The sequence below is a fragment of the Pinus tabuliformis genome, chromosome 6 (genome assembly GCF_031772625.1).
Source record: "Pinus tabuliformis cultivar Carrire ecotype Pingquan chromosome 6, CPIR1, whole genome shotgun sequence".
Lineage (NCBI taxonomy): Eukaryota > Viridiplantae > Streptophyta > Pinopsida > Pinales > Pinaceae > Pinus > Pinus tabuliformis.
In genome coordinates, this window is record NC_142292.1 from 1064168488 (window position 1) to 1064240576 (window position 72089).

Genomic DNA, 72089 nt, shown 5'->3' on the forward strand with positions numbered 1-72089 from the left:
ACCTTTAATGAAAGTAAATGAACACAGCAAGATTGCGGAATTTTTGAACTGGGATTTTTATTATATGGATGCAGATATTACATATGAGAAATCTCCTTACAGAGATTGACTGTCTACGCGTTTACCAGACTTTTATACCGTTCCCAAGGAACAAGTATCACCGGAGGCTACTTGGCAATAGACAGACTCTGCCTCAGAGATTACAAACAAACTCTCAGACTTTCCTATTGGTTCAGCCACTTTAGGTTCTCACCAGTGCCGAGCACACTGATGCGCAGGCTTCCAAACCAGACTCTAAGACTTACTCAACTCTTCGTGATGCAAGCAGATCAGACACACATGTCCGCAGATGCAGAGCAGGAAAAGTTTATGACTCTAAACTCTCTCGACTCGAATGAATCTTACTTCGTAGCTAGCTCTTATTTATAAGCTGGAAGGGAACAAACATCCATGAGTGGGTCTTGTACAGACTGATGACTCAAAATAAAAGTACTCATACAGATCTGGATAGACCGCCGAAAGCAAGATTCGGGCATAGGACAATATCGTCCTATGTTATCTCGTCCCTACTCTTTATCAGAGAGCCCGTGGCATGTGGGGACCGAATCTTAGTACCAACAAACTATTTACACAGAGGAAATTCATGAGTGAACCCTCGAAAGACTAAAATGACATAAAAGATGAGATTTGCAAATCTCAAAGATGTACAAAGTGGAGATTCCAGAGCGAGGGAATCCACGAAAGCTCGTCCAGCACCATAGTCGGCTGAAAAGACATCAATCAAAGGTATAGTAATCAATCTGTGGGTAAGTATAGTACTGGTAATTCCATCTTTCAATCAAGTAATTGGAATAATATTGTACCCATACTTCTTTTTCAGTTTCCCAAGTTGAATTATCATGAGGATCGGGAAGATCTAATTCATTTAGATTCAGGAAAGGATTGAGTTCAGGATCAGCTTGTCGATGAAAATCTTCGTAACTGGTACTTGGGTTTATTCTTCTGCACTTGTAGTGATTCATTACGAACCATCTCACATGGCCACATCTTCTGACACCATTCAAGAAATCTGTACTGCTGATATTTACCAAATCTCTTATTGATTTATCCAGCACTAAAACCATCATCGTGCTATTAGGACTGAAGTTTGGTATTTTCATCATGCCCATGGAGTATGGCTTCATGAGTAATGGGGATAAGCCATATTTCCCCCACCAATCCATGAACCATTCTGGTACAGGATCATCTTCTTCCATGTCTTCTACTGGAGTGTCTTCAAACAAAAATGAAAACTGCAAAGAATAAAACATATTAGTGGAATAATTATGCATATTCATTGCTGTGTAAAAGGCTTCTTGCTGCCTGTCTGAATCATAATTGTCTCTGTGGAGATGATTGTCAAATCTTCTGAATGTTATATGACAACTGGTGATTCTGTTATCATCTTCATGATCTCTTTCAATCACATAAGCAATGCTTCCAATTTGCCTTAAATAATCTAAAGCTTCAAGAGCTTCGTCATTTGCTTCATCTTGATGAGGATCTGTCCAAAGAAAATCAATCCCTGTTATGTACCTGACTTCTTTTATTGGCCGCCAATCTTCATCATGATCTAGAAGGAGTGTGTCTAGATTATATGAAATCCATCCAGAAGAGGTCTCAATTTCCACAGTATTTTCATGTCTTCTGATGAAATTACATTGCAGACTCATTATTGAATGTTCAGATAAAAATTCTCTGCTTAACATATCTGCAAAGCTGTTCTTATCTCCTTTGACAAATTCAATTTCAAAACTATACTGGCTGAGGTGCATGATCCATCTTACCATAGCAGCATCTTCAAAATCACATCTATGAATTGCATATTTTAAAGCTTGACAATCTGTTTTGATGGTGAATTTGGTATAGATAAAAAAATCTCTGAATTTTTCTATTCCTAAACAAACTGCTCTGAGTTCTTTCTTCAAACTTGACCAATTCAATTGATTTTTCGCCCATAATCCAGATGCATATTGGCAGATTTCAATCTCTCTTTTGCTGCTGGGATTCTTCTGACATAAAACTGCTCCCCATCCTTCATAACTGGCATCTGTCATAATGATTTTCTCCCATTCTTCTCTGATAGGGGAGAGTGGCTGAATATTTCTGACTTTTTCTTTTATTGCCTTGACTGCTTGTGTGCAATCATTATTCCATGGAATTGGATCCTTTTGAAGCCTTTTGTTTAATAATTTCATTTCTTGTGCATAATGCTTCAGAAACTTAGAAATGTAATTCAAACTTCCCAAAAACCTTTGCAGTTGAGTTTTATCCTTGATTTCATCAGGGAAATGATCAACAAAATTTAAACTTCTTTGGATTACAGTATAGGATCCGTACTGTATATTGTAACCCAAAAAGTCTATCATTGGCCGGAATAGTTTCATTTTGGATTCTGATAATACTATACCCATTTCTTTGACCCTGCGAAGAAAGATTTTCAAATGTTTAACATGGTCAGCAATATTATTAGAATGAATCAATAAATCATCAATATATTTTTTTAGGAATTCTTCCATTCCTTCAAAAGTTTCATCCATGATTCTCTGAAAAGCTGAAGGAGCATTGATCAAACCGAATGGCATGATATTCCACTCATAATGCCCCTCAGGTACAGAGAATGCAGTCTTCCATTTGTCTTCTTCCTTGATCCCTACTTGCCAAAAACCAGATTTGAGATCAAATTTAGAGAATATCTTGAATCTTGATATCTGGGCGAGTATGGAGGATGGTTTTGGCAAAGGATATGCATCATAATCTAGAATATTATTCAGAGGTTTATAATTTACAACCAACCTTGGTTTTCCTCTGGCTATTTCAGCATGTTTATTAACATAAAATGCAAAACATGCTATGGGGCTCTTACTCTTCCTGATAAGCCCTTTCTTGAAAAGATCTTTAATTTCTTCTCTGCAGAGTTTCATCTGTTCTTCATTCATTGCCACTGCTTTAGACCTTCTTAATTTTCCACTGAAGTCTTTCTTGAGAGGAAGTTCTACCTCTTGTTTCTTAATATGCCAAAAGGCATTTGGATCATCTGAACAACATTCTTTGAACTGGGAAGTGAGCTTTGCTATCTCAGAAGCATACTTTCTGTTATCCAGATGTTCTTCTGTTTTCAATACTTCCCTTTTCACTTCCATCTTTGCCAAAAGATTTTCCATTCTTTCAACTCTCTTAATCCTCATTGGAGAATTAGAATTGATAAATGGGAAAAAGACTTCCTTATTATCAAAATTAATAAAATATCCATACCTCTGGGTTTTTGCATCAAATTTTGCTCCATGCATGCTAAAATTCTGAAAAAATGGTGTCCCGAGGTACATTGCACAATCCAATCCTGGAACAACAGGACAAACTAGATGAACTCCAATTTTTTCTGTAAGCAGAACATCAATTTCTGCTTCATGCTTTGTAGGGATATCACCACTTGCAGTGATTACCCTTGGACATGTTGTTGGTCTTCTATGATGCATGCCAACCACTGTATCACTTACAATATTCAGCCTGGAACCAGTATCCATAAGAACTTTCCAAAACTCATACTGGTGTCCAATCTTTACCTTCATTTTGACACAATACATGACATCTCTATTCATGCTATTGCATCCAAAATCTGTTCTTGCTATCTCTTCTTCTTCTTCTTTGTTATACTGCTGTTGAACTGGTCCTGTATGATAGGCCCAGTTTTCTGGTTTTCCTGAAATAGGATCTTGTGATGAAGAAGCAAAAGGAGCTTGTGCATTTAACATCTTTAGGCTTAACTCATTGTGCCTTTCAACACACAATTTTCTATTCTCTTTGATTGTTTTTCTTAATTCTTTTATTGCCTGATGCACTGCAGGTAAGGTCTGTGGCAAGTCTTCTCCAAAATCTTCATTCTTAAACTGTCTGGTTAAGGCTTCAACAAAGAAAAGAGTAGCAGGAGGCACATACCCTTTATTTGGAGGATTCTTTGAAGTAGAGGGTGATTTCTTCAAATGTTCTGTCAGCAAAGATCTATACATTTCTTTCATTTGCGGATCTGTAGCAGCCATCATTTGTGCAAAAATATTCTTATTGATTTCATCATAATCAGTCTTCGTCATCCTGACTGCATTGCATGTACAAATATCAGGATCATCACAATCACAGTATTTACATTCTGTACAATGGGGATCATTACAGAATTCTTCATCAGATGATTCATCTGAATCAACAAAATTAAATTCATTTTCATATTCTGAATCAGAAGATACCAATTCATCACAGCTACTAGGAAGATCGAATGAATTTATCTTTCCTTTCTTATTTCTATACTGGACTTTCTTTTTAGAAGAGTCTTTCTTTTTATTTGGACAATTTGGAGCTGTGTGACCTTTTTTGTTACAGTTGTAACAAATTATTTCTCTGTCCTTAGAAAACATCTTTGTATGGTTGTAAGGTTTTGCTTTGTAATGTTTTCTTTTTGGCTTATCTTATGAGATCTGGGAATTCTTCTTGAAATGTCTTTTTCTCCTCTTATGCCCCTCAGAATTGCCAGCTTTACCAAGATGCCATTGCTTGCAAAGCTGTTGATATCCATGTGGCTTTTTAGGATTTGTGGCAGCTCTTGCAATCTTCATTTGTGAACATAATTCAACAATGATTGCTTTTACTGCTTGTCTGATTATGCCAAATTTATAGTCCCCAATCTTTCCTGGTAATTTATTGACAATGGCTGAAGAGACCCATTGGGGAAGAGATGCAACAAAAATTTCCTTCCATTTTGGCTCAAGAATGAGATCTGGAGTCAAAGTATGCAATCTGTGTAGGAATTCATTAAAGTATTCATCAAAGTGTTGCATATTATGCAATTTCATGGCCAACAAAGTAATGGTTGTAATATCATTGGTTATCTGGGGGAAACTAATGAAATTAACACTAATAGCATAAAGAAGTTTTCCTATCATATTGTTTACAGGCAAACTAGTGACAGGATCTATGTGAGTAGATCCATCTCCATTTTCAACAACTGCTTGTTCCCATCCTGCAAGGAGATGGGGATCTTTTACTGTCTCAGCTTTTAGCCAAGAATCCAATGTTCCTTCAAATCCTCCGATTATTCTCCTTGTAGCATTGATAGGTCCTATGTCATCTGCAAGATAAGTCCTATAACATACAAGCATGGAATGTAAGACAGACATGATTTCAGCCTCTGTGCAATTATCAATATTCCATGAGTAAGTAGCATTTGCAGACCAATCCTTATGGTATTCAGATTTCATAAGATCTCTTCTATCAGGAGCAGGATTCCAAGTAGTTTCCCATCTTGACCTGGATGATGTAGCATTGACTTGATTTTCATTATCAAGTTGATCCTGTTCTTGATCTGTCAAAGATAAGTTATTGATACAGGTTTCAAGCTCTTCAATCTGTGGTTCTGCTTCTATCTTGTGAAGAGTCATATCACCAAAGGATGTTTCTGTTTTGTGAAAACTTGTATCAAAACTTTCTTCTTCTTCTCTAGTATAAGAATCTTCAGTCATCAGATTAGAAGATTCTGGTTTGCTGGATTCACTAGTTTCTTTGGAATGTTTTATGACAGGATGTGGACTAAAGAAACTGGGATTTGCAAACAGAGAATATGGATGAGAAGAAGTAGGTGGTGGAAAGGTTATAGAGTTGGGTGTTCTAATAAGGCTTTCCACAGAAGGAGTAATAGAATATGGGACAGAAGTCTTAGGTTCTGAAAATATAGTTGCAGATTTATAGGTTTCAACCTTAGGCTTCTTCTTCAAGGATTCTATCCCTTGAGTTACTTCCCATACTTGTTTCTTTACAATATCTAGGGAATTACTGATCTTTACAATTTCCTTTCCATGAGCATTGGTAGCATCATGGGTTTTTTTATCTATCTGCCCTGTTTGTAAAGATAATCTGTCAAGACTCTTAGCAAGAGCCTTATCATTTTCTGCCAAAGTATTAACACTGTTATTCAAACAGACTGTATTATAGTCTTGTTTTCTCAAGATACTTTCAAGCATGATCTTCATTTCAGAATTGGCAGTTTCAATATTTTCAAACTTAGAACTGACAAATTTCTCTAGACTGGATAGAGCTAAATTTGTCCAATTTGTAGCAGCAACAGCATCTCTTGCTACTAAATTAGGATCATCAACATGAGATGGAAGTAATTTATACAACTTCCCATCTTGGCTTCTAATCACAAAATTTTTCCAAGGGGGAAACTCTGTGTCTGTTTCTAAAAGATTTCCATCAAGGAGTTCCCACTTGTGCTTATTTGGGGTCCCAGTCCGCATCATGTTTACTTGGAACTGAGAACAAATTTTTCTTAGTAGTTTTTCTCCTTCAATTTGAACAGCAATCAGAGATCTGGGAATGTTTGGCTTATTTAACATACTCTGAATTTTTGGCTGAAAAACATGTGCTTTCAAAGGGGGAGGAATTACTACTGGATTTTCTTTCAACTTTTCTTCTACAAATTTTGCTGGATCCTTGATTTTTTTCTGCTTAGCCTGGTTCCTGAATTGCTTCATCAAGGATTGTTCTATTATATTTGCAGAAGGATAATACCATTCATAGAATGATATCCATTGATTTTCTGCCTTCATCCATTCTTTCCAATTTTCAACATTCTGTAGTTGAAGGCAGGACGATCATTCTTTGGAAGAAGCATTACTTCTTCAAAATACAAATGTTCTTTTTCATGTGTAAACATATACCAATTGAACATTTTCTTTTTCCATTGATCATCAGGATCATATGGACTGATTCCTTTAAAAATCTTCAAAAAGGCAATTATTTCTGAATCAGAAGGAATTTCTACATGCTTTGGAATTTTATCAATGGGATTTCTTCTGTATTCAGGAATAGGTGAAGAATCAACATATCCTAAACCATAGGTAGAGGAACTGGATACAGTATGTACAAGTAGCTCTTCTTGTGGATTAAAAAATACAACCTTTTTGTAATTTTCTTCAGAAGAGTCAGATGGAGGAGTAAATCTGATCATGTTTATCCTATGACGGTCTGATGACTCCCCATGTGGAGTTGGTGGTTCTGAAGAAAATTGACAAAAAGTTTTGGAGCAGTGCGGATGGTCACAGACTGAACTAAAGGGCTGAGATGAAATAGCCAGAGGAAAACCAAGGTTGGTTGTAAATTATAAACCTCTGAATAATATTCTGGATTATAATGCATATCCTTTGCCAAAACCATCCTCCATACTCGCCCAGATATCAAGATCCAAGATATTCTCTAAATTTGATCTCAAATCTGGTTTTTGGCAAGTAGGGATCAAGGAAGAAGACAAATGGAAGACTGCATTCTCTGTACCTGAGGGGCATTATGAGTGGAATATCATGCCATTCGGTTTGATCAATGCTCCTTCAGCTTTTCAGAGAATCATGGATGAAACTTTTGAAGGAATGGAAGAATTCCTGAAAAAATATATTGATGATTTATTGATTCATTCTGATAATATTGCTGACCATGTTAAACATTTGAAAATCTTTCTTCGGAGGGTCAAAGAAATGGGTATAGTATTATCAGAATCCAAAATGAAACTATTCCGGCCAATGATAGACTTTTTGGGTTACAATATACAGTACGGATCCTATACTGTAATCCAAAGAAGTTTAAATTTTGTTGATCATTTCCCTGATGAAATCAAGGATAAAACTCAACTGCAAAGGTTTTTGGGAAGTTTGAATTACATTTCTAAGTTTCTGAAGCATTGTGCACAAGAAAGGAAATTATTAAACAAAAGGCTTCAAAAGGATCCAATTCCATGGAATAATGATTGCACACAAGCAGTGAAGGCAATAAAAGAAAAAGTCAGAAATATTCAGCCACTCTCCCCTATCAGAGAAGAATGGGAGAAAATCATTATGACAGATGCCAGTTATGAAGGATGGGGAGCAGTTTTATGTCAGAAGAATCCCAGCAGCAAAAGAGAGTTTGAAATCTGCCAATATGCATCTGGATTATGGGCGAAAAATCAATTGAATTGGTCAAGTTTGAAGAAAGAACTCAGAGCAGTTTGTTTAGGAATAGAAAAATTCAGAGATTTTGTTATCTATACCAAATTCACCATCAAAACAGATTGTCAAGCTTTAAAATATGCAATTCATAGATGTGATTTTGAAGATGCTGCTATGGTAAGATGGATCATGCACCTCAGCCAGTATAGTTTTGACATTGAATTTGTCAAAGGAGATAAGAACAGCTTTGCAGATATGTTAAGCAGATAATTTTTATCTGAACATTCAATAATGAGTCTGCAATGTAATTTCATCAGAAGACATGAAAATACTGTGGAAATTGAGACCTCTTCTGGATGGATTTCATATAATCTAGACACACTCCTTCTAGATCATGATGAAGATTGGCGGCCAATAAAAGAAGTCAGGTACAGAACAGGGATTGATTTTCTTTGGACAGATCCTCATCAAGATGAAGCAAATGACGAAGCTCTTGAAGCTTTAGATTATTTAAGGCAAATTGGAAGCATTGCTTATGTGATTGAAAGAGATCATGAAGATGATAACAGAATCACCAGTTGTCATATAACATTCAGAAGATTTGACAATCATCTCCACAGAGACAATTATGATTCAGACAGGCAGCAAGAAGCCTTTTACACAGCAATGAATATGCAGAATTATTCCACTAATATGTTTTATTCTTTGCAGTTTTCATTTTTGTTTGAAGACACTCCAGTAGAAGACATGGAAGAAGATGATCCTGTACCAGAATGGTTCATGGATTGGTGGGGGAAATATGGCTTATCCCCATTACTCATGAAACCATACTCCATGGGCATGATGAAAATACCAAACTTCAGTCCTAATAGCACGATGATGGTTTTAGTGCTGGATAAATCAATAAGAGATTTGGAAAATATCAGCAGTACAGATTTCCTGAATGGTTTTAGAAGATGTGGCCATGTGAGATGGTTCGTAATGAATCACTACAAGTGCAGAAGAATAAACCCAAGTACCGATTACGAAGATTTTCATCGACAAGCTGATCCTGAACTCAATCCTTTCCTGAATCTAAATGAATTAGATCTTCCCGATCCTCATGATAATTCAACTTGGGAAACTGAAAAAGAAGTATGGGTACAATATTATTCCAATTACTTGATTGAAAGATGGAATTACCACTACTATACTTACCCACAGATTGATTACTATACCTTTGATTGATGTCTTTTCAGCCGACTATGGTGCTGGACGAGCTTTCGTGGATTCCCTCGCTCTGGAATCTCCACTTTGTACATCTTTGAGATTTGAAAATCCCATCTTTTATGTCATTTTAGTCTTTCGAGGGTTCACTCATGAATTTCCTCTGTGTAAATAGTTTGTTGGTACTAAGATTCGGTCCCCACATGCCACGGGCTCTCTGATAAAGAGTAGGGACGAGATAACATAGGACGATATTGTCCTATGCCCGAATCTTGCTTTCGGCGGTCTATCCAGATCTGTCTGAGTACTTTTATTTTGAGTCATCAGTCTGTACAAGACCCACTCATGGATGTTTGTTCCCTTCCAGCTTATAAATAAGAGCTAGCTGCGAAGTAAGATTCATTCGGGTCGAGAGAGTTTAGAGTCATAAACTTTTCCTGCTCTGCATCTGCGGACATGTGTGTCTGATCTGCTTGCATCACGAAGAGTTTAGTAAGTCTTAGAGCCTGGTTTGGAAGCCTGCGCATCAGTGTGCTCGGCACTGGTGAGAACCTAAAGTGGCTGAACCAATAGGAAAGTCTGAGAGTTTGTTTGTAATCTCTGAGGCAGAGTCTGTCTATTGCCAGGTAGCCTCCGGTGATACTTGTTCCTTGGGAACGGTATAAAAGTCCGGTAAACGCGTAGACAGTCAATCTCTATAAGGAGATTTCTCATATGTAATATCTGCATCCATATAATAAAAATCCCAGTTCAAAAATTCCGCAATCTTGCTGTGTTCATTTACTTTCATTAAAGGTCCTGTAAGAGATGGTATCAGAGCCAAGTATTGTTTGAGTTGATATTTTGCTGTGAGATATTGTTTGAGTGAAAAAATTCGCTTGAGTCCTGAATAGCGTTCGAGCTCGTTGTTGCCGGTGTTGGCGTTGGAGAGCGTTGAAGACGTTGGACGAGAATTTGCCGCAATTTCTCCTTCAGAAGAAGACCGCAATTCTTCTCATCATTTTCTGCAAGACTTTTGATCGGGTATTTATCTATTCTAAAATGGATGCTCCTAGACATTCTTCAGCTGAATCTTCTGATTCTATTTTTGGATCTAAGCACTTTAGAACTATGAAAGATGAAGAAAAATCAAAATCTGCATTAGAAGGGTTATGTAGATCTGAATCTACTTCTGGTAATTCTGCTATCATAGAACAAGAAGAAACAGATCCCTCTGTTAATTGGAAACTTCCACCAGTGTCTCCGCATGATGTATACAGAAATTTATCCTCTTTTAATTTCCGTGCCCTTAGTCAGATCAAAATCAAAGAAAAATCCATCAAAGCAGATTTAACTTTGAATGCTATGTTAACTATATCTCTCCTAGAAGCCAAACATATCAAATCCGCTCTCAAAGCTGGTTACCAGTATGTCCATCTGGGGATGGTGAGGATAGGACTGAATGCATTACATAGAAAAGGACAAAAAGCTTATGTGTTCTCAGCCCTATTTGATAATCGATGGACCACATTCACCCAGGCCATGATAGGTGGCATTGAAACAAGCCTTGCTGAAGGCCCTGTTCAGTATGATGTTTTTCCAGATTTCTCTGTTGCACTCGACGACCCAAATGTCCTGCAATGCCTAACCTTAGGTATCCAGACTGCCGGGTACCAAAACTTCAAAGCAAAATCAAAAAATTTGGCCATTTTTTATATTACCTGTGTTAGATTTTATAATACAACAATCCCTGCTGTTTTGCATACCCCTGATAAAGATGAAGGCCGAGTCACTCTTATCCAGTATGATTCATCTTGTAATCCAGTAGCACCAGTCTATGTCTCCAGAAATGACTTATGTCCGCCTGATGATTGGGTAACTAATTGGGGAAAACCCACGAAGAAACCTGTTGCTGCTGCACAATCAATAATAACAGAGATAGATGGAAAGGTTACCACAAGATTTCCCAGAGTCAATACATTTCAGAATGAAGGACCCTCTATTTTTGTCTCTGCAATTCCTACTACAATCAGTCAGTTACATCCTGGTCAGTCTCCTGCACCGCCACAGTTTGTAATAGACCAAGCAGTGTATGATTCTATCAGAAGAATGTTTTCACAGCCAAGCTCATCTCAGCCCTTTAGTTCAGTCTGTGACCATCTGCACTGCTCCAAGACTTTTTGTCAATTTTCTTCAGAACCACCAACTCCACATGGGGAGTCATCAGACCGTCATAGGATAAACATGATCAGATTTACTCCTCCATCTGACTCTTCTGAAGAAAATTACAAAAAGGTTGTATTTTTTAATCCACAAGAAGAGCTACTTGTACATACTGTATCCAGTTCCTCTACCTATGATTTAGGATATGTTGATTCTTCACCTATTCCTGAATACAGAAGAAATCCCATTGATAAAATTCCAAAGCATGTAGAAATTCCTTCTGATTCAGAAATAATTGCCTTTTTGAAGATTTTTAAAGGAATCAGTCCATATGATCCTGATGATCAATGGAAAAATAAAATGTTCAATTGGGATATGTTTACACATGAAAAAGAACATTTGTATTTTGAAGAAGTAATGCTTCTTCCAAAGAATGATCGTCCTGCCTTCAACAGACAGAATGTTGAAAATTGGAAAGAATGGATGAAGGCAGAAAATCAATGGATATCATTCTATGAATGGTATTATCCTTCTGCAAATATAATAGAACAATCCTTGATGAAGCAATTCAGGAACCAGGCTAAGCAGAAAAAAATCAAGGATCCAGAAAAATTTGTAGAAGAAAAGTTGAAAGAAAATCCAGTAGTAATTCCTCCTCCTTTGAAAGCACATGTTTTTCAGCCAAAAATTCAGAGTATGTTAAATAAGCCAAACATTCCCAGATCTCTGATTGCTGTTCAAATTGAAGGAGAAAAACTACTAAGAAAAATTTGTTCTCAGTTCCAAGTAAACATGATGCGGACTGGGACCCCAAATAAGCACAAGTGGGAACTCCTTGATGGAAATCTTTTAGAAACAGACACAGAGTTTCCCCCTTGGAAAAATTTTGTGATTAGAAGCCAAGATGGGAAGTTGTATAAATTACTTCCATCTCATGTTGATGATCCTAATTTAGTAGCAAGAGATGCTGTTGCTGCTACAAATTGGACAAATTTAGCTCTATCCAGTCTGGAGAAATTTGTCAGTTCTAAGTTTGAAAATATTGAAACTGCCAATTCTGAAATGAAGATCATGCTTGAAAGTATCTTGAGAAAACAAGACTATAATACAGTCTGTTTGAATAACAGTGTTAATACTTTGGCAGAAAATGATAAGGCTCTTGCTAAGAGTCTTGACAGATTATCTTTACAAACAGGGCAGATAGATAAAAAAACCCATGATGCTATCAATGCTCATGGAAAGGAAATTGTAAAGATCAGTAATTCCCTAGATATTGTAAAGAAACAAGTCTGGGAAGTAACTCAAGGGATAGAATCCTTGAAGAAGAAGCCTAAGGTTGAAACCTATAAATCTGCAACTATATTTTCAGAACCTAAGACTTCTGTCCCATATTCTATTACTCCTTCTGTGGAAAGCCTTATTAGAACACCCAACTCTATAACCTTTCCACCACCTACTTCTTCTCATCCATATTCTCTGTTTGCAAATCCCAGTTTCTTTAGTCCACATCCTGTCATAAAACATTCCAAAGAAACTAGTGAATCCAGCAAACCAGAATCTTCTAATCTGATGACTGAAGATTCTTATACTAGAGAAGAAGAAGAAAGTTTTGATACAAGTTTTCACAAAACAGAAACATCCTTTGGTGATATGACTCTTCACAAGATAGAAGCAGAACCACAGATTGAAGAGCTTGAAACCTGTATCAATAACTTATCTTTGACAGATCAAGAACAGGATCAACTTGATAATGAAAATCAAGTCAATGCTACATCATCCAGGTCAAGATGGGAAACTACTTGGAATCCTGCTCCTGATAGAAGAGATCTTATGAAATCTGAATACCATAAGGATTGGTCTGCAAATGCTACTTACTCATGGAATATTGATAATTGCACAGAGGCTGAAATCATGTCTGTCTTACATTCCATTCTTGTATGTTATAGGACTTATCTTGCAGATGACATAGGACCTATCAATGCTACAAGGAGAATAATCGGAGGATTTGAAGGAACATTGGATTCTTGGCTAAAAGCTGAGACAGTAAAAGATCCCCATCTCCTTGCAGGATGGGAACAAGCAGTTGTTGAAAATGGAGATGGATCTACTCACATAGATCCTGTCACTAGTTTGCCTGTAAACAATATGATAGGAAAACTTCTTTATGCTATTACTGTTAATTTCATTGGTTTCCCCCAGATAACCAATGATATTACAACCATTACTTTGTTGGCCATGAAATTGCATAATATGCAACACTTTGATGAATACTTTAATGAATTCCTACACAGATTGCATACTTTGACTCCAGATCTCATTCTTGAGCCAAAATGGAAGGAAATTTTTGTTGCATCTCTTCCCCAATGGGTCTCTTCAGCCATTGTCAATAAATTACCAGGAAAGATTGGGGACTATAAATTTGGCATAATCAGACAAGCAGTAAAAGCAATCATTGTTGAATTATGTTCACAAATGAAGATTGCAAGAGCTGCCACAAATCCTAAAAAGCCACATGGATATCAACAGCTTTGCAAGCAATGGCATCTTGGTAAAGCTGGCAATTCTGGGGGGCATAAGAGGAGAAAAAGACATTTCAAGAAGAATTCCCAGATCTCACAAGATAAGCCAAAAAGAAAACATTACAAAGCAAAACCTTACAAGCATACAAAGATGTTTTCTAAGGACAGAGAAATAATTTGTTACAACTGTAACAAAAAAGGTCACACAGCTCCAAATTGTCCAAATAAAAAGAAAGACTCTTCTAAAAAGAAAGTCCAGTATAGAAATAAGAAAGGAAAGATAAATTCATTCGATCTTCCTAGTAGCTGTGATGAATTGGTATCTTCTGATTCAGAATATGAAAATGAATTTAATTTTGTTGATTCAGATGAATCATCTGATGAAGAATTCTGTAATGATCCCCATTGTACAAAATGTAAATACTGTGATTGTGATGATCCTGATATTTGTACATGCAATGCAGTCAGGATGATGAAGACTGATTATGATGAAATCAGTAAGAATATTTTTGCACAAATGATGGCTGCTACAGATCCGCAAATGAAAGAAATGTACAGATCTTTGCTGACAGAACATTTGAAGAAATCACCCTCTACTTCAAAGAATCCTCCAAATAAAGGGTATGTGCCTCCTGCTACTCTTTTCTCTGTTGAAGCCTTAACCAGATAGTTTAAGAATGAAGATTTTGGAGAAGACTTGCCACAGACCTTACCTGCAGTGCATCAGGCAATAAAAGAATTAAGAAAAACAATCAAAGAGAATAGAAAATTGTGTGTTGAAAGGCACAATGAGATAAGCCTAAAGATGTTAAATGCACAAGCTCCTTTTGCTTCTTCATCACAAGATCCTATTTTAGGAAAACCAGAAAACTGGGCCTATCATACAGGACCAGTTCAACAGCAGTATAACAAAGAAGAAGAAGAAGAAGAAGAAGAGATAGCAAGAACATATTTTGGATGCAATAACATGAATAGAGATGTCATGTATTGTGTCAAAATGAAGGTAAAGATTGGACACCAGTATGAGTTTTGGAAAGTTCTTATGGATACTGGTTCCAGGCTGAATATTGTAAGTGATACAGTGGTTGGCATGCATCATAGAAGACCAACAACATGTCCAAGGGTAATCACTGCAAGTGGTGATATCCCTACAAAGCATGAAGCAGAAATTGATGTTCTGCTTACAGAAAAAATTGGAGTTCATCTAGTTTGTCCTGTTGTTCCAGGATTGGATTGTGCAATGTACCTCGGGACACCATTTTTTCAGAATTTTAGCATGCATGGAGCAAAATTTGATGCAAAAACCCAGAGGTATGGATATTTTATTAATTTTGATAATAAGGAAGTCTTTTTCCCATTTATCAATTCTAATTCTCCAATGAGGATTAAGAGAGTTGAAAGAATGGAAAATCTTTTGGCAAAGATGGAAGTGAAAAGGGAAGTATTGAAAACAGAAGAACATCTGGATAACGGAAAGTATGCTTCTGAGATAGCAAAGCTCACTTCCCAGTTCAAAGAATGTTGTTCAGATGATCCAAATGCCTTTTGGCATATTAAGAAACAAGAGGTAGAACTTCCTCTCAAGAAAGACTTCAGTGGAAAATTAAGAAGGTCTAAAGCAGTGGCAATGAATGAAGAACAGATGAAACTCTGCAGAGAAGAAATTAAAGATCTTTTGAAACTGCCAATTCTGAAATGAAGATCATGCTTGAAAGTATCTTGAGAAAACAAGACTATAATATAGTCTGTTTGAATAACAGTGTTAATACTTTGGCAGAAAATGATAAGGCTCTTGCTAAGAGTCTTGACAGATTATCTTTACAAACAGGGCAGATAGATAAAAAAACCCATGATGCTACCAATGCTCATGGAAAGGAAATTGTAATGATCAGTAATTCCCTAGATATTGTAAAGAAACAAGTCTGGGAAGTAACTCAAGGGATAGAATCCTTGAAGAAGAAGCCTAAGGTTGAAACCTATAAATCTGCAACTATATTTTCAGAACCTAAGACTTCTGTCCCATATTCTATTACTCCTTCTGTGGAAAGCCTTATTAGAACACCCAACTCTATAACCTTTCCACCACCTACTTCTTCTCATCCATATTCTCTGTTTGCAAATCCCAGTTTCTTTAGTCCACATCCTGTCATAAAATATTCCAAAGAAACTAGTGAATCCAGCAAACCAGAATCTTCTAATCTGATGACTGAAGATTCTTATACTAGAGAAGAAGAAGAAAGTTTTGATACAAGTTTTCACAAAACAGAAACATCCTTTGGTGATATGACTCTTCACAAGATAGAAGCAGAACCACAGATTGAAGAGCTTGAAACCTGTATCAATAACTTATCTTTGACAGATCAAGAACATGATCAACTTGATAATGAAAATCAAGTCAATGCTATATCATCCAGGTCAAGATGGGAAACTACTTGGAATCCTGCTCCTGATAGAAGAGATCTTATGAAATCTGAATACCATAAGGATTGGTTTGCAAATGCTACTTACTCATGGAATATTGATAATTGCACAGAGGCTGAAATCATGTCTGTTTTACATTCCATGCTTGTATGTTATAGGACTTATCTTGCAGATGACATAGGACCTATCAATGCTACAAGGAGAATAATCGGAGGATTTGAAGGAACATTGGATTCTTGGCTAAAAGCTGAGACAATAAAAGATCCCCATCTCCTTGCAGGATGGGAACAAGCAGTTGTTGAAAATGGAGATGGATCTACTCACATAGATCCTGTCACTAGTTTGCCTGTAAACAATATGATAGGAAAACTTCTTTATGCTGTTACTGTTAATTTCATTGGTTCCCCCAGATAACCAATGATATTACAACCATTACTTTGTTGGCCATGAAATTGCATAATATGCAACACTTTGATGAATACTTTAATGAATTCCTACACAGATTGCATACTTTGACTCCAGATCTCATTCTTGAGCCAAAATGGAAGGAAATTTTTGTTGCATCTCTTCCCCAATGGGTCTCTTCAGCCATTGTCAATAAATTACCAGGAAAGATTGGGGACTATAAATTTGGCATAATCAGACAAGCAGTAAAAGCAATCATTGTTGAATTATGTTCACAAATGAAGATTGCAAGAGCTGCCACAAATCCTAAAAAGCCACATGGATATCAACAACTTTGCAAGCAATGGCATCTTGGTAAAGCTGGCAATTCTGAGGGGCATAAGAGGAGAAAAAGACATTTCAAGAAGAATTCCCAGATCTCACAAGATAAGCCAAAAAGAAAACATTACAAAGCAAAACCTTACAAGCATACACAGATGTTTTCTAAGGACAAAGAAATAATTTGTTACAACTGTAACAAAAAAGGTCACACAGCTCCAAATTGTCCAAATAAAAAGAAAGACTCTTCTAAAAAGAAAGTCCAGTATAGAAATAAGAAAGGAAAGATAAATTCATTCGATCTTCCTAGTAGCTGTGATGAATTGGTATCTTCTGATTCAGAATATGAAAATGAATTTAATTTTGTTGATTCAGATGAATCATCTGATGAAGAATTCTGTAATGATCTCCATTGTACAGAATGTAAATACTGTGATTGTGATGATCCTGATATTTGTACATGCAATGCAGTCAGGATGATGAAGACTGATTATGATGAAATCAGTAAGAATATTTTTGCACAAATGATGGCTGCTACAGATCCGCAAATGAAAGAAATGTACAGATCTTTGCTGACAGAACATTTGAAGAAATCACCCTCTACTTCAAAGAATCCTCCAAATAAAGGGTATGTGCCTCCTGCTACTCTTTTCTCTGTTGAAGCCTTAACCAGACAGTTTAAGAATGAAGATTTTGGAGAAGACTTGCCATAGACCTTACCTGCAGTGCATCAGGCAATAAAAGAATTAAGAAAAACAATCAAAGAGAATAGAAAATTGTGTGTTGAAAGGCACAATGAGTTAAGCCTAAAGATGTTAAATGCACAAGCTCCTTTTGCTTCTTCATCACAAGATCCTATTTCAGGAAAACCAGAAAACTGGGCCTATCATACAGGACCAGTTCAACAGCAGTATAACAAAGAAGAAGAAGAAGAAGAAGAAGAGATAGCAAGAATAGATTTTGGATGCAATAGCATGAATAGAGATGTCATGTATTGTGTCAAAATGAAGGTAAAGATTGGACACCAGTATGAGTTTTGGAAAGTTCTTATGGATACTGGTTCCAGGCTGAATATTGTAAGTGATACAGTGGTTGGCATGCATCATAGAAGACCAACAACATGTCCAAGGGTAATCACTGCAAGTGGTGATATGCCTACAAAGCATGAAGCAGAAATTGATGTTCTGCTTACAGAAAAAATTGGAGTTCATCTAGTTTGTCCTGTTGTTCCAGGATTGGATTGTGCAATGTACCTCGGGACACCATTTTTTCAGAATTTTAGCATGCATGGAGCAAAATTTGATGCAAAAACCCAGAGGTATGGATATTTTATTAATTTTGATAATAAGGAAGTCTTTTTCCCATTTATCAATTCTAATTCTCCAATGAGGATTAAGAGAGTTGAAAGAATGGAAAATCTTTTGGCAAAGATGGAAGTGAAAAGGGAAGTATTGAAAACAGAAGAACATCTGGATAACAGAAAGTATGCTTCTGAGATAGCAAAGCTCACTTCCCAGTTCAAAGAATGTTGTTCAGATGATCCAAATGCCTTTTGGCATATTAAGAAACAAGAGGTAGAACTTCCTCTCAAGAAAGACTTCAGTGGAAAATTAAGAAGGTCTAAAGCAGTGGCAATGAATGAAGAACAGATGAAACTCTGCAGAGAAGAAATTAAAGATCTTTTGAAGAAAGGGCTTATCAGGAAGAGTAAGAGCCCCATAACATGTTTTGCATTTTATGTTAATAAACATGCTGAAATAGCCAGAGGAAAACCAAGGTTGGTTGTAAATTATAAACCTCTGAATAATATTCTGGATTATGATGCATATCCTTTGCCAAAACCATCCTCCATACTCGCCCAGATATCAAGATCCAAGATATTCTCTAAATTTGATCTCAAATCTGGTTTTTGGCAAGTAGGGATCAAGGAAGAAGACAAATGGAAGACTGCATTCTCTGTACCTGAGGGGCATTATGAGTGGAATATCATGCCATTCGGTTTGATCAATGCTCCTTCAGCTTTTCAGAGAATCATGGATGAAACTTTTGAAGGAATGGAAGAATTCCTGAAAAAATATATTGATGATTTATTGATTCATTCTGATAATATTGCTGACCATGTTAAACATTTGAAAATCTTTCTTCGCAGGGTCAAAGAAATGGGTATAGTATTATCAGAATCCAAAATGAAACTATTCCGGCCAATGATAGACTTTTTGGGTTACAATATACAGTACGGATCCTATACTGTAATCCAAAGAAGTTTAAATTTTGTTGATCATTTCCTTGATGAAATGAAGGATAAAACTCAACTGCAAAGGTTTTTGGGAAGTTTGAATTACATTTCTAAGTTTCTGAAGCATTGTGCACAAGAAAGGAAATTATTAAACAAAAGGCTTCAAAAGGATCCAATTCCATGGAATAATGATTGCACACAAGCAGTGAAGGCAATAAAAGAAAAAGTCAGAAATATTCAGCCACTCTCCCCTATCAGAGAAGAATGGGAGAAAATCATTATGACAGATGCCAGTTATGAAGGATGGGGAGCAGTTTTATGTCAGAAGAATCCCAACAGCAAAAGAGAGATTGAAATCTGCCAATATGCATCTGGATTATGGGCGAAAAATCAATTGAATTGGTCAAGTTTGAAGAAAGAACTCAGAGCAGTTTGTTTAGGAATAGAAAAATTCAGAGATTTTGTTATCTATACCAAATTCACCATCAAAACAGATTGTCAAGCTTTAAAATATGCAATTCATAGATGTGATTTTGAAGATGCTGCTATGGTAAGATGGATCATGCACCTCAGCCAGTATAGTTTTGACATTGAATTTGTCAAAGGAGATAAGAACAGCTTTGCAGATATGTTAAGTAGAGAATTTTTATCTGAACATTCAATAATGAGTCTGCAATGTAATATCATCAGAAGACATGAAAATACTGTGGAAATTGAGACCTCTTCTGGATGGATTTCATATAATCTAGACACACTCCTTCTAGATCATGATGAAGATTGGCGGCCAATAAAAGAAGTCAGGTACAGAACAGGGATTGATTTTCTTTGGACAGATCCTCATCAAGATGAAGCAAATGACGAAGCTCTTGAAGCTTTAGATTATTTAAGGAAAATTGGAAGCATTGCTTATGTGATTGAAAGAGATCATGAAGATGATAACAGAATCACCAGTTGTCATATAACATTCAGAAGATTTGACAATCATCTCCACAGAGACAATTATGATTCAGACAGGCAGCAAGAAGCTTTTTACACAGCAATGAATATGCAGAATTATTCCACTAATATGTTTTATTCTTTGCAGTTTTCATTTTTGTTTGAAGACACTCCAGTAGAAGACATGGAAGAAGATGATCCTGTACCAGAATGGTTCATGGATTGGTGGGGGAAATATGGCTTATCCCCATTACTCATGAAACCATACTCCATGGGCATGATGAAAATACCAAACTTCAGTCCTAATAGCACGATGATGGTTTTAGTGCTGGATAAATCAATAAGAGATTTGGTAAATATCAGCAGTACAGATTTCCTGAATGGTGTCAGAAGATGTGGCCATGTGAGATGGTTCGTAATGAATCACTACAAGTGCAGAAGAATAAACCCAAGTACCGGTTACGAAGATTTTCATCGACAAGCTGATCCTGAACTCAATCCTTTCCTGAATCTAAATGATTTAGATCTTCCCGATCCTCATGATAATTCAACTTGGGAAACTGAAAAAGAAGTATGGGTACAATATTATTCCAATTACTTGATTGAAAGATGGAATTACCAGTACTATACTTACCCACAGATTGATTACTATACCTTTGATTGATGTCTTTTCAGCCGACTATGGTGCTGGACGAGCTTTCGTGGATTCCCTCGCTCTGGAATCTCCACTTTGTACATCTTTGAGATTTGCAAATCTCATCTTTTATGTCATTTTAGTCTTTCGAGGGTTCACTCATGAATTTCCTCTGTGTAAATAGTTTGTTGGTACTAAGATTCGGTCCCCACATGCCACGGGCTCTCTGATAAAGAGTAGGGACGAGATAACATAGGACGATATTGTCCTATGCCCGAATCTTGCTTTCGGCGGTCTATCCAGATCTGTCTGAGTACTTTTATTTTGAGTCATCAGTCTGTACAAGACCCACTCATGGATGTTTGTTCCCTTCCAGCTTATAATAAGAGCTAGCTGTGAAGTAAGATTCATTCGGGTCGAGAGAGTTTAGAGTCATAAACTTTTCCTGCTCTGCATCTGCGGACATGTGTGTCTGATCTGCTTGCATCACGAAGAGTTTAGTAAGTCTTAGAGTCTGGTTTGGAAGCCTGCGCATCAGTGTGCTCGGCACTGGTGAGAACCTAAAGTGGCCGAACCAATAGGAAAGTCTGAGAGTTTGTTTGTAATCTCTGAGGCAGAGTCTGTCTATTGCCAGGTAGCCTCCGGTGATACTTGTTCCTTGGGAACGGTATAAAAGTCCGGTAAACGCGTAGACAGTCAATCTCTGTAAGGAGATTTCTCATATGTAATATTTGCATCCATATAATAAAAATCCCAGTTCAAAAATTCTAGGCCTTCCCAAGAGCCCGCACAACTACCAAGATTTGGTAAATGGGAGGGATCATCTACCAAAGTGGGAGCGTTTGTGGTCCGACTTGGTGCAAGAAGAGATAAGACATGACAAATGATATGGGACCTCATCCAAAGAAGTGGAAGAGGAATTTTCATTAGTCAACAAAGGAAATAAAACCAAGGGAAATAAGTCCCAAGACGAGGAGGGAAAGAATAAATACTTTTCCAATATCAAGTGCTTTCACTGTCATGAATTCGGGCACCATGCCACAAAATGTTCATAGAAGAAGGAAAGCAAAAAGGAGCCTACAGTTGTAGGAACAGGTGAAGCTCTAGCTTCAAAATTTGAAATAGTGACCACAAGAACCTGGCACTGAAGGACAAGCTTAGGAAGATCAAGATGGAGAAGGGAGACACAATACCTTAGTACTTGATCAGGTTCACCCAATGTAGAGATGAGCTTGGGAGTGTTGGTATTACAATTGCTAAAGATGATTTGGTCATTGTGTCACTTCTAAGCCTTCCCAAGAGCCCACACAACTACCAAGATTTGGTAAATAGGAGGGATCATCTACCAAAGTGGGAGCGTTTGTGGTTCGACTTGGTGCAAGAAGAGATAAGGCAAGACAAATGATATGGGACCTCATCCAAAGAAGTGGAAGAGGAATTTTCATTAGTCAACAAAGGAAATAAAACCAAGGGAAATAAGTCCCAAGACGAGGAGGGAAAGAATAAATACTTTTCCAATATCAAGTGCTTTCACTGTCATGAATTCTGGCACTATGCCAAAAAATGTTCATAGAAGAAGTCAAGCAAAAAGGAGCTTACAGTTGCAGAAACAGGTGAAGCTCTAGCTTCAAAATTTGAGCTTGATTTTACTCTCATTGCATGCATGGAAATCATAATAATGGGAAGCATGTGGTATCTCGACAACGGTGCCTCATTCCATATGACGGGGAATAAAGATCTCTTCAATGACTTGGAGGAGAAAGACCTCTAACAGAACATTGAGTTTAGAGATAATGGGAGGTATAGCGTGACCGGTATTGGTACAATTACTTTTTAGAGGGAGTCCGTCTCCCCTCTCAGACTCCAGGATGTGATGTATATACCAAGTCTAAAGAAGAATATGGTTTCTGTCACGATTTTGGAAAACCGTGGCTACATCGTGATATTTAGTAAAAGAAATGTTTTCCTTAGACACATCGCCATAGGACATGTGAAGCGGATCAGTGTGCGAGTCAACAACCTGTATCCACTTGACGTTTAAGATGCATGCAAAGCCTTTAGGGCAAGGTAAAGTTTAGAGGCTTGGTGGTTGAGAGGGAGTATAATTTACCTCTCGAAATGGAGCCTCAGAAGCAACCTCAACAAGTTGTGGAGTTGCCAAAATTGGAGAAACAGAGAGGAGAAAGAGTGGAAACATCCACTCAAGTAGAGACCTCCAGTAGGGGGAATTTCGAGCTAAGTGGGCAGAGGGATAACATGTAGCCATATCTCCAGGTGTGAGGTGGGGCGATGTGAAGCAATAGTCCCAAGAGTGAAAAAATTTGGTTAGAGTCCATTGAGATGTTTTTTTTGTCTCATGGATCATTACCTTGCTACGGGGGCCCAAAATATTTAGTAGTAGGAGGATCGGTGTCAGTCAGATACTGAGGAGTGCAAAGAAATGTTCACAGCATAGCAATAGGTTCAGTAGCAGCACAATTTTCGTAGTAGACAATTGCAGACAGTTGATTCAGTTTGATTTTTTGGATTCTTTTCAGTTACAGATGTTGCAGTAGCAACAACAATAGTGAGAAGCATTGCATGCAATATGTTCCAAAGGTGATGGATCGAGGTAGATGTGAATCCCTTTCTTGTTGAGAGGGAGTGCTGAAAATGAAACAAAAAAATTCAGATTTAATTTTGTCCTTGTGAATTAAATTAGGAATAAAATTGTAATTCTACATCACAAGAAAACTTGTACAAGTTAACTAAGTTAATTTGACTTATTTGGCTTAGTTAATTTGAGCTGGGTGTCTAACTTGAGTCATGTAGAGTGTCTCCTACTTTATAAGAGCCCTGGTTGAGTTTATTTTGAGTTGTAATTTGTAACAGCCTTGGTGAAAATTCCATGTAATAAAATTTAATAAACACAAAATAAGACCACGATTAAGGGACACTTATTCCAAGATGAATGTTGGGAAAATATATCTTAGTGGGCATCACTAGATGTGTTTATGGCTAAAGGAAATTGGCAAAGGCAAAGGCATTAAAATGGAAAAAAGACATTTTTGGCACACTTATTTATGAAAATAAAGAAAATTAGGAGAAAAGTAAGGTGAAAGGTCACAGGTTGCATGTGAGGAGGAAAATGAAGGAAAATAATAGAAAATTAAGAAAATATAGGCCTAATTGATAAAAAGGCTTATGAGGATCAGTTGGTAGCCTTGGTTAGTGTAATATTGGTCAATTCAATTTTGGAGCTCTCTCATTATTCTCTCTCTCTCTCTCTCTCACTCTTGGACACTTTAGAGTTTTCTTGGAGCACTCTAGCCTTGAAGCAAGGAAGGAAAAGAAAGCAAAAGGAAAGGAAGAAAGCAAGGAAGAGTAGGATCAAGTAGCTTCAACAAGAATACTTGCAGGTAACATATTGTATGTGTGATTTCCTAGCTGGTTTCAACATGCATGGCTTTGCATGTTGGTGTACGGTTCTCTTGTTTTCGGTGGCATGGTTTTCCTGGGTTATGACAGTGGTTTTTAACCTAGCCTTTCCTTTTTCTGGATGCCATGGTGTGTTGGGATGTTGATCTTGGTTTTTAGCTTTGGAATTGTAGGATGGATTTTGGAATCCAGGGCGGAGGTGGTCTCAAGATTCATTCCCAAAGGCCTAGGAATCCCTTGACCAGTTTTGACATGATACACAATAAAAACTGAGGGAGGTGTCTCGGTTTAGGGCCTAGTGATCTGGGATTGGATTGCGGTAAAACGTGAGAGACAAGGAGATGAAAAGTTCCTCAAGGATAGTGATGGATTCCACATGACATTCCAAGTTCGATTCGGTTTTGTGATCGGAGCACCAGTTTGGTGTGATCATGGTTTGGTGAGGGTGGAGGTGGTTTAACCTTTGGATTTCATTGGTTGTTTTTGGATTGGTTTATCCATGAGATCCCACATTCATGCTTGGAATATAACACAGGGGTGACTGACTGAAAGAAATATCTGGTTAAGCTATGTCTACGGTCGAATGGTACGTGGAAGTCTCAAACCTAGTCGGATTTGCCTATGTTTAATAAAAGCTAAGTTCTCTTTCTTTTGTACTTATTAATATGTGGAGTTAATGGCTGATCTCTCATTGCTATTTTCACGGCTTAATGCTAGTTATAAGCATGGTTATATAACTGGTTATTGTCATGGTTATTTCATGTATTTACTTGTAACTAAAAGGATAATGGATGCAAGACCTAATTTATGTCATAATAGTTCAAGGGAGAAGGTGGTGATACTTCTTGTCATGTATCATAAGAGTTTTCAATCATTCATGCTTTGTCTTGTATCCTAGACCTGTAGATTACATTGATGCCAAGTGTTTGACAGAACGTCAATCCCGATTGGGGATGGTCAGGCCTAGTTCTGGAGTTAGTTTTTGGGTTTATTAGTACTCTCATCACATGTTTAATGGATTCCGGAAGTTGCAATAAGTTCTGGGCAGTGGCCGAAATTATGGGCTTGAAAAGTGCCTTAAATTCTGCGGAATCTGGCATAGGTCTGCTGGAAAAAGTCTCTGGATGCATACATGCATGCTTGTGGGAGCGTACAAAGCTCTTTAGACGCTGGAATTCCCATAGAATGGGATCATACATAGGTTTAATAGCTTAAAAACTCAGTGGGACCTAGAGGCATGATACCTGTGTGGTTGGAATGGCTCCTAGTAGTGTTGTTGCTGATGTGGAAGGTATGTTTGATGGGTTTCTGTCGATTCCACTTCCTTAAGGATACCTAGGAGGTTGAAACATATCATAGTAGTCTCTCATCACATGTTTACCCTAGTTGGCCAATTACTTGTGTAGATAAGGTAGGAGGGTGTTACATAATTAATTAATTCAGTTTAACTAAGTTAAAGTCAGTTAAACTAGTTCCAAATGATGGAGAAACTAGTAGGAGGTTAGATAGTGGGGTGCTGCTTCATGTGTTCAACCAGTTAACTGATGATTCACTCATAAATAACTCATGCATATTAGATCTAAGGGTTACCCAGTTGATATTGGAGCTCAAGGACAATGTACTATCAATTATATAATCATCCAAATTGTACAAATGGTGCAATGTACTATCAATTGTATAATCATCCAAATTGTAAAAATGGTGCATGTAGTGAGAGGAAGGCCTATGAGGATTCCACAATTCTAATTGAGCAATTTCCCTAATTAATAGGGGTTAATTCCCAAGGAAAAAACACAAGGAAATAGGGACTTGGATAAGCAAAAATTGGTTAAGTATTGGCCTAGGCTTGTCTAGTAAGCAGTGAGACAAATAGGGATAGTGAAGAGGTTGCTGGGAGTTGAGCGAAAGCATTGTAATCTTCTCATATTTTCTGACTAATATAATATACATATAGTAGGGGTTTTTAGCTGTGGATTCCCTTAAGAAATCATGTGTAATGTGTTAATTGAATTCTTTCTCTTATATGCTTCGTGATGTCTCGATAAATTAATTATTTCAGCTAATGAGTAGAGTAAATTCAAGTCTTTTGTTTTATAAAATTACATAAGCAATTTGAATCTATAAGGAATTTCTACAAATTTAACGAGAAAATTGAATGAAGCATTTAATAATGAACTTTGGCATGTAACAATTAACATTTCATATTTTAATGTAAAAGTGTGTAGAAATAACCATTCTCCGCACTCCTGCACTTGGTATGGGCTTATACATGACAACAATGATTATTTCTTCTACTTTATCATACTTAGAATGATCAATTTGGTTTGAATTTGCAGATCGATAGAATTGAATGGCATCCATATAATGTTTATTCTTTTAGCCATTACATTTCTTTAGGATTTGTTATTGCAATGACAACAAATCACGGGATTTTTAATGTATAAGTGCGGAGAAATCACCAGTATTTTCACTTCCACACTCGCTCTGGGCTTTATGGGCTTCCATGTGATGACAATGTTAATTTATTCTACTTGATCATACTTCAAATGATTTGCTTGCGTTGGATTTGTAGATAGATAAAATTGCATGGTATGCATATAATATTTCTTTGTTTCAACCATTGCATTTCTTTAGGATTTGTTATTGCGATGATGATGAATCAATGGCTTTTTAATGCAGAAATGTGAAATCCCGCCCTTGGTATGGGCTTCCACATGACAATATTGATTATTTCTTCTACGTTATCATACTTTGAATGATCAATTTTAGTTGAATTTGTAGATCAATGGAATTGAATAGTATGCATGTAATATTTCTTTCTTTCAGCCATTGCATTTCTTTAGGAATTTTTTTTTATTGTGATGACGATGAATCACTGGATTTTGATGCAAAAGTGCAGAGAAATCAACATTCTCCGCACTCTCGCACTCGGTATGGGTTTCCACACGACATGAATGATTATTTCTTGTACTTTATCATACTTCGAATGATCAGTTTGTGTTGAATTTGCAGATTGATGGAATTGAATGGTATGCATATAATATTTCATTCTTTCAGCCATTGCATTTCTTTAGGAGTTTTTATTGCGATGAGGATGAATCACTAGGTTTTGAAGGAGATGCGAGCTTGCTATAGGATCCGCTTCTGCACATCAATGACGAGTCTCGAAAGACATATGGAAGGTAACGATGGTGGGTGTAATAGCGCCTACTGGAAACAATCAATTCCGTTGAATAGGCTATAGGAACCACCTACCAAATCTGTTTTGCTTGACTACCACAACATCACCAAAGTCGATGTGTTGTCATCACGATCACGATTATCATTCTGTTGATGCATTGTGCAGAGTACGATGGAAAAAGCTTCCTCCACATCTTTGCACTCTGCAAAGAAGCTCTTAAAACATTACCCATACAATTAAAAATTCCACCTTAAATAATGTAAAAGTGTATTATAACACGAATAGATCTAATTAATTAATTAATTAATTAATAAATAAATAAATAAAATTGTGATTATTTAAACAAATTTCATACTAATTCATAACCGATACAAAAAAACCCTTATTAGAAGGCATTCCAGTGAACCGGAATGTTGTATCATGTGAAAATCCTTTTCAAAACATGAAGTTCTCATCATAATAAACTTAGAGAGATTTGACAAAAACTAGTTTTTATATTATTATATTTTATAATAAAACTAAAGTATCAACGACTTTGATATTTTTGGATATTTTTTATCGAATAAATCATCTCCTTTATATTTCAGTAGCGAAAAATATACTACTATAGCCAAAAAAACGTATTTTTAAACCCACCGTTAAGCATGAACCTTTTGCGACTATGATAATATGCCTGCTCGGATTCATCTTTGTGTGTACAATGTTCAACTGCACTCACTAGATTTGTTGATGGATTGTGCTGCATTGTTTTCTATTGATCCTTAATTAAATTCGAATAGGCTTTTACTGATAACTGGTATTTCGTTGCCGTAGTTTTCCATTCATGTTGCAGAGTGCGGAGGAAGATTTCATTATGCTTCCTCCACACAATGAAATCCTCTGCACGCAATTGAAGTGCATATGATGGAATGATTCTTTGTGTCGTAGAAATGAGTACGTGGTTTGACGCGATTTTCCTAAGTAAATATAGACACTACATTACAGTCAACTTTTCTTCAAAATTTTTGTTCGCATGTATTTTATACACTTCCCTAATCACTTGACTTTCAATTTAAATTGTTTTTCATAGGTAACATATAAAATTTATAGTGACTTTTATGTCTGTCGAATAGTTCCAATGTTAGCATTACAAGGATTCATCAACACTGGACTTTTATCCAAATTGTTTTTGCTCGTTTTGGTGTAATATATACAATTTACAATAAGTTTTTCTAATATGATGGAGTGGTTTATATGTACTTTGTTGTGAACACCATTATATTCCATTACAATGATATCCAATACGCACCTATAGATGCAATTAGTTCATGTATATTGTATTGTAATTGAATTAGTCAATACTGATTTCAATGCTATTGTGTGCATCAAAATTATTAACTATTTCATTATGTAGTTTACAACAATGCACTTTCATTCTTGATATTCGTTAGTTTATTACTCGAGTGCGCAGTGCAAAGTGCTTTGGTGGTGTTGCTATTTTCTCCACTATGCACTTTGCACAATGTGGATTACAGTTAAATCTAAGAATATATCAACTACATTTTCATATCACCGCGAGGATTACGGTTAAATCCAAGAATATATCAACTACATTTTCATATCACCGTGAAAGCCAAAGTCTTCAGGGTGCATGCCAAGTTATGTTCAATGTAGTGACTTTATAGAACACATGCTTAAAATTGTATAATGGGACTCGTTCGCTTGTCACTAAGTGATTGCATTTTTCCATTTAATCATATATAATGTTATTCTTTCATGTTGATAGTCGTATTGTTTTTGGTATAGTAATGACAAGGACCATAAATAATTAATGGAGGTATCAAATTATTTACTTAGTTCCATAATAACCTCTAAAAATATTGCTTTTGCTTGAATTCCAAGCTTATAGAAATGATTCCAAACAATTTTTTCTCCTTTTGCTTATGGAAATGATCCCAATAAAAAAATCATTTCTTAGAAAGAATGCAAGTCACATTTTGAAAGGTAAAGTTTAGTAGATAACTTTTGTGTACATAACAGAGGTACAGGAGTGTAGAGGTGCTGATGGTGCCCATTCTCCCGCACATACATAACTGTGTCATGTGACAATGGTTAATAAGATTAAGGAGATATTGATAGTCAATCACATGGTTCAAGGATTTCAATGACAATCTCTGCACTCCCTGAATGCTTCGCAAGTGCACTATTCAAATGGCATTATCTCAATTAACATACATTTATAACAATGCCGAATTTAGATTTGTCAGAAATAGAATCTCATTCAAAAAATTTAAGAAGAATGGTTACGTGGACAAAGAAAGGCACCTCAACATGTGGATGGTTACATTCCATGGGATCTTATGTCATTATACATGGACATCGAAATGATTCATTTCATAGCATCCAAGCATGCTCTAAACCAGGGAATTTCAAGAAACCGACATCACCAGTAGGAATAAGAGCATGCCTGGCCAAGTTAAATGTAAATTAGTATGCTCACAATAACCTTTAATCTCTTTGGAACATAACTAATTTGATGTTCAAGGCATTTGAATCTACATTTCCTATCAATGGTGCGCTGTGCTCAGCAAATGACATCAAAAGAAAGCATTGTACTAGGAAAGACTATGATAAATCCTAGTTCAGTCATTGATCATGCAACCAATATGGGAATCGTCTACCCCAATGCATATGTTAGATGCAGTCAAGACTCCCTGTAGAACAATTCGCAAGACATGTACATTGGAAAAGCTAGCATGGTTTCTACTTTTGATTGCGAAGTTACTCTGTAGATATTTTATTCAAAAAATGATTAAATTTCCATACTGATGGTAACCACCTTGTTAACGTGCTGTTGTAGGTGAAAGATCCAATTTACCAGAGTGCAAAACGTCTCAAGCCTCGAATGTAAATATTTCCAACTTAGAGAAATCCAGATCCACTGCAATGAGTGAGTGCAATATGCCAAATTCTATCGACAATGAGAGTTTCTTTGCAACCCGATCGAAATTTGTAAAGACTACTTCATATGACGACTATTGTATATTCTCCACACATCCGCACAAATTTTGTTTACACAATGCAGAGTGCAGAGAGGTGCAATTTTGCGGAGGTCAATACAAACACTCCTCCACATTCAAAATTTCAGTTGGTCAAGTCTCGTCTACGTAAAGGGACTACGTATGAAGACCTACATTGCAAATAATGAAGTAATAATATTTCTGTTTCACGTTCATGATTTTATCTTTTATCTCTGAAATACAAATGTTAATTTTGTTATATTTATTTATGTAAAGGATTTCCATGGTCACAATGTTTTTAACACATATTCTCATTTACGTCATTGATTAAGGCCACGTTTGTATGTATGTGCGGGAGAACGAACACTATCGATACCTCCACATTCGTGTAACTCCACTGCAATGCAATGTTATAATTCTAACAAAGATCGTTGGTTTTCCACATGTGCGAAGTGTGGATGTGTGAAGGAAGTTGTGTAGAGGCAGAAGAAGAGGTGGCTTTTGTTGTGTGGAGTGTTGGAAAGGGGGAGGAGACAAAGCATGAATTCACACATAAAACACGAGTTGTTGCTCTTTTATTGATCACACAAAACATGATGCTTACAATGAATTCATTGAAGGGTATTTAACCTTTTCCAACTAGCGACTTGCCTCAAATATCTTGACATGCAACCACATGCAATCACACACTAAAAGTTGTCTATCACTTGACTTGACTAAAGACTCAATCACTCAGTTAACTGACTCTTTATGTTTAACCAACTCCTCATGCAGGAGTAATTATCTTATTTTAACACTCCTCCTTAATTACGACCGCTAAACTAAAACATGACTCATGACAACTCAAACATGCCCACTGGTCTATGTCTCAACTAGGCTTACAACACCCAAGTTTCTTCTATGAAATTCAAACACATCTTGTGTTAATGACTTAGTAAATATATCAACCAATTGATCACTAGATTTACAAGGCTTCAAGTGAACTTATCCATTGGTCACAAGTTCTCTAATAAATTGATATCTATTATCAATATGCTTGCTCTTATGATGAAACACACTATTCTTGGATAGTGCAATAGCTGAGGTGTTGTCACAATATATCACTGTTGATCTTTATTGTTTTTGCTTAAGTCCATCAAATACTCTTCTTAACCACACTGCTTGACATGTTGCTGATGTTTTTGCTACATATTCTGCTTCTGCTGACGAAAGTGTCACAATGCGATGCTTCTTAGATGCCTATGAAATCACCCCTGAACCACTGCTGACGAAAGTGTCACAATGGGATGCTTCTTAGATGCCTATGAAATCACCCCTGAACCAAGGTGGAACATATAACCAGAAGTACTCTTCTTATCATCCAAACTGCCTGCAAAATCACTATCTGTGTATCCAATCAAATCCTTCTTTTCTGTGCTTGCATACATTATGCCACAATCTCTAGTTCCTGCTATGTATCTCAAAATTATTTTTCCTGCACTCCAATGCGTGTCTTTTGGAGTCTCCATAAATATGGAAATCAAACTCACTCCTTGCATGATTTCTGGTCTTGTAGCTGTGAGATACATGAGCTACCAATCAATTTTTTGAATAAAGTTGGATTGACATTATCCGTGCTTAACTTTGTACCTGTTGCAACTGGTGTAGGGATAGGTTTGCAATTTTCCATCCTAAATCTTTTCAAAAAATATTTGGCATATTTATTTTGACACATAAAAATTCCTTTTTCAGATTGCTCAACTCTATGCCAAGAAAATATTTCATGAGACCAAGATATGTCATCTCAAATTCTTTCATCATGGCCGCTTTAAATTCATTCATCTCAAAATCACCTGTAAAAGTCATGTCATCAACATATAAGAAAACAATCAAAATCTGTCCATGCTCATTTACCTTTGTGTACAAGGTAGGCTCAATGTTGCTTCTGCAAAATCCATTCTTGATCATGTAGCTGTCAATTTTTTTATACCAAGTTATAGGCGCTTGCTTCAGTCCATAAAGCACTTTCTTCAACCTGTAAACTTTCTTTTCGTTACTCTTAACTTCATATCCTAGAGGTTGTTGCACATAAATTTCTTCTTCTATAATTCCATTCAAGAACGCTGATTTCACATCCATCTGATATACTTTCCACTTGTTCTGAGTTGTTGTGGCTAAAACTGTTGTTACAATATCCAATCTGTTTACCGAGCAAACGTTTCTCCAAAATCTATTCCTGGTTGCTGCAAGAATCCTTTTGCTACAAGTCGTGCTTTAAATCTGTCAATTTCACCTTTATCATTGAAATTTGTCTTGTACACCCACTTCACACCAATGAGATTTTTGTCCTTTGGTAAATCTACCAAATCCCATGTATCATTATTTTCAATAGCTTCAATTTCTTCATCCATGGCTTGCAACCCAATTTTCATCTCTGATTGCTTTTTCAAACGAAGAGGTTGGAACGACAACAATACAAAATTTGAACTAACATCCAAATCATCACAAATATCTTTCAAACTTCTCATATTTCTCTTACCATTTCTTGATTCATCACCTGATTGATTGCTGGGAGAATACCGATCTGTTGATTTGCTTGAAGATCCATGCTGCTATGAAAATCTTGGAGTCCTTGTTGGCATGTCTCTGTTTGGTGTCTTCACCTGTGATTCTTGCTGCTCCTTTGTTGCTACATCATCTTCTTCCATCAGTGGCACTTGTGCATCAACTATTTTGTCTACAGTTCCATTCAATGACTCTTGTTCTTTGAACACAACACTCCTGCTAATTATGGTCTTCTTTGTGACAGGTTATACAATTTGTAAGCTTTTGATTGCTCACTATAACCAATGAATATGCATTTTTCACTTTTATCATCCAATTTACCTCTTTGCTCCTTAGACACATGTGCATAAGCTACACATCCAAATACTCTGAGATGAGATATGCTGCAAGACATACTTGACCATGCTTGTTCTGGTACTCTATTCATCACACTCTTTGTAGGAAATCTGTTGATCACATAAATAACACATGCAACTGCTTTTGCCCAATACTCATTAGACAATTTTTTGCCTTTCAACATGCTTCTTTCCATGTTCATAATTGTCCTGTTCTTTCTCTTTGCTACACCATTTTTCTGCGGTGTGTACCTAGTTGTAAACTGTCTTCTGATTCCATGTTGTTTACAATAATCATGGAATGCATTTGAGTCATATTCTCCACCACGATTTGACCTCAATACCTTGATCTGTCGATCACTTTGGTTCTCTGTTAAGGCTTTGAATTCTTTGAACTTTGCAAAAGTTTCAGACTTCTGCTTCAAGAAGTAAACCCAAGTCTTTCTACAGTAGTCATCAATGAAAGTGAGGAAGTAACAACTTCCACCAATCGATTGTGTCCTCATAGGTCCACACAATTTTGCATGCACTAGCTCAAGAGGTTGCTTTTCTCTGTATGCAACCCCCTTTGGAAAACTTTCACGGTGTTGCTTTCCCAAGATGCAACACTCACAAGTACTGGTAGGTTATTTGATGGGAGGTAATCCTCCGACCATCTGTTTCTGCTGCAATAATCTTAAACCAGAAAAGTGAAAGTGTCCAAATCGAAAGTGCCATAACCAATAATTATCGGAACATGCAATTGTAAAAGAATTCACCTGACCATTGTAATTCATAATTAGAGGAAAGAGTTTGTTCCTCGTCATCTGCACCTTTTCTATAAGCTGCTTACTTGGGGGCTTGTCATATATAACACATTCTTGACCTTGAAAGATAACTTTGTATCCTTTCTGTGTTAATTTACCAACACTTAACAAATTATGTTTGAGTCTAGGAACATAATATACCTCTAAGATTGTCTTCGACTCCCCCTGCTTGGTCAGAATATTGACCACTCCTTTACCATCTACTTCCACAGTCTTGTCAGTCCCCAACTTTAGCTCTATTTTCACAGATTAATCAAAATTTGCAACCAAATTCTTGTTTCCTGTCACGTGGTTACTGCAACCACTGTCTAACAGCCATACACTAGCAGAAGGTTCATGCATGGTATGGCAAGCTAGGAACATGGAGTTAGTACTCTCTATAGTGACATTAGCTCTCTGGTTCCCTTGATCAACTATCTTCTTCATGCAATCACAAGTATAATGACCAAATTTATTGCAATAATAGCATCTCACCTTTGATTTGTCAAGTATTTGATTATTGTTGAAGCTTCTGTATTTGCTTCCATTTTCATGTTCATACTCTTCTCGACCATCTCTCTGACCACGATATTTTTCGCTTCGTCCTCTGCCTCTCGTTCTACTTCTGCCTCGACTTATGTCTCTTGAAATAGAAACCTAACTTTTGAAAGTGGTCACTAAAGTGGAATCCTTATTTCTGTCTATCCTTGCCTGATGCGATAGAAGTGATCTCATTAACTCATCAACTGTCAATGATGCCAAATCCGTGGCTTCTTCTATGGCTGCTACCACAACGTCAAATTTGGTAGACAAAGATTTGAGGATCTTCTCAACCATTGTTTGATCTTTAATGTCTTCACCATAGATTTTTAACTAATTTATGATAGTTATGACCTGATTCATGAAAGAATCGATGTCCTCTATCTCCTTCATTTGCAGACTTTCAAAATCTCTCATAGTATTCTGCAACTTAACAATATTGACTTTGGCCATACCTGTATAGTTTGTCGCCAAAGTATCCCATGCTACTTTTGCTGAAGACGTGATCATAATCTTCTGGAACACTGCTCGGTCCACTCCCTGCTGGATAAGCTGCAACGCTTGTGCATTCTTCTTCTTGTCTTTCTTCCATTGTTCCCTCTCTGTATTACTAAGAGCTTGTGCTTCTGCTTCATCCTTAGGTTATGAAAACCCAAACTGGACATAATACCAAACATCATGCGCCTACAATGTGGTCGCCAATTTAATAACCCACACATCATAATCTTTCCCTGTAAATGGTGAAAAATGGGACTGGAAACTTGAGAAACCCATATCTCTCCCAAACTTTCTCTTTGAAAAAACCCTAAAATTCTCATTTTATAAACTTAAAAAAAAAAAACTGCTTTCAATAAAACCCTAAGTTTTTTTATTTAAAAAAAAAAAAACTTTAAAAAACTTTTATATAAAAATTATTTATATATAAAAAAATCTTTATATAAAAAAATACCTTTTAAATACTCTTGGAAAAAACGCCTTTTTAAAAACAAATTCCTTAAAAAAGAAAGAGTATAAAGTACCACGTGCTTTGTTATGAAGCACTTCAAACATACGCATACCAACATGGCATACCGCGGGACCCACTTTCAAACATGAAAACCATTGACTTCGAATCTGCAACTGTGCTTTATATGTTTCTCGCGGGCTCTTCACAATAGTACGGCTGCCGGTGAGTCTGCGCAGCAAATATGGTGGCGACTTTGTAGACTGGTGTGCAGTCATGACTTCCTTAACAAAAAAAACTAAACTGTGACTCTGCACGCTGCAGCTACACTGTCTCTTTTTTGACTTGTGAAACTTTGCTCTGATATCAATTTGTTGGAAAAGTACAGGACACAAAGCATGAATTCACACATAAAATATGCGGTGTTGCTCTTCTATTGATCACACAAAACATGATGCTTACGATGAACCCGATGAAGGGTATTTAACATTTTCCAACTAGCGACTTGCCCAAAATATCTTGACATGCAACCACATGCAATCACACACTAAAAGTCGTCTATCACTTGACTTGACTTGACACAACACTCAAACACTCAATCACTCAGTTCACTAACTCTCTATGTTTAATCCACTCCTCATGCATAAATAATTATCTTATTTTAAGACAAAAAAAGCATGCACGAAAGTGGGAATAAGAAACCATTGCAAAAACAAAACATTATCGAATAATGACCAAACATACACCCCACTCCATGTTAATCAATTAATTCATAGTAGACACAGGGGCTATGCTGGGTTGAGTTATTAATCTTGTTCTAGTTCGTACTCCTCCGATTCCATTCTAGCATACAGTCTGTAATGTAATGTCGTCATAACCTACTTCGAATTTCTTACCTCTATCTTGATGCCTTGGTTGTTTGCATATAATAGCTAGACCCTAGTTCTTCACCTTTGCATTCTCATTTTTGTGAGAAAAATGGATTCTAACTGGCTGTCCTTTTCTATTTTTGCATAAATTTTCATGCCACCTTTGGTTTGGGTATTATGCAAAAAAAAAAATTGCCACAAAAAGGAAAGGACATGAGACATTTGGGAGAATCAAGCGCTGTGGGACTAAAGAAATATTATTGAGCTCATAATTGGGAGAATATAGTGCCGTTGGGATTGAAGTAGTTAAATTCGAGCTCATAATTTGAAGTGGGAGCTATCATGGGACCTATGCCTAACTATCTCAAAACCAATTTCTAGTTCGAATAAGAACCATAGATCTTTTTTGTCCTTGGTGCAAGGTTGATACTTATATGTGGGTACCATGTGTTGAGGGATTTTGAGGGTATGCTTTGTTCGTTGCTAACTCATGGAGTAATGAATGCGAGTTTTTAATTTTTTACATGAATCATAGAATAACATTTTTTTGACCTCTAATTAACTTCTTGATAAACTCAAAGCATTGTTAAAAATGCATTTTTGTTGGCATGGCGTTAACTGGTAAACAAATCTACAAATAATGGTCAAGAAAGATCATGCATATCCTCATTTTTAATGACTTATGGAAGGGGATCTGTGAAGATGATGTTAATAATGCACCTGCCAAGCCCACATTGGATAAAGAGCTACTCATTTGGGGAACAAGGACATCAAAGTCTATGCCTTGATTATTGCTTTTGTTTCAATTACAAGTTCGTATGGTGCATTGAAAAAAACTAAAATATCTATATGACTCACGCTCATAATTGGAAGTTGTTTAGTTGATGGTCAAACTCTTCAAACTTGAGTTGAAAGACGACGACCCCTTGGTCACCTTAGAGATTAAAGCCACATGAATGATGTAGATGCCACTAAAGTTAAAATGGAAATTCCTCTCACAGCTATTGGGAATCACGATTTACATTAGACCAAAGCTTGTAGGTGTTGAAAACAGACACATCCCCAGATTAATGGATCATCGAGAGGTTTTTAAACCATGTTACGACACACATGGAGAGCCATTGAATTTTACTCTTGCAACAATATCTCCCACAGTATGATCCAAGTGTCTATCAAACCCGTGACTTGGGCTTTAATACCACTTATTGGGAATCACAATTGCTATTAAACCATAACCCACAAGTGTTAGCAAATAGAGACAACACCAGATTTAAGAATCATCAGGAGGATGTTAAACCATGTCACAACACACATAGAGAGCCACATTGCATTGATGAAAACATTAGTCTTTGAACACTCTTAATATACGTCTATGGATTACATTGATTGGAAGCCCCAATGAACAAGAATCCATAGAAAAATGAGAAGCTCATGCGGTCTGGTCATCATGCCCAACTTTTGATGAGGAAATTGGATGAGAAAATCAATGAAATTCGAAGAAATACCATATTGCCCAACTTTTGATAAGGAAATTTGATGAGAAGATCAATGAAATTCCAAGCAATACCATAATCATTTGATAGTGCTTATCGTGCTATTTTCGACGGTAGGTGGCAAGTGGCAAGTCTAGTGGTTCCTCATGGTTGAGAAGTTATTACCTCTTAAGGGTATTTATCCCAAGCACATCCTTAATTCCCCATAAGGATGGTTCAAAAGCAATAAGAAATCTATGGTAAGGGGCCCCACAGTCAACTCATATTAAGGAGTGAAACAAATATTAACTTGAAGGCGAGTACAAATCGGCCCAAGCTTAAAGGGTCAATAATATTGGTCAAATTTTCCTTCGTTGAAGATATCATTGAAAATTAAATTTTATATAGGTCAACCCCAAGGGCGATTATATAAAAAAGAGAGGAAACTCTAATATTTCAACAAGAAATGTTGTGTCTAGTCGTCCCTCTGTCCACTCAATCAAATATAAATACCCATGCGACAACAAAAAGGAGATATGAATCTCATGCAAGAAAACAATGGAACGATTCATGATAACTGAGCGTGGTTTGATTTAGATAATTATTCTGGCCCCATAAGTGGCATAATCTATTTTTATTTCGATGGTCGAATGCACACGGTTCAAATATTTTGATGCAAAGTTGTCCTCCCCAGATTCAGTGGCAACAATTGACAGTGATTTTTTTTTAAGTGATTGAGATCGAAGAAAATAATATTGTTCTGTAACAGAAGAGGTGTTTTTTTTGTATTCTTATTATGGCATAGACGTTATGAGATTTGCGTTGAGGTTAGCGAAAGGTTTTGTGCATGTTTTGGAAATCTGAGTTTTGATATTTGCGTTGAGGTTAGCGAAAGGTTTGTACATGTTTTGGAAATCTGAGTTTTGAGATTTGCGTAGAGGTAGCAGAGTTATAACGCAACTAAGGTTTGCAGTTTCTGAATAAACTAGGATTTAGTAAATTCTCTCATGGGCTCGACCATGACTTTGCTTTGATGGCATGGTCGATAAAGTTAGCATTTAATAACATGGTTTTGCATGAGAACTAGCGATTGAACAATGAGCATGATTCACATTCCTATTGCGATATGGAATGAGGCAATGGTATTATGAAGTAGGTTGATCATAGATTTGATTGCGTAATGAGGGAGTAAGACCTGGTGTGTCAAATATTCTCTTATTTGATAAATTGATAAGTCGATCGTGCTTCACAGGCCCTTTATACATCGCAGGAGATTGACTGTTCCATGGTTATGTCAGTCCTCATCACAAACCACAAATATTTGATAACAAGTCTGATACGCTTAATACATTGATGCGAAATGAGGCATTTGTCTGAAAGATCACAAGTGTGACTATTTGTAGCTGCCATTTTTTTTTCACGACGACCTTCAGAGGCTTTTGCTGGAGCTGAAAACCCATAAATCTTTGATAGATTTATAGAAGTCAAGTTTTTGTAAAATGCTGATACTTTCCTTTTGAGTTTGACCCGAAACAATGTGTAATGTGTTTGTGCTAAATTAAAATTTCAACAGAAATTTTGTATGCGGAAAAACTCAAAGAATTGTTAAAACTTAATGCCCAGAAATATAAATTACCTCCAGCCATTGGTGATGTTCTTGATGCAAACCACAGTCCACTTGCTTCTTTACTTCAGCACTTCAGCTTCAATCCAAGCAAAAAGAAAAGAATACAGAAAGTCTGAAGGCACTTCCAAGCTCTGCTCTCTCAGCTAGATGGTGTAAAGAAATTGAAGGGAATTGAGATACAAGCTTGGGGACCAAACGGATAAATTTATAGCCAAGCTTCCATCAAGCTTCTGATGGCTATGTGTAAGGTGTTCCACAGATCAAGGTAAAGAACTCCGATGGAGTAATGGACCACTTCAGAAGCTCCCAACAAGAAAATTAATTAATTGCAGTTGATTTCCTTAATTTAAGGAAATCACTGCAGTTAGGTTTCCAGAAATTAAGGAAAGACTACAGTTGGCTTCCACAATTGTAGGCAGCAGTTGGTAAAGAATTTAATGGAGCTTAACATTCTCCCACTTGGTCCATACTTCCAAACTTAATGTCTCAACTTAAAACCCATTGATAATCTGTATTAAGTAATAGATACATGAATCATGGTGATAAGTCCTCTAAAGACGAGTATTATCTTCCATGTATTACTATGTATTTATTCTTATTATAATTTATGTGGCAACAGTTTCTTAATGAATAAACCTTATGTTTATTCTTGGTCCTTCTTAAATGAATTTTCTCAAATCAACTTAAAGTGCACATAAATATGAGAAAAAACATCACAATAATTAAGAATTTCATTAAAATAACATTGTCCATACAATGAGAAACTACATAATGGAACCAAGTCCCATATTCATTACATGATCCTTGAATTTAAATGGTGGCATGCCCTTAGTCAAAGGATCAACGATCATCAACTCAGCGCTGACGTGATCAATGACCACTTTCTTTTCTTTAACACGTTCACTTATAGCGAAATACTTAATGTCAATGTGTTTATTTCGACTCCCACTTTTGTTGTTTTTAGCCATAAAAATAGCAGCTGAATTATCACAATATATTCTCAATGGCTTAGAGATAGAATCCATAATTCTAAGCCCAGAAATGAAACTCTTAAGCCATACACCATGTAAAGTAGCCTCAAAACAGGAGACGAACTCGGCTTCCATAATGGAAGTGGCAATCAAGGTCTGCTTGGCACTCCTCCATGATACAGCTCCACCGGCCATCATAAAAATGTAACCTGATGTTGATTTGCGTGATTCAACACATCCAGCAAAGTCAGAATCTGAGTAGCCAATTACTTCCAAGTTTTCCGTCCGTCTGTACATAAGCATATAGTCTTTGGTTCCTTGAAGGTACCTCATTACTTTCTTTGCAGTTCTCCAGTGGTCTAAACTTGGATCACTCTGATATCGTCCCAACATTCCCACAACAAATGCAATGTCAGGTCTTGTGCAGACTTGAGCATACATTAGGCTTCCGACAGCAGAAGCTTATGGAATGTTCTTAATTTGTTCCCTTTCAAAGTCGTTCTTCGGGCATTGGTTCAAATTGAACCTATCACCCTTCACAATGGGAGCTACACTTGGTGAACAATTCTTCATCCGAAATCTCTCTAAAATTTTATTAATATAGGTTTCCTGTGACAGACCCAAGGTGCCTCGAAATCTGTCTCTATGGATCTTAATGCCAATGACATAAGATGCCTCACCCATATCCTTCATATCAAAATTTTTAGAGAGGACTTGTTTCACCTCATGTAGCAAACCCTTATCATTGGTTGCTAGCAAAATGTCATCCACATATAAAACAAGAAAACAAATTTTACTCCCACTAACTTTCAGGTATATACATTGATCCATAATGTTTTCTACAAAACCAAAAGAAGAAATTACATAATGGAATTTCAAATACCATTGGCGGGATGCTTGTTTTAAACCATATAATGACTTCTTGAGCTTGCAAACCAATTACTCACCATCACTAGAGGGGAATCCTTCAGGTTGTTTCATATAAACCTCCTCCTCTAGATCTCCATTAAGAAAATCCGTTTTCACATCCATTTGTTGCAACTCCAAGTCAAAATGGGCTACTAATGCCATAATAACGTGCAAGGAATCTTTCTTAGATACAGGAGAAAAGGTCTCCGTGTAGTCGATTCCTTCTTTCTGAGTGAATCCCTTAGCAACAAGTCTTGCCTTGTATCTCTCAATGTTGCCCAATGAGTCTTTCTTTGTCTTAAAGACCCATTTACATCCAATGGCGTTTGCACCATTAGGCAACTCTACAAGATCCCAGACTTTGCTACTCTTTATGGAATTCATCTCTTCCTTCATGGCATTGTACCATAGTTCTGATTCTTTGCAACTCATGGCTTGTGAAAATGACTCGGGATCATTTTCGGCTCCAATGTTGTAGTCAGATTCTTGTAGATACACAACATAATCATTAGGAATTGCTGATCTCTTAGGTCTAGTAGATCTTCTTAATGTTGTACCATCATCTTCCTGAGAAGTATGTGGTTCAACTTGTTGTTGTTTATAGTTCTTGGCAACTCTTGAACTCCTTGATCTACTGGAATATCGTCAGTAGCTTGTGGAACTTCAACAATTGGTTGTTCAACACCAGTTTGTACTTGAGGGGTGCTATGAACAATAACCAATCTATCACTTGAAGTGGAAGGTTGAGATTCTGAATGATCCTTCTCAGAAACTATGTTTCTGGTTTGATTGCTCCCACTGATCAAGTCATTTTCAAGAAACTTTGCATTTCTTGATTCCACAATCCTAGTGCTACGAGATGGAAAATAAAATCTGTAACCTTTAGACCTTTCAACATATCCAATGAAATACCCACTAATGGGCCTTGGGTCCAGCTTCTTCTCTTGTGGATTATAAATTCTCACTTCAGACGGGCATCCCCAAACGCGCATATGTCGCAAACTCGGTTTCCAACCTTTCCATAATTCAAATGGCGTTTTAGGAACCTCCTTGGTTGGAACTCGGTTTAATATATACACTGCCGTCTTAAGTGCTTTAGTCCACAAGGATTTAGGAAGATTGGAGCTGCTAAGCATACTCCGCACCATGTCCAATAATGTTCGATTTCTTCTTTCTGCTACACCATTCTGGTCGGGTGAACCAGGCATGGTGTATTGGGCAACGATCCCATGCTCTTGAAGAAATTTAGCAAATGGCCCAGGTGCTTGTCCATCTTCTGTGTATCTACCATAATATTATCCACCTCTATCTGATCTCACAATCTTAATTTGCTTCCTGCATTGTTTCTCTACTTCAGCCTTAAAGATCTTAAAGGCATCTAATGCTTCGCTCTTTTTATGAAGCATGTAGAGATACATATATCGTGAGTAATCATCTATAAAGGAGATGAAGTATCTCTGACCATGTGAGTCCATGTCTGGACTACATATATCAATATGTATGATCTCTAATATGTCCGAACTCCTATTGGCACCTTTCTTTGACTTGTTGGTCTACTTTCCCTTTGTGCAGTCCACACAAGTCTCAAAATCAGTAAAATCCAGAGCATTAAGTACTCCTTCATTTACCAATCTTTTAATTCTTTCTATGGAGATATGACCTAGTCTCCGGTGCCATAATTTAGAAGAATCTTCATTAATAACACATCTTTTAGTGCCAGTGTGAACATGCATTGAATCATAAGTGACATTGTTTTGTAAATTAATGCAGTAAAGACCATTAGACAAAATACCATTCCCAACATAATCAGATTTATAAAATAGACTGAAAGATTTTTCTGAAAAGTTTAAGGAATATCCAAAAGGTACAAGCCTTGAAACTGAAATCAAGTTTCTAGAAAAACTTAGAACATAAAAGGTCTTTTCTAATTCTAAAACAAAGCCACTACTTAAAGTTAAATAACATGTTCCTATAGCTTCCACATGCGAGCCCATCTTGTTTCCTGATAAGATGCTTTGCTCACTTCCCACTGGCTTCCTTAGGTTTTGCAAACCCTGCAAGGAATTCAAAATGTGAATTGTTGATCCAGAATCAATCCACCATGTGTTAATATTAACGGTAACCATATTAGATTTATAACAAACAAATGAGATTAAATTACCTTTGTCCGCAAGCCATTTCTGAAATTTGGTGCATTCCTTCTTCATGTGTCCCTTCTTTTTACAGAAGAAACACTTGGAATCCTTTTTGATATCGGCTTGGGGAGGTACTTTACCTTTCTCTTTCCGATTGGCTTGAGATTTTCCCTTTCCACGCGTTGCCAACATTGTACTCTCTCCCAGTTCCATCACCAGTCTCTCTTCCTCTTGAACACACATGGTCATGAGTTCATTAATTGACCATTTATCCTTATGTGTGTTGTATGAGATTTTGAAAGATCCATATTGGTGCGGAAGGGTGTTCAGGATGTAGTGCACTAGGAAGGACTCCGATATATCAACCTCGAGTTTCTTCAATTGAGCCACAGTGTCCCTCATCTACATGATGTGCTCGCGCACACCTTTCACACTGGTGAGCCTTAGGGATGAGAACTTCATGATTAGGGTGCTTGCTAGTGCCTTGTCTGAACTGACGAATTGATCATCAATGGCCTTCAACAAGTCTTGGACTTTTTCATGCTGATCAACAGAACCACGAATACCAGCTGAAATTTTAGTCTTAATGAACATCATGCTTAGACGATTGGATCGCTCCCATCGTTCATAAAGCATGATGTCCGCTGCAGTGCTGGTATTAGTGAGTGCCGATGGTTCATCTTTCCTAATAGCATAATCTATGTCCATCCACCCTAAATGAAGGAGAATCCTCTCCTTCCAAATCTTATAGTTATCTCCCTTAAGTTCGGGAATGTCACAACGAATTTAAGAGAAATTTGCAGGTTGTACTACTGCATCAAAATTAAAAATCACATGCTTATGTTAAAATTGAGGCTTAATAAACTTTCATGTTTTACTAATGTAAATCATGCTCAAGAATTGAATCTAATGACATAAAAATTGCCTGTGGGCTAAATTTTCAATTCAAGCAAATTCAATTATTCATTGTTTTGAACTTTATGATAAAACTATTAATTCATAACTCCTATGGGTAGGTTATGAAATTTTATCCTAATTAATTACATAAATATAATAAAAATTCCTGTGGGATAAAATTTATTATATTTAGTCTAATTAATTACAATTTAATGTCTAAATAATCTTTATGTGATCTAACCAATCAAAATATATAATTTTAATTAATTAAAGATGCTGTGGCTATTCTCTAATTAATTAAAATTATATGGATCACTAGACTTTTTTTTTTTTTTTTTACATAAGTTGCATAAACAAAACTTAACCAGAGAAAAATAATGTTTACTGAAAGGAGTAAGTCAAAATGACATTTTAAATAAACTCCATATAGCTGTAATAATTCTTCACAAAATCAAAATTAAGGTTAAAGCAGTCAGCGTTATCGTAAATGACTGCAAATTGATTATTTAATTTATAAACAAAACAAAAAATAGACCAACAAACAAGCTATTTTAAGAAGAATCTCATTTGCACATCATTTCGCCTGCCATCTCATGATCTGAATGTAAAACTCAAAAAAAAAAAAATCCAATACCGAAAGTATTCCAATACGTTATCAACAAGCACTGAATCCCATGCACTTACATGTAAACCTACATATAAATTTCAACAAAAGATTTCCAGTTCGCTAATCAGATGCCATATTTACGAATACCTTTGCACCTTACAATAACAACAACTGCAAATTGAGCGTTAAACATTAGAATTCCACAAGGCCGATTCAAATTAAACCAAGTTTTGTTATGAAATTAGGATCCAGCACATCGTTATCATTAAAATTTGAGATATTGAATCTAATTGCCAAAATTTAAAACTCGTTCACTACACTCAAAGCTTTGCGCAATCAAACATTCATTCATTCAATGATCTGATGATAGGAATCCTGACTAAAATTAAGTTTGGCAGTGTGATTGACTTTCCATTTCATTATTATGCGGAATGTTTCCGACTCAATAAACTTAGGCATGCTTGAAAAATAAGAATTCGTTTCTTGGCCAACACAACAAGATACAATGACGTGGATCAGAAAATATTCATATATACTATGTGACTATCCTGCCCCTGATCTTATTGAATTATCTTCAAAGCAAGATACGTTGGACTTAATTGATGGCTTATTTAATACCCGCCTGCTATTCGGGTTTCAATCAACCCTTCCTAAAACATTACTCGTGGCTTGGTATTATTCCAAGAAGTGCGGTTACTCAGTTCTATCTGTGTTGTTAGTTTTGACTAATTTCCATATGCACAAAACTTACAAATACAAAGCACTTCTAAGTATTCGAATCACACAACAAGGCAGAGATAAATGTCTGGGCTCTGATACCAAATGCTAAATTAAAATTTCAACAACGATTCTGTATGCGAAAAAACTCAAAGAATTGTTAAAACTTAATGCCCAGAAATATAAATTACCTCCAACCATTGGTGATGTTCTTGATGCAAACCACAGTCCACTTGCTTCTTTAATTCAGCACTCCAGCTTCAATCCAAGCAAAAAGAAAAGAATACAGAAAGTCTGAAGGCACTTCCAAGCTCTGCTCTCTCAGCTAGATGGTGTAAAAAAACTGAAGGGAATTGAGATACAAGCTTGGGGACCAAACAGATAAATTTATAGCCAAGCTTCCATCAAGCTTCTGATATCTATGTGTCAGGTGTTCCACAGATCAAGGTAGAGAACTCCAGATGGAGTAATGGACCACTTCAGAAGCTCCCAACAAGAAAATTAATTAACTGCAGTTGATTTCCTTAATTTAAGGAAATTACTGCAGTTGGTTTCCAGAAATTAAGGAAAGACTGCAGTTGGCTTCCACAATTGTAGGCAGCAGTTGGTAAAGAACTTAATGGAGCTTAACAGTTTGGTCTCAATCATGTATTTTGTGACCACGATTGTGGGTTCGAAACTAGGCAACGCTCGAATCTGGCAATCTATTGAAAAGCACCAAGAAACATGAATTATGTAGAAAATTAAACAATTTATATAGTGTAGGTTTATTATTTTGAGTTTCTGAAGCCCATATTGATCCAAATTGAATTCCAAAATAAGTGTCACAATCACGGCTTTGTAGTGAACAATCTTTGAGACATGAGAATTATTCATGTTGTGCTTGATAATCAAATTTATTTATTATAATATGTAAATTCTTATGAGCAGGTTGTTATGAGAGCTTGACATACTAGGAGCAGAGCTGCTAGGTTTTGGGCATAGGTTGCTTTACAAGGTCTACATGTTGAGCAGAAGTAGAGCAAAGTTGCTAGGGTTTTCACCCATATGCTGATGTAAGGAGTTTTATTATTGCTGCTAAGGTTTGAAAGATGCATGTTTATATCTTGAGTAGATTTGTTGAGATAGGGTTTGTTTTGGAAAGAGTTATCTATGCACGATTTGAAATATGATGCTAAGTTGCTGAGCTAAGTAAGTAAAGAGAATTGAAATTGTTGTTGATGATCTTGTACTGGTATTATGGATTGAGAGAGTCAACAAATTGATTTGATGTTGTTTATGTTGATTTTGAGTAGAGGCGGATCTAATATGAAAATACATGAAACATGGTCCAATGTGGTGAATTGAAGGTCGAAGACTTCAGGGAAAGTGGCGGCTTGTTGAGTAGGGTAGCATGGTGGTGCAAGGCAGAGATTGAAGTCTCCTTTAGGTTGGAGCTTGAGAACATTTCAGGGTGGTAGGGTGGTGCTAGGGCAAGTTGGAGATTGCAGGGTGTTGGAGAATCCTTTTAGTTGGAGAGGATAAAGCCATGGGGTTGGGGCATCCTTCCAGTTGGAGCCGATGAATTAGGGTGTTGGGACATCTTTTCAGTTGAGCTGATATACCAAGGGGCTGGGGCTTCCTTTCAATTGGTGTTGGTAAACCAGGGTGTTGGCATATAATTTCAATTGGAACTTGATAAATCAGGGGGTTGGGGCCTCCTTCCAGTTATTGTCGGAGAATATTGGAAGTTGGAGCTTCCTATTGATGTAATATTTAAGAATTATATTAAAAGTGTTTGATGGTTTTTCTCCCACAAGGGTTTCCACCTAAAAAACTCTTGTGAACTATCTTTAATGTTATTGATTATTGAATGGTTTTGATTAACCATTTAAAAAAGCTCAATACTAATTCACCCCTCATCTCAATATCGCTGAATATTCTAACAACAATCTTTGTCAAGGCCCTCTATCCTATATACTATCACTATATTGAATCCCTACAAGCTAATGCATAAATCAAGGCTATTATTTTTCACACCTATCAGATCCTCGAATTGTCCTCAGTTTTAGCATCCTTTTTCCCATTTTTCCATCCATCCCATATATGTTTTGATATATATTTACAGGCTATAAAGTCATCAATGTCATTTCAGCTATAATAAAAGGTATCAAATCATTATTGTCCATAATCTAGACTTTATTTATGAAATTGACTAAAATATCTCTTTGGCTACCGAATTGTAACATTTTCGTCGCTGACTGAATTTTCTGTAGCTCAATTCATGGTTATATAGGATGCAAAGAATTTCAAAGCAAACAAAAGACATGATCACATTCCAAATGTCAAGGACATGCTTATCCACCTATTATGCCAATCAAAAGATCGACTAGATTAAGAATCTATTTTGTTAAATGTACAAGTCAACACTGTCTTGTTCATATGCAAGGGTTTTAGGAAGTAGTTTTGACATCAAGAGAGTGTGGAAGAGATCATATCAAGTGAGCGAGTCTCATGAAGTTGGTGCGTAGAAAAAGATGATCTGCATGACTTGCTATGATCAAGAAAATCATGCTAGATCCATTTCTTAGTTAAATTCAAAGACTGTGTTGTCGATCCATGAAATTGCCTCTCGAAATTTCTTTCTTTAAGTTGTTAAATTAACTAGTGTATAAATATCTCCTTGATTTGCAAATCAAAATAATGAAGAATATATTATATATACTCTATTTAGAATTGTTGAAGACTCTTTTTTCTTATTAATACAAGTACTATGTTCCTGAAGTGTGAATGCATCCTTAACCATTTTGATTTGAATTCATAGCGCCTTACACTCAACAAGAGCAAGTGATAGAGAGCTGTAAGACAATTTAGATGCTTTGTTTCAATTAGTTACAGTTGGATTTGCAATTAGTTTACTTTCTTCACATATTTTACTGATCGTTGACATCGTTGCACAAGATTGTGCACTCTTTAAAATTTGAAAACAGCTAAAATTTAGAAGTTTAGATTGATTCATATCTCTATTGTGCACACTAGTAATTTATCATAATTTGAAGTTTTATTCTTGCTGTTTAGTTCATTTGATTTCAAGCAATTTGGTTTTAGAATTAGTTTCAATTCTATTTGATATATTAAGTGTTTCAATTTGTTGCAGTAGAACACGATTACATTTTAGCAAGTAAAGTAACTTACCAATTTAATGAAAATAGAATATTCATTTCCATTATTTGGTGTAAGTATAATAGTTATTTCAATTTGATGTGATTAGAATAGCCATTTCAATTTGATTCAATTCATGTCATTTGATCTTGTTTTTAAAAGAATAGTTTGTTCTTTTCAAGTTTGATAAAAAAAATAGATGCGTAGAGGTGAGGTGAGTTGATCTTGATTTAGTTTTGTTCCACAATTTCCTTTAATAGATTAAACATTAATTTGATAAAAAAATAAAACTCCTATAATATATTTTGCACATGCACTTCACAAGTACATAAACCTTGGTTTGACAACTAATGAAGTAATTTAACTACCAATTAAATTACCCAACATTTTAGTGTTGTTGCTAGGGAAGTGTATATAGGGCTTCATTTTTTATTTGCATATTATATTAGATGCATTCATTCTTTAGATGCACAATTAAAATCATATTAAAATAATTTAGGATGCATGTATAAAGATCACAATTTTAGGGGTAGATTTATAAGTTGAGGTAGACGACACAACTCAATACCAACATCACCAACCACCCCCGCTAAACCACGTAGTTCAACACCATCCAGTGACACTCACATTCCATCCATAATAGTTAGACATAGACTCCTTGAGGTACATAGGTATGAAATTCAACCTAGGGACTCGCCAACTTTATCCACAAAAGTTGTAGTTGAAGAACCCACATCCCCTATTGAAGGATTCATATTTCTCTCTTCAACAAGTGAACAACTCCTACGACAAAAGTTAGAAGTGTCTAGTGAGGAAGAGGAAGTTTTTTTTTTTTTTTTGAAATACCATTAGTAGAAGAACTAGAGGAGGAAGTAGGCAACCCTATTGTTGAACCCTATATTAGCTATGAGGAATCTACAATAGAAGGAGAGGGAGAATGAGAAGTACACAATGTAGATGGTGAACTTAGGATTGGTGGAGGAAGAGGTAGAGGAAATAAAGGAGGTGGACGAGGTGGTAGAGGTGGAAGGGGAGTTGATAGAAAACAATACCCTTATGGATTGCCTATCCTCGATGAAGATACCACAACTACCATGAAAAATATCTCATCCTCTATTCTTCCCAATTTTCATGTCTTGAGAACTGAGGATCCCGAGACATTTCTTTTTAAGTTTGAAGTATTGTGTAGATCATCTGATTATTTACTTGAGACTCAAAAATTGAAATTCTTTCCAGCCACTCTAAAATATGGAGCCCTTAAATGGTTCATGGGTTTAGGAACACACTCTGTTAGAACATGGGATGAAATGAAGAGAGTATTCCTAGAAAAATACAAGGATTATTGTATGAAAACTTAGAAGATTTGGTAGAAAGGTTTGCTTATAATATCAAAAGGGATAAAATGCACAATTTAGATGAAGAGACACTAAAAACTCTTTTGCTAAAAAATATTAGAAATGAATGGATTGATCTCCTCAATTTAATGGGAAAAGGAGATGTCTCTAAATTGTCATTTGATGAAATTTGTGAGTTGTGTAAACACATTGCAAGAGGAAAAGTAAAATATGGTATGAATCCAAGAGACCCAATCATGTCGAGAGTAAGAAAACCTCCATCTGGAATAGAAAGCAGAGCAGAATTAGGAAATTTGTTTGATAATTTCCAAACAAATATCTTTGGAAACTTTAGTGAACAATTGGATACTCTAAAAATACAAAACAAGCAAAAATTTGAGAATGTCGCATTATCTATTTTCCGTCCTAGGTGTAGGAAAAAGCATGATCTATGGGAATTTCTTTTTAATAATATTGATATATGTGTCATATGTGCAGAAAATCATGATACAAAATAATGTCCCTCAATACCTAGGCTTAAGGCTAACTTTTAGGATGAAATTGGAACAAATTAAGCTGAATCACTTTGTTTTATTTGCTAAAAGACCATGCGAGCCTCAACAAATAGGTATGACACAAAGTGCCAATGTTCAATATCAATCATATGCACAAACACAAAGAAATTGGAATACACCCATGCCTTGGAAACCTTGGCCACCCCAAAATCAAAACCCATCTTTGACACAAGGTTGGAAAAAATCTTACAGTAGAAATCATTATTATCCTGAATTCTAACAACCATATCCTCATTACCAACCTCAATACTACCCTTCTCAACCTATTCAACCACAATTCCAAACCCAACCATCAAATCAACCACTTCCATTTCCATCCATTCCATTTCCTCAGAAATCCAATCAATTACATGCTCAACCACTTTCGAATCCAAATAATAAAAATCCTCAACAACCCATTTATAATGTTGAGGTTCAAAACTTTCAAGCTTGCATGATATCCCCCCTAGGTCTAAATGATGTCCAACTTAGATCTGGTAGGGTTTTGTAAAAGAAATCACCACCAATTGTCATCCAAGAATTTAAGGAGGATAAAATTCATGAAAAAGAGGCATCTCTTGATCAAGAAAGGACTCCTCCAAAGGAAGATGTTCCTACAAAATTAGATGACAACCAAATAAATCCAACTCCTACAATTCCTCTAGTAGAGCAACCTTATGTTTCCCTACAAAAGCCCCCTTTTCCTGAAAGGCTCAAAATTGATAAGGCAATAGAAATGCAAATTATTTTACCTAAATATAATATGCTAGATGAATTGAAAAATATTTGCATCAAAATTCCTTTACTTCAAGCTATAAAGGAAATACCTATATTTTAAAAGACAATAAAGGATTTGTGCATTAAAAAACCAGGAAGAAAAAGAAAAGATATTAAAAAGATTCAATTGGTGGGAAAGGTTGCAGATATTATGATGGGGAAACCAATAGTACAAAAATATCTAGATCCTGGTAACCTTATTGTAAAAATCAACATCAATGGTGTTGAAATTCCAAACACTTTGATTGATTTAGGAGAAACCATTAATATCACGAGCAAACAAACTATGGATCAATTAAAGCTTCCCAATCTTCAATATACCCCAAGCTTGTTACAGTTAGCAGATAGATCTGTTATCAAACCAGATGGTATATTAGAAGACGTGTCTGTATAATTAGATTCATGGGAGTATCCTATTGATTTTATGATTTTAACTCCCAAGAATAATTTAGGAGGTCATCCATTGATCCTTGGTAGACCTAGCTAGCTACAACTGATGCATTCATAAGTTGTAGATTTGGTGATATGCACATTTCTTATTATAGCTCTATTGAGAGATTAACATTGTATCCACCTGCAAAAGCAATAACTGAAGTAGAAAACAAAGTTTGGATTGATAATGATAATGAATAATTTGACGACATTCAACCAGTATTTACTATTTCACAAATAAATGAAGAGGATCAATTGATAAATTTGACGAATAATAATGATTATTCTTCATAATATGAACAAGGTAGAAATTTTCAAGAACAATGTAACATTGAATATTTATCATCTTGTCAAATAACTTTACATTCTATGGAAAAGTTTCACAACTCTTTAGTAGATTTTTTTCTAGGAAAAACATTAAAGATTAAAAATAACTTGTAAGAATTTAAAAAGAGACAATTGATAATGATGTTACAAAAACGTTCTTTTTCATATGCATGGGAATACATTGATATGAATGGAATTGATCCTAACACAAGTATGCATCACTTTTACAAAATGCCAAACAGATCCTAACACAAGTATGCGTCACATTTACATTCAGAAAATGCCAAACTGACTGCGAGAAAGCATTTGAATCATTGCAACAAAAAATTGCTGAAGCACCCATCTTAAGAGGGCCCAATTGGTCTCTCCCTTTTCATATTTGAATTGATGCTTCAGATAAAACTTTAGGAGCTGTGTTGGGACAGAAAGATCTAACTTCTTATGTTATTTATTATAGAAGTAAAAATTTGACTCATATAAAGTTAAATTACGGAGTAACGAAAAAGGAGTTTTTAGCTGTTGTTCATGGCATTAATAAGTTTCGACATTATATCATTGGTTATGAAACTTTCATTCTACAAATCATTCTGCTATTAGATATCTAATGAATAAAACAATTACTAATGTTGGGATTACTAGATAGCTATTATTATGATAGGAATTCAATATTACTATTTTGGATAGACTAGGGAAGGAAAACACAGTTGTTGATTTCCTTTCCAGGATGAAAATGATAATATTGATACCCCTGTGAAGGATAATTTTTTCGATGAATATCTTTTTGCAATGTCTACTAAAACTCCTTAGTTTGTAGATATTGCTAACAATTTGGCTACAAGAAATTCTCTCACACAATTATTAGCCAAAGAAAATAAAAAAGTCATCAAATCTAATGCACCTTACTCATGGTTAGAGGGAGAATTGTATTGAACTTGACATGATATAATCATCTGAAGATGTGTTCGAGAGGATGAAGTACCAAAGATATTGAAATCTTTCCATGATGAACCATGTGGAGGACACTTTGTTGATAGAATAATTGCTTACAAGTCCTTCTTTGGGATACTATTGGCCCTCTTTTTAGACATGGCAAGGAATATGTCAAAATATGTGATAGCTACCAAAGAATGGGAAAACCTATTCCATAAGACGAGATGCCTCTACAACCTCATGTGTTTGTAGATCCTTTCAAAAAATTGGCTCTAGATTTTATTGGTCCAATCAATCCTCCATCTAAACAGAAAAGGTATATCCTTGTTTGTTTGGATTATGTTACAAAATGGGTAGAATCTAAACCACTTACGTTTACTACTGAAAATGCTGTAGTTACATTTCTTTTTGAGGTTATTTTTACTCATTTTGTTGTCCTAAGGGAAATTGTGAGAGATCAAGGTACTCAATTCACATCCAAATTGGTATAGGAAATTATGGAGCAATATAAGGTCAAATATTGAAAGTATACTCAATATCATCCACAAGCCAATGGACAAGTGGAATCTACCAATAAGGTACTTGAAGCAATTCTAACCAAGACTGTACACTTGCATAAGAGAGATTGGGTAGAAAGGATTCCAGAGGCACTTTGGGCATACATTACCACATGGAGAAATGCTACTGTACACACTCCTTGTGAGCTTGTCTATGGGAAGCATGTTTCACTTCCAATTAAATTCCAAGTGGAGACTTTCAGAACAATAACAAAGTTGGGGCTTGATCTATCTGAAGCTCAAAAACAAAGGTTAGGATAATTGAATGAGTTAGATGAGATCTGAAAGGATGCTATCCAAAGAACCAACATATTCCAAATCAAAGATTGAGATACCATGAAAAATTCATCAAAGTTAAAAAGTTCAAGCTAGGTGTTTGAGCTCTTAATTTTTACTCTAAATTCAAATATTTAAGGAAAATTTTAGACTCACTAGCTTGGTTCCTATGAGATAAATATTGTCTTTGATAATGGAGTAGTTAGAATTAATACTATTGATGAAGAAATGATTACCTTCCTTGTTAATGACCATATATTAAAGCTATACAATAAGCCCTTGACAAGAGAAGAATTTGTCAAATATTTGCAAAATAATTCTGATTTCAAGTTGGTTGAAAAAGGAGATCCTTCTCTTCATCTCCCAACTAAATTGTAATTTCTTTCCTTAAATCAAAAGAAAAGAAAAGAAAATAAATAAAAAGAAAAATACTAAAAAAAAATACAATAATAAGTATAGACATGAAAACCAACATTGTTGGCATGTCTATACAAAAAATCTTAACTGAAAACCAAGAATTCTTGGTGGTTTAGATTTTCATAATTCCTTGTCTTGTCCCATTTCCTTTTTTTCCCACCTTTTTCTTCTAATATTTTTTGTATACCTAGTTTTCTTCAGGTATTTCAGAGGTTTGCAACACCAAAAAAGACTAGTTACATAACAACAAGTTTTCTAGAAAATTATAAAGTTTAGAAGGAAACTACAAAATTTTGCAGTTTCTGTAGCTAAGTTCAAATTCCACAACTTATGACAGACCTGCAAAATTAAATGAATTAGTAAGAATTTGAAAGGCATCATAAATATGAAAAAGGACAAACGGTTACATCAAAAGTTATGTATAAAGAATATTAAGTCATTTTTCATTAAAGAATGATAGATCTATGGGCTTGTATAATAATTTTTAAATACACTTTCTTTTGAAATTATGACCATGTACTATAACCTATCATATTTGTACCCGATCACGGTTATCATAATCTATTCCCTCACGATAAATTCCTCCCACCATATTAAAATGATTTGGAAAATCTTAACGATCCTATAAAAACGGATCAAACCAATTCGTGGGAAATCATTACTAAATTAGGAATTTCATTTGTACTCAATCACTTGCCTATTTCACCGATAACCTACCTCCATCATCCATTACTCCTACTCTTCGCCACTATACCCATCCTCAACCATCCCTGTCAAGAAAGAGGAAATTCAAGGGTGCAACATCTCTTTCACCATGTGTGTTACTGTCATATTTGAACCACATGGGGAAAATTTTCTCAGTGCTTATCCTCGAGTTAAAGACCAATTGCTACAAGTAGGGTCTCTTCAATTATTTTATAAATTCAATGGCTATGCAGAGGAGGTCAGAAGAGGCTTTTCTAGATAATTTGATGGAGTTGAAATAAAATTAGGAGATATCAAGCTTAATATTTCTAAGTCATTCATAATAGAGGTAACAAGACTGCCTTGAACTGGAGAAAGTTGGTTCAAAAGTTAGAGGCTCAAGGACAGATATTGGAGAAATTTCTTGCATAACCCACACATGGACACATTGACATTTAAAACAGGGATATTAGTCACTGAATTGAAGAACAAATGGAGATCTACTACTAGTCCTCCAAAAGTTCCCAACTTGTGAAGGCAAGTTTGGTACTATGCTCTTTTACCATGCTAGGCTACTCATCCACTTTGTCGAAGGAAAATAAATAAACTTACCTTACTATTTAATGTGATAACCCACACATGGACACATTGACATTTAAAACAGGGATATTAGACACCGAATTGAAGAACAAATCGAGATCTACTACTAGTCCTCCAAAAGTTCCCAACTTGTGAAGGCAAGTTTGGTACTATGCTCTTTTACCATGCTAGGCTACTCATGCACTTTGTCGAAGGAAAATAAATAAATTTACCTTACTATTTAATGTGGAGTTTAAAGAAAATGGCCTTCAATATTCAAAGATATTCTCAAAATATCGATAGAGACTTATATCATCATGGTCGGATAAATATTCTCATTGAAGCTCATCTAAATTCTATTGATGATAGCTGACAATATTTTCTAGTTAGAAATACTTTTGTAGAAGCTTCAAAGGAGGAAGAATTTCCAAAAACTAGGAGGAGTTGACGAAGAACATCACAAAAACTTAACCTTGAGGTTTTTATATAGAAAGAAGAGGGCTTTCTAGTCAATGAACTGGAACCAATGGAAATTGTACCAAAGGAGGATACACCACTTAGTCAATACTTGGAGAAGATTAGAGAGAAAAACAAGAAACAAGAGGTTAAAAGAGAGAGCCAAAAAAAGAACACAAGAACTAGAAGCCACAAAGAATATAAAAGGGATTGAAAAAAATCAAGCTGAAATACAAAGAAAGGGTAGCAAGAGAAATATTACACAAGAAACAATGAAGCTAGAGCAGAAAATGAGAAGGAGTAAATGACTTTCTAAGCTTTCAAATGAGCCAAAACACCAAAATCCTCCAAAAAATGTTAATATTGAAGAGGAAGATGATGTTTACATAAGAACATAAGCATAATTTTCATTCCATCAGAGTCCAATAAGAAAGAATCCAAAAATTGACCAAACTCAATAAGAAGTTTATGAATATTTGAAGAATTTGGACCAAATAGTGTAGAAGAAGGTAAAGTCCCCTAAATAAACTCATTTTCATGAAGACTTTTATATGATGAGGATCATATAGTTGATTTAGAGGTACATACAACTACTTCTCAAGAGAAACACAAAACTATTCACACTCTCAAGCAAGATATTGCTGAGTTAGAAGTACTAAACAAGTATATCAAAGAAGAAAATGAAATGGTCAAAGCACGAAATGAACTTTTGAAAGCACAAAGTGACACTATATTATTAAGAATGTGTTTCTAGTATAGGAAAAAAAAATCTTAAAGCAAACAATAAGGTGCTCAAAAATAAGGTCAAAGGGCTGCAAGTAAAACTTTTCATGAGAAAACCCATATGGTCTATTGATGTGAAAAACAAGGGGATGCCAAGCAATATGGATGTGTTGATTTAGGCCTCAGAAGCTGATCCAAAATTAAACAGGAACACAACAAAATACAAATATAACCTTAAATATAGGGTTTCAATATAAATAACACTTCATTTCATTAATATCAAATAACAGAAATATCCTTACATACAAAATGGAAATAAACTAGCTTGGGCGGTGGTAGCTCATCTCTTAGAAGAGATGTGGCGGATACATGCCTTTGAACAGTGTTACATTGAGGCTCAAAGGACTATTTATTATTGAGAAACAATGGAAAACCCTAAACATCCAAAAATCTAACCTTGGGAGGTGAAGCACCAAAACTGTGGGCCCCGTTTGGGTAAATTGGTACAACAACTTCTTGGGGTCGTAACTTTGGCATACGATCTTCGTTTGGTGCGAAAAATACCTCATTAGAAATATATATCCAAGGAATAAAAATTTTGATTTCAAACATTACCAAATAAAAAATGTTTGACTATTTTCCAAAAAAATGTCATTTAGGGCCTCAAAACGGCTCCTAAAGTTCAGGACTCGAAAAACTACAAAAAATAGTAGATTTTGCTACAATTAAGGAAACTGAAAAACTAAAAGAAATAATGGAGGGGGTCCAAGTGGAATAGGTGGGTGGACATCAATATCCACCTATATAAGTCCTTCTGCCTTAAAAAGAAATGGTCATCATTGTGTTGAGTGCCTCCATGAGATGGGGAAACTTCTGTTGAACTTGGTTCCTAGTGAGCCACTTGCCTTGGTGCAAGAGTTGGCCAAATTTGACAACCTGATATAGTTGGATATTTTGTTGGTGAGTGTCCTTGATCTGTGTGTCCATCATTTGGTCAGTTATAGCCTGTTCCACGTAGTCTAGGTTTAAGTATGTTGGTGCGACCTGTTCTACAATGTTTGATGTGTCCAATAATGGTGGAAAGTATGGTCGAAGGTGGTCCACATTGAACACTAGGTATAGGCCAAGGAATGGAAGAATGTTGAGCTCGAAATCATTGTCCCCTACAACCTTAGTGATGGTGTAAGGGCCATATTGGAGTGGGCAAAAAATGCAGCGGGGCCTAGCGAGGTGCTCCTTCTGCAAATGTAACCAAACTTTGTCTCCCACTTACCACTTGTGTGGCACCCGATGATGATCATGATGTTGCTTGTACTTAGCATTAGCTCTATCCAATATGTCATGGACTACTAGTAGATGTGTTGAATATGCTCAATGAATTTGTTAGCCACTGTCAGCTTCAGTCTAGACATGAGCCAAATCTGCATGAGTCGCTGCAAATGGTATGGCCACATCAGTGGGACATAGTGGCTGGAATCCCAACCCCAACTGAAAGGGGTTGTGGCTAGTTGAGCCATGGAGAGCTATGTTGTAGTTGTGCTGGACATAGGGGAGGATTCCATACCATCTACGTGGGTGCTTTGAGTTGTACATGCATAGAATGTGCATGATCATCCTATTGACGACCTATGTTTGACCATCAGTTTGGGGGTAGAAAGCTGTGGACTTAGTGAGCTTGGTATCCAGCATTGACCAGAGAATTGACCAAAATTTACTTAGGAGCCTGCTATCCTGATATGAGATAATGGAATTTGGGATCCCAAAGTGTATCCACACTTGTTCAAAGAAGAGCTTAGCAATGGATTCTTTTGTGTTACTCTTCTTGTACGCTGCCATGATGGCCATCTTAGAGAATCTGTCGATTACCACAAAAATGCAGTTGTTGCCATGCTTAGTAGAAGGAAGGCCTGACATGTAATCCATGGAGATGGATTCCCAAGGTCGACTAGGAGTATAAAGAGGCATATATAGGCCTTGATTCTTAATGGTTGGTTTGGAAATGGCATAAGAAGTGCATGATATGATTTACTTCCCAGAATCTCGTCGAAGGTTAGACCAATAAAAATACTTCTGCAGCACTGCCGCTATTTTATCTACTCTATAATTTTCAACGAACCGACTGTCGTGCGCCTCTCGGATCATCTTGGCATGCTCGCTTGAAGGAACATAGAAGTGTCTTAGATGGCATAACAATGCACCTAAGAGGTAAATATTTTGAACCTACTTGCATTCCAAGAGCATTTGGTATGTGTTTCCAAATTCTGGATCGCTCTTGTAAAGATGCGGCCACCTCAAAGTCTCGTGCCCACAAGATTCAAGCAAAGTGATCAACGCCATGACTGGTGGTTGGCTAACGCAGTCTGTAACATGATTGGTGCTTCCGTTCTTGTACTCAATGTTCAAATGGAATTTTTGCACATATGTGGACCATTTCTGATGACGATCATTATGAAACTTCCCTTGAGTCTGTATGAACTACAGGGGTTGGTGGTATGTGTGGATGACTGTTTCCTTCCCAAGAATGTAATGCTTCCATTGTTGGAAAGATTGCACAATAGAATACGTCTTTTTGTCATAGGTGGCATACTTTCAGACTATGCCTAAAAGTGTCTTACTGTGATATGCCAATGGATTCCCCTACTGAGTAAAAACTACACCAATAACATAGTCAGAGGAATCCATCTCAATCTCAAATGGTTGTTGTAGGTCTAGTAATGTTAGCACTGGTGCAGAGCAGAGGAAATGCTTCAACTCAGAAAACACCTTTTGTTGGGATTCAGACAAAAATAACTTTTCCTTCGCTCTGTCCTTGGTGACTCGACTTAAAGGCCAAGTGAGATGAGATAACCCCAACACGAACCTGCGGTTGAAATTAACAAGACCCAAAAAGCTGTGGAGCTTTGTTAGAGTTGTTGGGGCTAGATAATCCCAAATGAATTGTATCCTAGCTAGGTCCACATGCACACCCCAATCATCAATGATGTATCCCAGATATTGAACCTGAGTCATACCAAAAGTGCATTTCTCTAAATTGGCACACGACTTGTGTTGTTGCAAGGTTTGGAGGACCTGTCGAATATGGTGATGGTGCTCTTCCCAACTCCGGCTAAATATCAGGATGTCATCCAAATACACCACGATGAATGAGTTGGTGAAGGGTCATAAGATGTCATCCATAAACCTAATGAAGGTTACGGGGGCATTCGTCAACCTGAAAGACATGACCAACCATTTGAAAAGTCTCTCCTTGGATTTGAAGGTAGTCTTCCATACATTTGAGGGTTCGATTGGTACCTGGTGATAACCATAACTCAAGTCAATATTGCTTAAATATTTGGCCCCCTTGAGTTGGTCTATAAGGTCATCAATCCATGGGATTGGATACCTATTCCAGACAATGATCTTGTTTAGCGCTCGATAGTCAATATAGAGTCTCCAGGCCCCATCCTTCTTTTGTGCCAACACGATCAAGCTCCCACAGGGTGATGAACTTGGCCTGTTGTGCCCTTTCTATAATAGCTCCTAAATTTTCCTCTTTATTTCATCATTCTCCAAAACAGAGCATCGAAGGATTGGTCCACTGGGTAGTGGTGAGACCGGGCTCATATCCATGGAGTGCTTGACCTAACAGTGTAGAGGTACCCCTATGGGTGAGGTGAAAATGTCCCTATACTCCTCCACAACCTTGTCCATTTGCTTTTGCTATGCAGAGGAGCCCTGTCTGGAAGCCGTGGCCACAAGCCCGGTATGGGAAATGATCTTAGTGCATTGCTTCACAGTCATCAAAGAGATGGTGGTAGGTAGTTCTACCTCCAGTATCATTTACAAATTATTTCCCAAATTAATAATAACAGTGCGAGGCCTAGACTCATACATAACATGTCCCTTCCACAAGTATGGTTCTCAAAATAATACATCAAAAAATTTAAGAGGAGAAACATCACACAATACCTCATTCGTGAAGGGCTTGATGTTGTAGGCAAGGCGACACTGTTAGGTAACCTGGAGATCTCATCCTTGGTGAAGCCACCCGATGGTGTATGGCTGCGGGTGTTCTGTGGTCAGTAGGCCCAGCTGCTTCACGACCTATTCTGAAATTTGGTTCATTTGGCTCCCGCTGTCTAAAATGAACTACAACGAAGAACCCTTCACTCAAATATGTGAGTGTAAGTGGCACTCCCCATCCTTTGGATCTTTTGTCTCATTCTCATGGATCTTGGTGGTGGTAATGGTGGCACTAGGTTCCACATCAATAATCGGCTTCCCTTTGTAATTCCCGTTATCGGGTTTTGAATCAGAGTCGGAACATGCATCTGATTCAGAAGCCTTCAGTTCGACCTCTAGTGACTGCTTGGCCCGACACTGACTTGTGTTTTGAGTGGGGACTAATGGAACTCACACCATTTTCTCACACCCTTATTTTTCTTCGTGGTGTTGTTATTTTCTTGCGGCTTCGATGAGTTGTCTTGGGTTGCCCCACCTTGAATTTGTCCTTTGCTCCGCGGTTTGGGGAAACCTTTCCCTTGCTTTGGATTCACAGATCCAAAGTCTTTCTTCTTCTGTTTAAATTTCTACTTGACCTTGACAACGTATCGATAGGTTGTTCCGAGTGAGGATATGTCCAAGAAATCCATCTTGTCCTGGATGTACTTGTGTAGACAACCACGATACTTGCATACCAAATGTCACTTAGAATCCTTGATACCTAACTTCGTGTGAAGGGTATGTAAAATATTTGTGAACTTCAGCACATTTTGGTCCCTTCCCTACCGTAACATGGTCCACTTTATGTATTTATCTTCGTAGCTCCTGAAAGGGTAATATTTCTCCTTGATGGCATCCTAGAAAAACTTCCAAGTGGGTGCAACTGAAAATAGTGAGGGTTCACTCTTGTCCCTCTTCTCACAGTAGGTTTCCCATCAGCCCTTGATGTGGGGGGCGACTTTGAGGAGTGAAAAAGTAATCTTTCCTGGTTGGAAAAATCATGAACCAAAAAATATCATTCTAGCAGATTTAACCATTTATCTATGACATCTGCATCTATCTGACATTCAAATATGGGGATATCAAACTTAACTTGTACCTTAAAGGTTGTGGCGCTTCCAGAGTGGCTACTAGAAGGAGATGCGTCGCCTTTGGGTAGCTGCCGAAGGATTTGGGCAAAGTTGTCCATCATCGCATTCCTTTTTTTCTCGAGGGCTTCTTCGAGCAATATTTTGAAAGGATCTACTACCCCCTTGTATTTATTTTCTTCCACCATAGGAGGAGGCTGGTATTGCAAATGTTCACCAGTTCGATACCTAACTCCTTATACCTTGACCTCATTGGGGATATGCAAAGAAAAACAGAGAAATAACATACCACTCTGATACCATTGACCGAGCTTAAACAAGAATGCAACAAAATATATAACCATAGATACAAAGTTGCAGCAGAAATAACACTTCTTTTCTTAATATAAAAAAACTGAAACATGCTTACATACAAAATGGAAATAAATTAGCTCGGGCGATGGTATCTTATCTCTAAGAAGAGGAAGCTACATGCCTATGAACTGTGTTACAACGAGGCTCAAAGGCATATTTATTTTTGATAAACAATGGAAAACCCTAAACATCCAAAAACCTAACCCTGGGATATGAAGCGCCAAAACTGTGGGTCCCCTTTGGGTAAATTGGTACAACAACTTACCAGGGTCATAACTTTGGCATACTATCTCTATTTGATGCTCATAATACCTCGTTAGGAATATTTATCCGAGGAATACAAATTTCAACTACAAACATGAAATAAAGAGTTTTCCTGTTTTCCAAAAAAACATCGTTTAGGGCCTAAAAATGGCTCCAGAAGTTCAGGACCCAAAAACAACCAAAAATAATAAATTGTGCTACAATTAAGGAAACTAAAAAACTGAAAGAAATAGTGGTGGGGTCCAAGTAGAATAGGTGGGTGGCCCCAAATATCCACATAAGAAACACAGTAGAAAGGAGATTTTTTCAATTTTGATTTTTGTGCATGAGGACATGCAACATCCTTAGAGTCGAGGAATGCTAGATCCTCAAATTTCCCTCATTTTTGACATCCTTTCTCCCATTTTTCCATCAATCCTATATATGTTTCGATATATATTTACATATTATAAGGTCATCGATGTCATTTCAGATATAACAAAAGGTATCAAATTATTATTGCCCATAATCTAGACTTTCTTTATGAAATTGACTAAAATATCTCTTTGGCTACCGAATTGTAACATTTTCGTGGCTGACTGAATTTTCCTTAGCTTAATCAATGGTTAGAAAAGATGTAGATGATTTCAAAGGGAACAAAATAGATGAGCAGATGCCAAATGTGAAGGACATGCTTATCCACCTATTATGCCAACTCAAAAGATCGACTAGATTGAGAATCTGTTTGGTCAAACATTTAGGTAAACACTATTTTGTTCATACACAAGGGTTTTAGGAAGTGATTTCAGTATCAAGCATGCGCGGAAGAGACGATATCAAGCAAGTTAGTCTCATGAAGATGATGTGTAGAAAAAGATGATATGCATGATTTTCTACTTTACAAAGAAAATCATGCCAGATCCATTTCTTAGTTAAATCCAAAGACTGTGTTTTTGATCCATAAACTTGCCTCTCGACATTTATTTCTTTAAGTTGTTAAATATACTAGTGTAGAAATATCTCCTCGATTTGCAAGTCTAAATAGTGAAGAATAGATTATATATAATCTTTAGAATTGTTGAAGACTCGCTGTTCTGATAATATAGGTACTCTGTTCCTAAAGTGTGAATGCATCCCTAGCCGATTTGATTTGAATTCATAGCACTTTACACTCAATGAGAGGGCACTAAGAGAGCTGTAAGATAGTTCAGATGCTTTGTTTCATTTAGTTACAATTGGATTTCAGTTACTTTACTTTGTTCACATCTTTTACTCACTGTTTATTTCGTTGCACAAGATTGAGCACTCTTTAAAAATTGAAAACAACCAAAAACATTTTAATTGTTAGTTCTTTTCATTAAGATTCTCCAATTAGTCTCATAATTAGAAGTTTAGATTGATTTGGATGTCTATTGTGCACATTAGTGATCTATCACAATTTGAAGTTTTATTCTTGCTCTTTAGTTAATTTGATTTCAAGTAGTTAGGTTTTAGAATTAGTTTCAATTCTGTTTGATAGATTAAGTGTTTCAATTTGTTGCAGTAGAACAAAATTACATTTCAACAAGTAAAGTATCTTTTATATTTAAAGCAAATAGAATAGTCATTTCCATTTGATATAATTGGAATGGTTATTTCAATTTTATGTGATTGGAATAGCCATTTCAATTTGATTCAATTCATGTCATTTGTTCTTGTTTTAAAAATGAAATCCTTTTCAAGTTTGACAGGAAGAACATGTGCATATAGTTAAGTTGCATTGATCTTGATTTAGTTTTGTTCATAATTTCCACACTGATTTGGTAAAAAATAAAACTCCTAGCATATATTGTGCACATGCACTTCACAAGTACCCAAACCTTGGTTTGAAAATTAATGAAGTAATTTAACTACCAATTAAATTACCCAATAATACCCTTATGGAAAATCTTGCGAAGGAGAGAAACATTTTAGGAAGAGGAAGACAACATCTTAGTCACCTGGAGAAGCAATGTGTCTTTCTTGAGCATGTGATTCTCCTAAAATAAGAAACAATAAAAGAGGATGTGGAAGGAAGAATCACAAAGACAGGTGACGTAAATGTTGATTTTTGTAGCTTGGGAGGTATTCCCACAACCCCTGGGGTACTCCAGAAAAGTGGTTTGTGGGAAATGTACCCAAACAATGGGCTTAAAACCCAAAGTTGTGGGAAAATACCCAAGTTGAAAACTATTTTTTTATTCATTATTTGCATAAGGGAACCCTTAATGAACCAAGGGGGACCTAAGGCTACAATGGGGCGAATTAAATAAATGAAAGAAATATCTTTTCTAAATTAGTTGGGGTTTTTTCAAATAAAGTCAAGTCGACTTGAGGTTAAGTGACGCCCCTTTAGGGATAATTGGTACCCTCATAGAAACATATAAGAAGAGTGATATGAACATCATTTGTGTATCCATACAAGATAAATTTGATCTAAGAAAATATAAGTCTGAGGTGCCGTAGACCTAAAGGAGCTGAGCTGGAAAGTGAAGAAAGACGAAGTTTGAGTCTCTTTTCTAAGTTTTGGTTAAGCCGACTTAGGAGAGTTGCTGGCCATGTTTCTTTCTATGGTTCCTCACATATGTATGGGCATAATATCTATGAGATAAGGCTGTGACTTTTTTGTGTGTTAAAGAAGGGATAAGTCCCTTGTAGGAGTCCTGGACGAAGGTCATACAACCTGTGTTGGAGTTGTAATACATGGCTGAGGGTTCTAGGAGACACATCGAGGAAGGGAGGTGCCAAATTATGAGGTATGCAAAGTTGAATAGGAGGTTTGGAGGCCAATATTAGGGTAGACATGTAGCTATTAGAGATTCCCTAAAGAGGGATGAAAAATGTCATCCTATTGTCAGAAGATCGAGACCTTGTAAGGGTGAGCAAACTTCATTGCAAGGTATGTTGACTTGTTTTTTATGTTGATGGTTGCTAGGTGATGGTAGTTGTATAAGGCCTGTCCATAGGATTTTTGGACATCTGTAATAGAATCCCTAAGTTCTATACAATTTGAGGAGACAAATTGCAAATGTGTGAGCAACTAAGTAAGCCCTAGATGAGTTATTGTTGTGGAATCTGTGCAGGTAGAATTGAAGTCCCTACGAACTGATATTTTGGAGAAACAAAATTAAATTAGTGGGAAATTTGGTTCTGTGCCCTTTTAAGTGATTTAGGGTTGGTAGATTAGTGATAAGAGGGAATATCTGAAAATATTATGAGCAGTGGCCTTGGTGTGGAAAAGCATTGCTAGAAGGAAACTTGTTGAAGACCTGAGATCAGTCACCTTTGGAGAAGCTAAAGGATTGATAGAGGTAGATTGAGTGGCTAGAGATGAAAGCATTATGAAGTTATATAAGTACTTGTGAGTAGAATAGGAGGTGGCAAAGGACTTTCCATTAGTGTTCAAGGTATGTGGATCGAAAGGGCTCAGTCAAGATCTCCTTCAACAAGTAAGTCAAGTGTACTTTTTTCAAGGGCAGTTTGATAGTCATAAGTTGTTGACATCAAGCCCTAGTTGTTCTTGTATCAGGGCTAATAGTAAGGGCCATGATCCTTGGTACAAGAGACCTATGTTTTTTGTATTAAAGTTTGTAATGTAAAAACAATTTGGGTTAAAAATTGCCTTGTATACTATAATGATTCATTGTTGTACATTTTCCACTATGCAAAGTGCTTGTGTTGTGGCATTTTAGTGTTTTTGATCATGATCTTAGATATAAACTTGATTTTGAAGTTACAAGAAAAAATAAACATGGAATTAGAGCTACTTTGAAGGGAAAGTGGATTAGAGTGTGTATAACAAAGAAACTCATGAGGGAGATGGAAAATTGTCTAAGACATGGAGCAGAAGGTTCAAATGTGTTGAAAAATGCAACAAGAAATTCTCAATTTGATTTTGCCTTGATTAAATTGAGAAAATTCAAATTTTCTCATTAACAGACAACTTGGGTGATGTTAACTTGCGTGACATGGATTGTTTCACCCAATGTACTCAGTGAATTCAAGTTGGAGGAGTTAGAGTTTAGTTTTGCAAGTGTGATTGCTAATTTGTAGTAATCAAGGTCAATTATCTTTTTCAGTTAAACTAGTTCCAACTCTTGGAAGAACTAGTTGAGGGTAAAGTTGTTCAGTGGGACTTCAGTCAAACTCAATGATCATCCAGTTAAGTGATCAATCAGCCTAAAATAGATAGTGCATGTAGAGAATTTGAGTTACCCATTTGAGGTAGAGTTTCAAAGGTAGTGTAACATCAGTTGTAGACTAGTCTTGAGTGTACAAGTGTTGCATGTAGTCAGATGATCATCCTAAGGAAATGTGCAATTCAATTAGAGGAGTTTCCTAAATAATAAGGGTTAATTCCTCAAGGAAAAATGGAAGGAAATAGGAGCTCAATTTGAGGCAAAATTTGAATAAGTCTGGGTCAGAGGCCTTTAGTGAGCAGAGAGATAGGTTGTGCACTTGCAGGGTGAGCTCAGTTGAGAAAATAAATTGTAATAAATCTCTATTCATTTGATTAATGTAAGCAGACATTGTGGTTTTTACGAGATTTCTTTCCCCAGATAAAAATACTTGTTGCATGTGTGTTATTTCTTCTTGCATGTCTGAGATTTTTGTTCTAAATTGTGAATTAATGTCCGTAGAGCAATAGAGTAGGGTTGTGGCCTCCATATAGTTACCTCTTATGAAATTTCTTTTCATATGCCCCATTTCCTTTTACCTCAATAAGAAGTAAATCCTTGTGAAATAATTACTATCCCTATAATTTTATTAATTAAAATTAACATTAAACTACAAAAATTAAAAACTAATAATAATCAAATTTATTATTAGTATTATTAATTAACACTTTATTAGTAATAATGGAGAAATTTATTATTAATAATGTGGAATTAATACTAATAATAAAACCTTATTATTAAATTAAATAATTAATAAATATTCTTAATAAAATTTGAATATAATAATATTGATTATTAAATACACTAACATTAAAACTTATTAATAAAATTTACTAATATATATACAAATAAAATTAAAATTAAAAATAAATAAAAACACACACACACACACACACACACACACACACACACACACACACATATATAGATATATATCTTTATGGTGTTCATTCTAAATTTTGACTTTATCTTTTCTAGGGTTTTCCTTCATTTTCTGAATTTGTTGGTCGACTCTCCTCCTCTTTTCTTGCATCTCCCCTATTTATCTCCTCTCACCCTTCTCTTCTTCGTACATTGTCCTAAAGATGAGGCTTGTTATAGACTCGAAATGTAGAATGAAAAATGGATACTGTGGATAATCCGAATCAAAAATCTCAAGAGTAGGGTTGTGTCGTGTGATTTTGATTAAAATTTCATGAGTAGTTGCAAATATACAACCTAATTTCTACATGGTATCAAAGCAGGATTCACATTATAACAAGAAATTCAAAGTTGTTTCTCAAAGGTTCAAATTTGAAGATCAATGTAGTGGGATTTCTTCAGAGCTGAGAAGATGGCCTTTAATGGACTAAGGCTAGAGTATGCCTTGGAAGGCACCTCTAATTTTTTTCATGGAAGGATCACATGGAGGTGATATTGGATGACAATGGATTTCTATAATACATCAAGACATATGTACCAAAACCTCAAGCATATGATGCCCAAAACCTTTCTCAGTGGAAGAAAGGTGTATCCAAGATGAGGAGAATAATCTTGGAGGGATTATGAGATCATATTGTCTGGAATCTCCATGGAAAATAAACTCCGTTCATCATGTGGAAAGCACTAAAAAATTGTTCGAGAATAGTAGTGACCACAGGAAGATAAAGCTCAAGGATAGATTTTGAAGTATCAAGATGCAGAAGAATGAGACAATTCCACAATATCTGAGCAAGTTTACATAGTGTCGTGATGAGCTTGGAAGGGTTGGTGTTAGTCCCTGAAGAATACTTGGTAAGCCTAGCCATTTTGGGCCTTCCCAAGAGCTGGCATAACTATCAAGATTCAGTGAATAGGAGGGAGAAAGTATCGTATTGGGAGTGTCTATGGTCTGATTTGATATAGGATGAAATAAGGTGGAATAATAAAGATGGGACTTCATCCAAGGGCGAGGATGAAGAAAAATTTGCATTGGATAAAAAGGAAAAAAAGGGAAAAGGGAAAAGGGAAGAAATTCCAATCCAAACTAGAATCGAGTCAAGGGGGGAAGAAGAAAGATTTGTCAAAAATTAAATGCTTCCATTGTCATGAATTTGGTCACTATGCCACGAAGTGTCCACACAATAAGGAAATCAAGAAGACCTCACGAGGAGAAGTAGGTGAATCTTTTGCTTGATAATTCGAGCTTGAATTTACCCTCATTGCATGCATGGACAACATAATGATGGGGAGCTTGTGGTACTTGGACTCAGGTGCATCGTTGCACATGATAGGGTGTAGATATTTTTTAGTGACCTGGAGGAGAAAGATTTGCAGGTGCACATCAAGATGGGGGAAGATGGAAGGTATAGTGTGACCAGGATTGGTACAATCACCTTTCATAGGGGTCGAGCTTCCCCCTTAGACTCAAGGATGTCATGTTCATTTTGGGCCTAAAGAAAAATTTCATCTCTATTTCTGAAGACTATAGTTATGATGTGATCTTCAGCAAAGGAAAGGCATTATTGAGACATATAGCCACTAGATAGTTGAAGTAGATCGGGGTTCATGTGAAGAAGCTCTACAATCTAGATGTGGAGTATTTTGCTGCATCGAGCACAAAAGCGGAGAAGGTGTAGAGCTGCAATGTCGGTGAACTTTGGAATAGAAGACTTGGCCATTTGCATTGTGACGCTTTGAAGATCATGCAACAAATAACCATAGGCCTCCCCAAAGGAGCACTTAACTAGTAGGATGTATGAAAATGATGTAACTTGGGGAAGTACATAAAATCCACATTCCGTGATCGGGACAACAAAGCACATGCAGTCCTTGAAAGGATCCACTCTGAGGTATGTGGACCTTTCTCGACAACCTCCACTGGTAGGCAGAAATATTTTTTCATTTTTATTGATGAATTCTCACGAAAGTGCTGGATCTTCTTCATGCGGAAGAAGGATGAAACATTCATTAAGTTCATAGAATTCAAGGCAATATTTGAGAAAGAAACGAGAAACAAGGTGAAGGATCTCAAGAGAAATAATGGAGGTGAGTACATGTCGAATGAATTTAAAAATTTCTATGCAAAAGAAGGCATTCGATGAGAGTTGAAAACACCCCACAACCCACAATAGAATGAGGTGGTTGAGAGAAAGAACCATAACTTTGTGGGAGCAGTGAGGGTGATGTTGCATGATCAAGGCATACCTATGCATTTATGGGTCAAGGCATGCAACACAACAATCTATTTACAGAACCGAAGTCTTCATTGGATTTTGGGCATGATTACACCAGAGGAGGATTTCTTGGGGAGAAAGTCGGATGTGTCACATTTCAAGATTTTTGGAGCCTCTATTTATTTCCATGTCTCCAAAGAATCAAAGAAGAAGCTAGAGCTGACAACATAATTGGGGGTATTTGTGGGTTATAAAGAAACTCCCCACAACTACCATGTGTACTTTCCATCCCTCAGAATGACAGCTGTGCCAAGGGATGTAAAATTTGATGAATACAAAGCAATGCAATGCTCTTTTGAGAGGGAGCTTCAAATCCCACCAAAATAGGAACTTTTAGCTCCAAAGGAGGAGCCTTAGGAAGTTTTGGAGCAGCCACAAATTGAGGAGCAGAGAGTGGAGACAACCACTCAAGCAGAACCATCCATAGAAGGTAGGAAAAGGACCAGGGAAGCTGAGAGACTTATGCAGGATGCAAGGGAGAATGTGGGTGCTCCTTCAAATCAACGCATGCAAAGAACGTCACCACATCGATACACTGGCTACATGGCTCTAATGAATAATCTTGTAGAGACTGAGACATCCTCTTTCGAGGAAGCAATAGAGAAACCTATATGGGTTGATGCAATGGTGGAGGAATACAAATCCATTGTAAAGAAAAATGTTTGGGAAGTGGTCCCAAGACCAACAAAAAAATCAGTTGTGGGTTCAAGATGGATCTTCAAGGTAAATCATGCAGCAGGCAAAAGCATAGAAAAGTATAAGGCCAAATTTATGGCTAAGGGGTACTCTCAAGTTGAGGGGATTGACTATGATGAGACATTTGCTCTTGTAGCAAGATACTAATCCATCATATAAATTATTGCTATGGATGCACAGATGGGGTGGAAGATCCACCAAATGGATGTAAAAAACAAAATTTCTCAATGGAGTTATTGAGGAAGAGGTGTACATCGGGTAACCAGAAGGCTTCGATACTTTTGATTGGGAGTCTCATGTGTGTAGGCTAAAGCAAGTGTTGTATGGTCTCAAGAAAGCACCTTGTTCTTAGTACACTAGGATCAATAGCTATCTCACTAGTTTGGGCTTCACTAAAAGTGAAGGGGATGTAAGCCTCTATCACATCTTCATAGAAGGTATATTGTTGATTATTGTCTTATATGTTGATGAATTGATTTTAACTAGTGATGAGCAACTAATTAGATCTTGCAAGGAGGACCTTGAAAGATATTTTGAAATGAAGGACATGGGTCTCATGCACTACTTCCTCGAATTAGAAGTATGGAAAGGCGATGGGGATTTGTTTGTCTCTTAGGGAAAGTATGCCAACAAGATACTTTAGAGGTTCTGCATGGACAATTGCAAACCCATGGAGACACCTCTAGTGACCAACAGAAGGAAAGAGGATGCCACTTCACGTGAGGAAGTGGATGATATTGTTTACCAGCAGTTGGTGGTTTCACTAATGTATCTTATAAACATACGACTAGATATGTTCTATGCAGTCAACCAAATGTGCCAAGATATGGTTAGGAAAACCAAATTATTTTAGAGGGCAACTAAGCATGTTCTACAATACCTTAGAGGAACTACCTAGTTTGGACTATGGTATAGACAGATAGAGGGAGTGAAACTTTGTGGCTTCATAAATGCAGATTGGGTGGGGAGTCCATCAAATTGAAGTAGTACATCGGGTGGAATTTTCATTGTTGGGTCTCCAACGGTTTCTTAGTGCAACAAGAAGCAAAGATTTGTGGCACTCAACTCAGTAGAAGTAGAATACATGGCTGCCAGTCAAGCAACATGTGAGGTGATATGGATGAGAAAGATACTTGTTGGATTGTTTGGTCAGATGATGGATCCAACTGTGATCTATTGTGATAATCAGAGTTGCATCAAGCTCTCTAAAAATCTTATTTTTCATGATCGATCCAAGCATATAGATATCTGGTATCACCATTTACGAGATTGTGTGCAGAGGCAGATAATGTTGTTGCAGTACATTCTGACAGAGGAACAAGATGTTGACATTTTGACAAAGGCCTTGTCAAGAGGGAAGTTCAAGTTCCACAAGTGTA